The following is a 72,089-nucleotide window of genomic DNA, read 5'->3' as shown; positions in this document are numbered from 1 at the left end:
GAACAAGCGCCTTATAAGTCACTTCTTTCGTGGATGAGTTACATTCCTTTAAAATTCTTCCGATGAATGCCTGTTTTTCCCACAACCTGTTTTGTGTGGTTATTCCACTTAAGATCGCTCAGGATGGTAACGCCTAGATATTTTACGGCAGACGCTATTCGCCATCAATAATGTAGCTGTAAATTAGTGTATTTCTTATCCTATGTATGCGCTGTATGTTACATTTATGTACGTTCAGGGTCAACTATCAGAGCCTGCACCAATCATCACTTTTCTGCAGGTCGTTCTACCTTGCCACTTTGGTATAGACAACTGCATATCTGCGAATAGCCTTAAACAGCATACGACGCTTTCTACTAGATCATTTATATATATTGTAAACGGCAACGGTCCTATCAGACTTCCCTGTGGTACTCCGGATATCGGCTTTACATCTGTCGATTTTATTCCGTTAAGAACGACGTGTAGAGTTCTATCTGCAGGAAACTCGAGTATGAGAGCTCTATTCTGGGTCTAGGTGTATTTTTTACCCTAATTTGACCCGCCCAGTATTGCAGCAGTACACTGTTTCATAAATGACACCGAAATAATTACAAATCTTATCAATGACGTCATGTTAAACATTAATATTGCACAAAGGTGCAACAGTCATGGGATATCAATGTACAGGTTGGTCCATTGATAGTGACCGCCCAAATACCTCACGAAATAAGCATCAAACGAAAAAACTACAAAGAACGAAAATCGCCTAGGTTGAAGGGGGAAACCAGCTGACGCTATGGCTGGCCCGCTAGATGGCGCTGCCATAGGTCAAACGGATATCAACTGCGTTTTTGAAAAGAAGAACACCCACTTTTGGGTACATATTCGTGTAGTACGTAAAGAAATATGAATATTTTAGTTGGACCACTTTTTTCGTTTTGTGATAGATGGCGCTGTAATAGTCACAAACGTATAAGTACGTGGTATCACGTAACATTCCGCCAGTGTGGACGGTATTTTCTTCGTGATACATTTCCCGTGTTAAAATGGACCGTTTACCAATTGCGGAAGAGGTCAATATCGTGTTGATGTACGGCTATTGTGATCAAAATGCCCAACGGGCGTGTGCTACGTATTGTGCTCGGTATCCTGGACGACATCATCCAAGAGTCCGGACCGTTTGCGCGGATAGTTACGTTATTTAAGAAAACAGGAAGTGTTCAGCCACATGTCAAACATCATGGTGATGCCCAAGTAGGTGTTTTAGCTGCTATCGCGGCTAATCCGCACATCAATAGCAGACAAATTGCGCGAGAATCGGGAATCTCAAAAACATCGGTGTCGAGAATCCTACATCAACGTCCATTGCACCCGTACCATATTTCTGTGCACCAGGAATTGCATGGCGACGACTTTGAACGTCTTGTACAGTTCTGCCACTGGGCGCAAGATAAATTACGGGACGATGACAAATTTTTTTGGCGCGTTCTATTGACCGACGAAGCGTCATTCACCGACACCGGTAACGTAAACCGGCATAATATGCACTATTGGACAACGGAAAACCCAGACTAGTGGAACATCAGCGACCTTGGCGGGTTAATGTATGGTGCGGCATTATGGGAGGAAGGATAATTGGCCCCCATTTTATCGATGGCAATCTAAATGGTGCAATGTATGCTGATTTCCTACGTAATGCTCTACCGATGTTACTACAAGATGTTCCACTGCATGACAGAATGGCGATGTACTTCCAACATGGTGGATGTCCGGCACATAGCTCGCGTGCGGTTGAAGCGGTACGGTATTGAATAGCATATTTCATGGCAGGTTGACTGGTCGTAGAAGCACCATACCATGGCCCGCACGTTCACCGGATCTGGCGTCCCCGGATTTCTTTCTGTGGGGAAAGTTGAAGGATATTTGCTGTAGTGATCCGCCGACAACGCCTGACAACATGCGTCAGCGCACTGTCAATGCATGTGGGAACATCACGGAAGGAGAACTACTCGCTGTTGAGAGGAATGTCGTTACACGTATTGCCAAATGCATTGAGGTTGACGGACATCATTTTGAGCATTTATTGCATTAATGTGGTAATTACAGGTAATCACGCTGTAACAGCATGCGTTCTCTGAACTGATAAGTTCACAAAGGTACATGTATCACATTGGGACAACCGAAATAAAATGTTCAAACGTATCTACGTTCTGTATTTTAAACTAAAAGTCCTACCTATTACCAACTGTTCGTCTAAAACTGTGAGCCATATGTTTGTGACTATTACAGCGCCATATATCACAAAGCGAAGAAAATGATCCAACTAAAACATTCATTTTTATTTAAGTACTACACGAATATGTAATAAAAATGGGGGTTCCTATTGAAGAAAACCTAGTTGATATCCGTTTGACCTATGGCAGCGCCATCTAGCGGGCCAACCATAGCGCCATCTGGTTTACCCCTTCAAGCTAGAGGAGTTTCGTTCTTTGTAGTTTTTACGTTGGACGCTTATTTCGTGAGATATTTGGCCCGGTCACGATCAATGGACCACCCTGCATACATGTACAAATGGAGGTAGTATCACGTGCACAATGTATAGTAAGGCAGTGCAATGGCGGAGCTGTCATTAGCACTCCAGTGATTCGTGTGAAACGGTTTCCGACTCGATTGTGGCTGCACGACGGCAATTAACAGACTTTGAATGCGGAATGGTAGCTGGAGCTGGACGCTTCGGAAATCGTTAGGCACTTCGGTATCCCGACATCCACAGTGTCAAGAGTGTGTGTCGAGAATATCAAATTACCTCTCACCAAGCACTACACAATAGCCGACGGCCTTCACTTAACAACCGAGAACAGTGGCGATTGTGTAGAATTGTCAGTGGTAATAGAGAAGTAACATTGCTTGAAATATCGGCAGAAATCGGTATGGGAGGTATGACGAACACATCCGTTACGAAAGTGCGGGGAAACCTGGCGTTAACAGACTATCGCATCAGACGACGGACGCAAGCGCCTTTGCTAACAGCACGACACCGTCTGCAGCGCCTCTGATGTTACCGGGACAATATCGGATGGAGTCTAGATGACTGGAAAACCGTGGCCTGGTTAGAAGAGGCTCGATTACATTGGGTGAGGACTGATGGTAGGGCTCGACTGTGTCGCAGACCCCACGAAGCCATGTACTCAAGCTCTCAGCAAGGCACTACGCAAGCTGCCGGTGGCTCCACTGTAGTGTAGACCGTGTTTATATGAAATGGATTGAGTCCTCCGGTCCACCTGAAGCGATCTTTGTCTGAAAGTGACTATGTTCAGCTACTTGGACACCATTTGCAACAATTCCTGGACCAAAGCAGCAATGGAATTTTTATGGATGACCATGCTCCATGGCACTGGGTCACATTTGTTCACGTGGTATGAAGACCAAATGAATCCGAGCAAATGATTTGGCCATACAGATAGCCCAATATGAATCTCATCGAACACGTGTGGGACAAAATCGAGAGGTCATTTCGTGCGCAACATCCTGCACTTTCGCAATTACGGACGGCTGTAGAGACAGCATGGCACAGTGTTTCTGCAGGGGACTCTCAACGACTTGTTGAGTCAACGCCACGTCGAATTGTTGCGTTTTGCCCAGCAAATGGAGGTCCGACACGATGCTTGGAGGTATCCCAGAACTTCTGTCACCTCAGAGTGTATTCAAGTAAGAGTGGCCAGTGTTGTGACCTGACGAAACTACAGTTGTCCGTCCATAACTGTCGGATCTTTGATTGCTCTCGGAGATGGTTCTTTGGAATTACAGCATATGAAACATCACTTTATTACAAGAATTGTGAAAAGATTTACTTAATTTTATATAATACACTCCTGGAAATTGAAATAAGAACACCGTGAATTCATTGTCCCAGGAACGGGAAACTTTATTGACACATTCCTGGGGTCAGATACATCACATGATCACACTGACAGAACCACAGGCACATAGACACAGGCAACAGAGCATGCACAATGTCGGCACTAGTACAGTGTGTATCCACCTTTCGCAGCAATGCAGGCTGCTATTCTCCCATGGAGACGATCGTAGAGATGCTGGATGTAGTCCTGTGGAACGGCTTGCCATGCCATTTCCACTTGGCGCCTCAGTTGGACCAGCGTTCGTGCTGGACGTGCAGACCGCGTGAGACGACGCTTCATCCAGTCCCAAACATGCTCAATGGGGGACAGATCCGGAGATCTTGCTGGCCAGGGTAGTTGACTTACACCTTCTAGAGCTCGTTGAGTGGCACGGGATACATGCGGACGTGCATTGTCCTGTTGGAACAGCAAGTTCCCTTACCGGTCTAGGAATGGTAGAACGATGGGTTCGATGACGGTTTGGATGTACCGTGCACTATTCAGTGTCCCCTCGACGATCACCAGTGGTGTACGGCCAGTGTAGGAGATCGCTCCCCACACCATGATGCCGGGTGTTGGCCCTGTGTGCCTCGGTCGTATGCAGTCCTGATTGTGGCGCTCACCTGCACGGCGCCAAACACGCATACGACCATCATTGGCACCAAGGCAGAAGCGACTCTCATCGCTGAAGACGACACGTCTCCATTCGTCCCTCCATTCACGCCTGTCGCGACACCACTGGAGGCGGGCTGCACGATGTTGGGGCGTGAGCGGAAGACGGCCTAACGGTGTGCGGGACCGTAGCCCAGCTTCATGGAGACGGTTGCGAATGGTCCTCGCCGATACCCCAGGAGCAACAGTGTCCCTAATTTGCTGGGAAGTGGCGGTGCGGTCCCCTACGGCACTGCGTAGGATCCTACGGTCTTGGCGTGCATCCGTGCGTCGCTGCGGTCCGGTCCCAGGTCGACGGGCACGTGCACCTTCCGCCAACCACTGGCGACAACATCGATGTACTGTGGAGACCTCACGCCCCACGTGTTGAGCAATTCGGCGGTACGTCCACCCGGCCTCCCGCATGCCCACTATACGCCCTCGCTCAAAGCCCGTCAACTGCACATACGGTTCACGTCCACGCTGTCGCGGCATGCTACCAGTGTTAAAGACTGCGATGGAGCTCCGTTTGCCACGGCAAACTGGCTGACACTGACGGCGGCGGTGCACAAATGCTGCGCAGCTAGCGCCATTCGACGGCCAACACCGCGGTTCCTGGTGTGTCCGCTGTGCCGTGCGTGTGATCATTGCTTGTACAGCCCTCTTGCAGTGTCCGGAGCAAGTATGGTGGGTCTGACACACCGGTGTCAATGTGTTCTTTTTTCCATTTCCAGGAGTGTACATTGCCGTGGGAGGGCGTGGATTATTAACATTTACAAACGTACAGTTCCAGCTGAGAATTGAATAGCACTGACTTCCTAGCTGGATGGCGCTGACTGCTTCATTGGAGCTTCTGGGGCATAGCGAGTCCATGTTTGACTCTACATCCATATCCGTGCGATGGCGCTGCGGTGCTGAGAGAGTAGGCTTGTCTTCAGGAGCGCCTTCCACTCGTAGTGGCGGGGTGCAGCGAGAAGACATCGCTACTCCCTGTGGTGTCGATGCATGTTGCCAACTGTGGTGGAGCACCGCAGTCTCTGGACGATATCACAGCCTGTCGTTCTTTTCCTTACTTCGTGGGAAGGAGTGTAGCTCAAGAAAAGCGAACCAATAATGACAATAAACCAGGTGGAATGGAGAGGTTTAGTGGCGTGGAAGAGAACAGAGTTAACGATTAAAAGCAAAATACCTCCTTAAAAGTGGAATAACAGACGCGAAGGTAGTGTAATTTCAATGTTAATGTGAAACAATTGGCGATGTTTTGTGCAAGACTTGCTGAAAGTACTGTACAACGATTAATTAGCCAGAAACCACATTACGCAGTACAAAATTAGACAATTACACGCGCCCCTTGAATGGAACTCGAGAATTTTAATGCAAGACTGTACCCACTACACCAGATCAGCAGCACACCTACAGATTACCGAATAAAGACAGTTGTCCTACATGTGTTAACAGAGTTGCCAAATTGGCTTTCTTTGAAGTCTATTTTCTACCGAAAACGTACACGGTACTAAATTTTGTTAGAGACGTTTTTGTAGTGTTAGTATGTAAGTAATCGCGCTGTGGCGTCCGAGTCTGTGAATTTTTGTTCACACATTATATTAACAGCAATATTACTAGATATTCAGATTTGGACCCCTGAAAGATGTCAGATAAATGCCGAGAATCAATATTACATCCAACACAAGGCACATTTCATAATGAATAAAGTGATTAGAGGTGACTACATCTATTTAATGCGTAGTAATTAGGTTATGTGAAAGATCTTGTGTACATGCCTCCTTTGCCGACAAAATTTACAAAACTCAGAATCCACATTTCTCTTCCCCTCGCGTCGATGACTCCACATACCCTTCAGAGTGTACCCCCTGAAATAGATTATCACTTGCATTTTGTCCGTTTGCCCGAGAGGATTCATACAAAACCATCAATAACACAGGCAAAAATTTTGTTGAACTTTCATTTACATAGTCTGTAATACCTATCAATGCACAGCTATGTAAGAGCTCTATTTATTTTGTTCTATAAAGAAAGTTACGAGATCCAAATGTGAAAATTAGAGGGGATGGGTGCATAGGAGATAGCATTACTATGTAGCGCATAAAAGATTTTCGCACGTAATTTAAAGCGAAGTCTACTACTTTATAAGGACGAAAATCTCTAACGGTACCAGGCCACATTTTGAAAAGTTTGTAATTTCTTTCCGTTACTATCATTTATTCCCTCACCACAGCGTTACATTACCACTCTTCAGTCAAGAAAATTAACATATTATAACGGAACAGTTAGTGAAAAAGATATTAAATATATATATCGCTTCCAAATTATACCAATGGGAAACTGTATTTTGAATATAGTAGGTGAAACAGTGTTGCCTTTTCAAAGTTTGCACACTGAGATAATATTTATAAAAATGCAGCACTTTATTCGATTACGGCAACGGCCTTGCTGCAGGGGATACACCGGTTGCCGTCAGATGACCGAAGTTAAGCGCTGTCGGGCGTGGCCGGCACTTGGATGGGTGACCATCCTGACTGCCATGCGCTGTTGCCATTTTTCGGGGAGCACTCAGCCTCGTGATGTCCACTGAGGAGCTGCTCGACCGAATAGTAGTGGCTCCGGTCAAAGAAAACCATCGTAACGATCGAGAGAGCAGTGTGCTGACCACACGCCCCTCCTATCCGCATCCATAGCTGAGGATGTCACGGCGGTCGGATGGTCCCGATGGGCCACTTGTGGCCTGAAGATGGAGTGCTTTTTTTATTCGGTTACAGTAGGTGAGAAGTAGCTGAGGTGGGTTGTTGCAAGGAGAATGTTTTGGAAAGGATGTGGGATAGTTGGGGATGAGAACTCCGAACCAAGTTTTAAGAAAGAATGAAAATGAGGTTGCAAGTGGGGGGAGGGGGGAGAGGAGGGGAAAAATGAGAGAGGACCTGTAGTACTGTGAGGGAGAGAAGTATTATGTTAAAACTGGATGGGTAGATCTTTTGGTGGATTTCGTGGTCAGGAATGATAAGTCGGTTAAAGTTTCATTGTGGCAGGATGTTTTGAGTGTATAACTGGAAGGTCAGGAGGGATGTGTTGGTACAAGCGTGACGGAGGACATGGGTTAAAAATCAGGAATGAAACGATAGGGTAAGTAGTGTCAAATTGGCAGGTAGTGTAGGAAATGTGAAGGTGTTCAATGTGCGACAGGAGAGAGTAAATTAGGGATCTTAGTAGGGTAGTAAACGGATACAGAAGGCTTGGAGTAGTACATCGCATTCGCGGATTTGAGGGGAACGGTTGGATTTATTAGGACGTAAAGGTCTGCGACATATGATTAAGAGAGTACTGGTGGCTTTAAGGCTTTATAGACGCGGACTAGGGTGTTTAGTTGATTTGTCCATCGTGGGATTTTGTGTTGCATGGTTGAGAGGTACAGCTTCCATTTTAGTTCATGATCGTGAGTTAGTCAAATCATATCACCGAAAAACCAAACATAAAAGTATAGGCATCAAGGAAGCCTATGATTGTGTTAAGAGAGAAAACATATTAAGGGTAATGGAAGAATCAAGAATTATTTTGAAATCAGGCTGGCGAGAACGTGCACTATGAACTAAGAGTGAAATGAAGTGTTGAAGGCATGAAATCTGAATGTTTTGCCATGGAGAAGGGTGTAAAGCAGGGATACTGCCTTTCCCCCACCCTGTTTAACGCGACAGTGGAGAAGACATGAAGAAAGCATGATCGGATGGCAGGGATGTGAGGAAAGGTGATGAGGTGAAACTATCATCCTTTGCCAATGATATTGTTTTGTGGCAGAGGAGGAAGCCGAACTATTAGTGACAGTTTGAATGTTAATTGAGGACGCACAAACAACGAGTTTCTGAATCAATGGAATGTATTGTAGTAAGAAGGGATAGTGGAGAAAGAGTACACACACGAGACTTGATTCTTCGTTCCCTGCAGTGATAGCTGAGCAAGCCTCGCGTGGTGAGTTGCTCAGAGTTCTGTGGGTTCTGATGGGATGCTGCCAATATTGTTCAGAAATTATAGGCTTCTGGATGTTTGCCCATATGGAAGGAAGCTGGTGCTTACGTTCTAACAAGAAATACAACCAAGCGAGTAAGACACCAAAACTGGTAGACTTTTTAATACAAGCACTTGGTCCATATCCACGAACACTTAATTAAACTGATGATATTTTATTTATTGAATACGTTATCAACTGATAAGCAATAAAGTTCCGGTAGCGATTTTATATGTACTTCTAAAACGAATAGGATGCAGACTAGATATTGTTTGTTACGTCGAAAGAAGCTTGCGTTATATTTCCCGCTTTCGTCATCGCTCACATCCTGCCGTCATGTGCGATGTGAGGCTCAATGCGTTTCTTCATCTACGAATTTTGTGGCAGCTTGATCTTTGGTCCAATAGCGCAATAAGTTCTGTGACATGAGAGACCGGTGGTCGATTCGGCCGTAAACCCCAACTGAAAATCGTGGCTGTCCCTTCGTTTCCAGAGTCTAACTGACAAGTAACAGTACCCAAGTGCCAGTCACCGATTCCGATACACTTCGAATACGTTGCAGTCTAGGTCAAAATAGGAGACACGAATTTTTTTACACTGACCGTCATCTAACGCATCCTCAATTTTCTTATCCATTCTTCTGTATATTATTCTTGTCAGCAACCTGGACACCTTAAGCTATTAAGTTGATTGTGCGATAATTGTCGCACTTGTCAGCTCTTGCAGTCTTCGGAATCAGTATAGTGTCCCAGCTAATTGGCTACTTGTTTCGCCCACTCAATCAAACCTCCGGCAGAGAACCACTCAGCCACACGTACCCCTGCAGTACAGCCTGTTACACAGGTAACATGGCGTAAGAACACTGGTCGCCAAAAGAAACCATCTGACGGCGACTGGAGACCTGCGTCACGCCTTGTCAATGACAATCGGCTTTAAACACGACAGGAACTACAACAGTCAGTGAATTCAATCATTTTTCAAACGCACTGCATGGAACGGAATTGGATACCTCGTTAAAAGCCATTTCTGATTGTCGTTCATAAAGCTGCATATCTTCATTGAACCAAATAATACAGAAACGGCCAACGCTGACCTTCCTTTTAATTTTAACTGGGTAGTAGTTAACTGAAGCCCCTGGAGACCGATGGAGCATTTAACGTACGGTGTGCGGGTGAGAAGTAGGAGCCAGAAAAGCTTTTGAGGGCTTCTGCGATGTTTAAGGCGTGTTTTTCGTAACATGGCATGGGTCCAAGCAGCCAGGTTACGTGAACACGAAGCGGGCTGTTTATTTCAACGTTATCGGTAACCAAGTGCTGGACTTTCCTCCCCATATTCATGACGACTATGCACTGGGCACTCCAGTCTTGCATGGCAGCTACAGCTGTGTTCACAGGATTGCTCGCATACAATCCTGGTTTGAAATATACTCAGACAGCCTTCCTCAGTCAATTGTTCCGTTAAATCATACCGTCTTAATTAATTTGTATTATCACTTGGCGCGGTGAGAGAAACGTAACAGCCAACATGTCCACATATTGGTGGCTGTACGTGATCTGATCATCAATTAGCGGCCGCAACAAATTTTCCTGTACCTGTACACACTTAGAGAGTCTCTTACTGACTAAACTGAGGCCATAATCAAAGTTAACCGAGCAAGTCTGACCACCAAAAGGGAGGATAGACGTACTGTGCCCATGGCACATTGTACACTCTTGATATCTTCGCCTGTCATCCGAGAACAAGAAATGGACTCCCTGAACCTTCCAGGAACATTGTTTCGAGACCAGCAGGTGGCGGGTTAGGAAATTGCCGACCTATGTGTAAGATTTCGTTAACACCGCAACAAAAACAGCTGCGTTTAGGGTGTTGCCTCCACCGGGCAGTGTAGACTGCTGACGAATAGCATTGTATTGGCCGCGCTGGATTAACCGAGCGGTCTCAGGCGCTGCAGTCATGGACTGTGCGGCTGGTCCCAGGGGAGGTTCGAGTCCTCCCTTGGGCATGGGTGTGTGTGTTTGTCCTTAGGATAATTTAGGTTAAGTAGTGCGTAAGCTTAGGGACTGATGACCATAGCAGTTAAGTCCCATAAGATTTCACACACATTTGAACATTTTGAGCATTGTATTGGGTTCAGAGATAAACTGCGCTTCTCCACTTTCCGGTATGACAATTGTCGACTAATATGGTTTGGACCAGGAAAGGGGTCTCATTCTTCTGTTGTTTTGGACAGGCACAGTGGTGTCACTCCTAGCGTTATGGTGTGGGGAGTCATCAGATATGGCATCAGATCAACGCTAGAGTGATTGAGGGAAATCGGACATCACAACGGTATATCACGGATATCTTGCGTCGTCATGTATTAGCTCTGATGTGACAGCATCGCGATGCCACATTTCAATAGGACACACGGCAAGTCCTCTGTGGTCTGCGTGATGTCGAAGTACTGCCATGCCTAGCAAGATCAGCAAATCGATCCCTGCCGGAACTTGTGACGGACCAACTCAGATGTCTACTCCTTCTCACTGCCATTAGCCAGGAGCTAAAAGACAATTGTCAGCCAGCATGCCTCAGGAAAAATTACAGTGGCTTTGTGAGGACAGAGAGCTTACAACGTCATTTCGAAACATGGGTTATTTATAAATTTGATTCGATTTTGTAATAACTAAAATAAGGTTACATATCCTCACAACCCTTGAAGTTTCATTTAGCTCCCAGTGTTTCTCATTCAGGTATCGCATTTCTGAAAAGGTAGTGTTGTGCATTGTCTAAGAAGGAGAAACTTCTACGAGTACGTGACAGCGGCGGGATCGTGGCGTGTCGAAGATGTGGTTCACCGTTCTGAGACGTTCCTGCGCTGGCTCGTCAGGCTCCCAGGGCTATCAGGCGAATATGAGGTCAGGAGACCGACATTCAACGCAATCCAGGATCCCATCGGCCACACGCTACTAGCACCTGAAAGGGCAAACATATTTCTTGACATACTTGTTCGCTAGACCGTGCAGGATCAGTCACCTCACATACCTTTAGGCATGGAATAGACTTAGAGTTAGTACTCGTGGTCTAGGGGTAGCGTCTTCGATTCATAATCAAAACGTCTTCGGTCCCGGGTTCGATCTCCGCCACTCCCTAAATTTTGATAAATAATCAGCATTGGCGGCCGAAGACTTCCGGCATAAGAAGTCAGCCTCATTCGGCCAACGGCCTTGTCAAAGAGGGCGGAGGAGCGGATAGAGGTTCAGGGCACTCTCCTGTCCTAGGGGTGGGAAATTGCCCCTAAAGGCGGAAGAATCAGCAATGATCAACGACATGGGGATGCAGAAGGCAATGGAAACCACTGCATTAAAGACACGTAACGTGTATCCACAGGACATGTGGCCTGTAATTGAAGAAGTGTCATGATGATCTCTCCATTGGCAAAAGATTCCGGAATAGTCCCCCATTCGGATCTCCGGGAGGGGACTGCCAAGCGGGAGGTTACCATGAGAAAAAGATTGAATAATCAACGAAAGGATAACGTTCTACGAGTCGGGGCGTGGAATGTCAGAAGCTTGAACGTGGTAGGGAAACTAGAAAATCTGAAAAGGGAAATTCAAAGGCTCAATCTAGATGTAGTAGGGGTCAGTGAAGTGAAGTGGAAGGAAGACAAGGATTTCTGGCCAGATGAGTATCGGGTAATATCAACAGCAGCAGAAAATGGTATAACAGGTGTAGGATTCGTTATGAATAGGAAGGCAGGGCAGAGGGTGTGTTACTGTGAACAGTTCAGTGACCGGGTTGTTCTAATCAGAATCGACAGCAGACCAACACTGACAACGATAGTTCAGGTATACATGCCGACGTCGCAAGCTGAAGATGAACAGATAGAGAAAGTGTATGAGGATATTGAAGGGGTAATGCAGTATGTAAAGGGGGACGAAAATCTAATAGTCATGGGCGACTGGAATGCAGTTGTAGGGGAAGGAGTAGAAGAAAAGGTTACAGGAGAATATGGGCTTGGGACGAGGAATGAAATAGGAGAAAGACTAATTGAGTTCTGTAACAAGTTTCAGCTAGTAATAGCGAATACCCTGTTCAAGAATCACAAGAGGAGGAGGTATACTTGGAAAAGGCCGGGAGATACGGGAAGATTTCAATTAGATTACATCATGGCCAGACAGAGATTCCGAAATCAGATACTGGATTGTAAGGCGTACCCAGGAGCAGATATAGACTCAAATCACAATATAGTAGTGATGAAGAGTAGGCTGAGGTTCAAGATATTAGTCAGGAAGCATCAATACGCAAAGAAGTGGGATACCGAAGTACGAAGGAATGACGAGATACGTTTGAAGTTCTCTAACGCTATAGATACAGCAATAGGGAATAGCGCAGTAGGCAGGAATGTACATCTCTAAAAAGAGCCATCACAGAAGTTGGGAAGGAAAACATAGGTACAAAGAAGGTAGCTGCGAAGAAACCATGGGTAACAGAAGAAATACTTCAGTTGATTGATGAAAGGAGGAAGTACAAACATGTTCCGGGAAAATCAGGAATACAGAAATACAAGTCGCTGAGGAATGAAATAAATAGGAAGTGCAGGGAAGCTAAGACGAAATGGCTGCAGGAAAAATGTGAAAACATCCAAAAAGATATGATTGTCGGAAGGACAGACTCAGCATACAGGAAAGTCAAAACAACCTTTGGTGGCATTAAAAGCATCGGTGGTAACATTAAGAGTGCAACGGGAATTCCACTGTTAAATGCAGAGGAGAGAGCAGATAGGTGGAAAGAATACATTGAAAGTCTCTATGAGGGTGAAGATTTGTCTGATGTGATAGAAGAAGAAACAGGAGTCGATTTAGAAGAGATAGGGGATCCAGTATTAGAATCGGAATTTAAAAGAGCTTTGGAGGACTTACGGTCAAATAAGGCAGAAGGGATAGATAACATTCCATCAGAATTTCGTGAAAGTAACAGTGCCACGCGGGAAGGCCTTGGTGTACTCTGATTCACTACTTCACCACCACCTTCGCAGTGTCGGACTAGTCGTATATGTACAAACGCAGACAATTTTATTTTGGTCCTCTCGTCGCGGCTTCGCCAGTGAAGTACGACTCCAAGAAATTGCAAGTGCTGTGAGCACGTTACAACTTTTGTACTTAAACATCTGCAGAAGAGTCCACATTTTAATTTTTGGTTCCTGTTTCAGAACATAACTTGTTTAAGTAAACTTTATGTTACGCTTCGCATTTTAACTTTGTCAACCTTATGAACTACAACTTAGTCAACTCTGAAGTAATTTTTGTTGTACACCACTCATTTCAAGAGGACCCAAGTTTTTTTAAGTTATTGATTGTCTTCCTATAGAGCCTGTGGCATTACACGTGCAGCATATACTTTGTTTACAAGAAAATGTTTCAGTACAGTTGTAAAACTGCCGGAGCATACCACAGGTTATCACAGGTGAGTGTAGGCTATGGTAGTTTTCCTAGCATCTTTGGTCAGCTAAGATCGTAAGTGCGTTATATATAGTTAGGCGTGTTGAATATTATTGGGCGTTACCTCATTTCGATCGCTTTGTTTGTACGAGGGCTACCCGGAATGTAAGGAACAATAGGGCGCGAAATGGAAATAACAGTGAAAATCAAAACTGTTTTACTTGCGACGTCTAGCTACGCCTTCCAGCTACTTCTCTACACAGTCGCCGCTCAGACTTAGACATCAGTTGTAGCGTTGTACCGACTTTTCAATTCCCTCGTTATGGAAGACAGCCGCCAGTGCTTTTCGACAGTTTTCTACTCTGGACTGCAGCTCGTTGTCTGTGTCAGAATATTGTCTCCATAGCCAGCGGTTCATTTGAGCAGAGATGACCTCAGGGGTAGCCAATTACGGGCTGTATTGTGGGCGATCAAACACTTCCCATGGAAAACGCTGCAGGAGCATCTTCATTGCCCCTGCAGGGTGCGGTGGAGAATTGTCGTGTAGAACGAACCACATGACAGTTATGTTATGTGGAATGCATAGCTTCAGGCGAAATACTTGGCGGGAGACGCTAATTTCTAGCCATCTTTAAGTTCTCACTGTGAGCTCAGAACTGAAAAGAGCGACATGATGCGATCGACGGACGTACTAGACTCAGTGCCCAACGCATCTGTGCAAAGCTTCATCAGATTTTCACTGTATTTTCCATTTAGTGACCGATCGTTCCTTACTTTCCGAATAACCCTCGTATATGGATTAGTGTCTTATTAGATAACCCTAGAAACTGAAACCAATGAACCATGTAGAAACAGAAGATATATGAGAATAAAGGACCACATTACCTACAGAACATTTTTGTTTTATGTAGTTATCCTCCTGTCTGTTTCTTAAAAGTGAACTGTATTTACTGCCAAATTGAAACTGTCAGTATTTAATCTAGGTTTTATTCCAAAATGATTGATTTTTAACGTGAAACAGACGGATGTTGTAGTAAAATAAAAAAACACAGATTTATTATAAAACGCTAGAAAACGTAATTTTCTCTAAAAAAGTTAAAATTAAAAAAGAAAAAAGAAACTTAAGATAACATCGTATCAAGCATCGCTTCAACACTTCGTAGAGCTTTTAGAAAACATGCTTTTGTTATGTATAAATAACTTTGGCATTTATCAATAATAGGAAACTATTGCTTTTGATCATTATGAAGAACCTCCTATTCAGAACAAAATACAAGAACACAGATTTGTTACTTTTGTGCAGGTAAATTGTTCTTGCATCAAAAGCAATTGTTTTGGTTACATAAAATCGCAGGCGATACGAGATCAAGTGATTTTTATTCCTTATAAAATACAGTTTATGTTTGGTAAGGAGAGGGCAGAAACTTAGAGGAAGACAGAGACTGGAATGCATCCAGCAAATAATTGAGGACGCAGGTTGCAAGTGTTACTCTGTGATGAAAAGGTTATGTTTCTTTCCATAGCAAAGCTACCAATAATACCGGTTGTCCTACAATTTACTACGTCATTTACATGTTGTACGAATATGACCGGACTGTAGTTTTGGTAGAGCGCAGCTCTGCTTTTTAGTGATGCATTTGCTATATTTTTGTGTGATGTTTCTGTTGGGAAGAAATATGTCATCCCCGACCTGCACATCGATGGACATACCCGGTGCGTATGTGTGTGTGTCTCTTTCTCTCTCTCGGTTCCGAGAACGAATATGGCTAGATTCCCGTCATGGTCATACAGGCCCAGCACCTGGTGTAGTGATATGGGGTGGCGTTAGGTGGGCAACACTACAAACTCTGGCTCTCATACCCTACACTTTTGACAGCAGCCGTTACTTTCCGTGTCAAGGCCGGTGGCCGTGTCCCATCTCCGAGATGCTGTATTTCAACAAACAACGCAGGTTTTCGTTTTGTATATTTTGTGCTTATGAACCTCGATACAGAGAATGCCCGACAGTTGCCCGGGGCAGCAAATTCTCCAGATCTCTCAACCCATGAAAACATTTCGTCATAGTTTGCAGAGTGACCATCGCTCAACAACTACGAATGAGTTAAAGCAGCGTGGAATGACGACACGTACTTGTTTTGATGAAGACATACAAGACGTCTAACGATGAGTACATAATCTCGAAAACGATAAAAGTTCTTCAACAGAAGTATACGAGGGAAATTATTGCCCTCGTTACTCCTTCAAACCATTTCTACTGCGTCGATAGTTTGATCGAGCGCTATTTAAAGCCATGCTGAAACGATATGTGTAAGATGCTAGAAAGTATGACTTTGGGATGTATTTTTGTGATAAATCCATCTCTTAATGGTGAGATCTCTAATTTTCGGGGGAGCCATTGCCTCCTTTATACTACCCTTATCTGTATTAACAATGTCTAAGGAATGACGCATCTGATTACGATTAACTCCATTATGTTGACTTCTTTAAATTTATTAAACAATATTTGTTTCTGAGATGCTGTTCTGAGTTACAAACACTGTTTTCAGGGGTGAAGTAAGGAGGGTAAAGTTTTAAGCGTAGTACGAACAGTAAAGTCCCTTACCCCATATGTTACTCTTGGAAGTGGAACGCCCTTTCATTTCTCAGATCAGATCAAAACGCAGATGTGAAATTCATTCAAAAACACGACATCGACACTTGAAAAATTGTTATGCTTTTGCTTAGCATCGCTTACTTGATAATTACCCTTCTTCATGTCGATGACGAATTGCTTCAACACTTCTTACGGCGTGATACTTTGTGGTTTGATATCACAGAGGTCAAGGTCTAGTTTATATTTCTTCTTTTCTCTTTGACTCCATATACATCGCATCGCCATGTCAAAGCATGTGACGTTTCAGATATTATGGTTTAAAGTTTTTGTAATAAGCAATGGGTCTTTCAGAATGGATTGCAACGCATTTTTAGTGTCGTTACAACTTACCTGACTGTGGACTGAACTACATATTTATGTATTGTGTGTGATGGAGACCACAGGCTATCAAATTGTCTTGGGCACCAGTCACCAATCGTGAGACGATGAAGTTGTAGCAGTTAGGTTGTAGATATTTAAATGTGTTTTCATGTTCTTAGGTTTTATTTCTAGGAGAAATGTACTGTTTGAAGCCGGTATTTTAGTTTTGTTTCTTGTGGTTACGTGTTTATCACACATGAGTGTAATAGTGAACGTAATATTTGAGACCTGTTGTATTAGGTTATTTAAAGGTTAGCTATCAAGGGTCTTGAGAGGAGGGCCTTCTCAGCTTTTGAAGATAGGTTGTCACAAAACTGTGTGGTTCATGCACAGTTGAAGTGGGTCTGTGGATAATCTGTACCAGGTTACTTTCACTTCTACCGTTAGGTTGTTACATATGCTCTAACATTCTGCGTGGTGTCTGTTTGTTCTAAGTCGTGTCTCCCTACCACTTTCGCGCAACGACGCTCTGAGTGTGTTTTTTAGGGAACTGATTAGTTTGAACCCGGGACCTGTTGCTGGGAAGGAGACGCCAGACCACACATGACATGTAGAGTTCAGTGAGACTAGCGATGATATAATCGAATACTTAATGATTTCAGCGTCAGCTCCACTGCACTCCCTGTAAAAAGAATCATAATACTAACCTAATTTAGTGGAAGGGGTTCAAGGCTTTCCTATTTTTAGTTAGCTGGTAAAATAAGGTCGAAAAAGCAGTTAAGTTTACCACTGGAAATTTTATTCTACTCACAAAACATTGTTTATAAATTGCACTATTGATAAAAGGAAATGTTTTAATACAGGATGGTAAAAACCAACTGCGTTCAACAAAAATGTGAACGAATATTCCCTGAATGGGTTTCCAAGTTCTACAATGGATCGAAGGATGACCTATGCCATATCACATCTATAATCTAGGTTTAAATTAAGTTTCACAAAAGAGAAAACTATCAAAATGGTCTACAGTGACCCTCAATTACCTTTAATTACTTATCTAACTTGTCGTAAATTACAGTGGCTGATGTGGCTTCTCAATAACTATATAACAGAAAAATCATCACGTTTCGGATTTTTACTGCAAGTGGCAAATGTGAATACCATGAGCTTTAATTGACGATCGACACTAGTATTACGCAAAAATAGGGTGTAACAGATGAGACTTCTGCAGTTCTGAGTGAAGGTTTATGCGCTCTCATGGGGCGTTTCGTGGGTTCATTGCCTTGTCGTTGGTCAGGCAGCGTCAGGGGAGGGGGGGGGGGGGGGCGGTACAGCTCCACACATCTCGCCGTCTTGGAAGCAACTCGCCTAACTTCTCTTTACTACAATTTACCGAAGTTGGTTTTAAAAAGGCTACCTGGCTGCCGGATTTGCTATCATGTCAGGGTGTTGGAATTGCCTGACCCCTTACAATACCTTTGGCATATGTCTTTAAATATTAACGAACATTTTTAGTTGGATTATGTTTGATATTTGGCCCCCTTTGTTAAATTTGTACAGTGGTACATTGTAATGTTTTAATGATTTGTTGTGAAAGGAGAGAAAATTGCCTTTTAAACGTCAATGGCTTTGCATATGACAGCCATATGTTTTGTGACTGTGATTCAGCTTTATTTTGTGTTCATGTTTTGTAAGCTTATATATTTCTGGACTATAGAAGAAAAAATAGGTATTGATATATGTGCTCTATTGGTACGTTATAGAATATTACGTTAAGGTTACTTTAAATAATACATTAGAGTCTCATAATATTATGTGTTCGTTGTTTCATAGTTGTTTGGTTTCCTAATACTGTCGTTGTGTTTTTGTTCTATGGCAAATAGGGCCTGAAGATGGTGGTAATGTGCCGCCGAAACTAGTCGTGTGATAAAATAAATACCTTCTAAAGATACAGCTGTGATTGTACTTCCTCTCATTTTTTTTCTATTTGCGGTGCTCGCTTCAAACATTGGCCTCGATCACTGGAAAGGCATATCACTCGCTCACAAACTCGGTGTACCTGACCGTGAGTAAAACTGTTGTGAGAAATCCAGGAGGTTTAGAATTGGTGGGTGATAAAAAGTTGGGACGAATATTTTCAAAAGTTTTCTGCCATTCGTATCCTCAGGTCAAACTGCATCTTTCTTTATTAATTTGTAGTAGATTAGGTGACGAAAGGCTGCGTCCGACAAAGAAGCGACAGTAAAACCCAGCAAATCTTAAATATGGCTTCAACTGTTTTCGGCTTGCAACAAGAGAGTTCTCAATTGTCTTCATCTCCTGTGGGTTGGGTCCAATGCCTTTTCGAGCAATTACATGCCCGAAATACCTTATTTGCTCATTTCGAAACCATTACTTCGTTAACTTTGCGGTAACTTCAGCTCTCTTAAATGCACTGAGGACGCAATATAAGATGTCGAGATGTTAATTCCACGGCGCTGAACCAATTAAACTAACACTGACATTGGCAGTTAACACATTTAAGTAGTTCCGGCCCTAAAAAGGTGGCAGAGGATACATTCGGAGCAAATGGCTTTCTCTTTAATTGGTAGCTCCAACCAGTATGTATAAACGCAGTGTTTTTCTGCTTTCTGGCTGCAGTAAAAGTTGCCAATAACTGCTTGTGATGCCTGAACTGCTCAGATACTTGGTGCTTTTAGATAACAGTAGCGTCTGTCCTAAATTCTCGGGATGATACCTTTGTGGAAGCCTGGTAAGCTTGATTGTTCGGAGATCCAAAACAGTTCTGACAGTTCTGTTTTGCTTCATTTCTGCGTGAATGGGACTTTTGTGCTCCCTCTCTAATCGCTCCGTGATTCCCATTTCCAGCAATCATAGTACCTCTGTCGATGGCAGGATTCTCGGCTGATGGCATAGTGTAAAATTTTATACGAAGTGCCTCATGAGGTTTTATTTTTATTTTGCAAAGACATCCTATTACTAGTCTGGTGTGGGTGACACTGCAATCTCTCTCTCAACTCTTCCTTTTGAAGCTCAGCGAGTTGTGTTACTTAGCTTTGCCTGAATATCTGTAGCAGCGTCATTCACGACATCCCGCATCTTCACGTAGTCATCTTCTCCTCGAAACTGTTGTATTGCAGCTCCACTTTCTTCTTTCGTACTAATAAAAAGAGGAAGGGAGCCCAAAATTAGACCTCGGGCTAGGTATCATGTCAAATATCTAACAGGCTTTTTGAGCGGATGACCTCCTCTAATGCGTTCTTCACTATAAGTATATAGTGAAGTCACAGGTGTTGAATTTACATATGAAGGATAGCCTCTTCGTCATCTACATAATACAGCAATACTGTTCTCAGTGACTATTTAGGTTTGCAGATAACGACTTCTTTAAAATGTTTCTTAGTGTACTATAATTGCAATTTCCTTTGTTGTAGTTCCTCTTAGTAGGGTTCTCAGAAAACATCTAAAAAATTTGCGAGGAAATGCTGTAGCCTACTTAGTGGGTTTTTAGGTTTTCATGTGTCACCACACACATACACCCTGAGCTGTGAATCGCATATTATACTTAACGTTTCACGTTAACTTAGAGCTGAACGTCACCTTGTTTCATGTACCTTAAACTGGATTAAGCAAGGACTACTGAGTTTGCTATGAACCTTTGTGTACCTACGTCGTATATTCTTTCTTGCATTCACGGACATTATATCACGCAATTACTCGTCATTCTTGAGACTGCATTCATATTATATGTAACTTTTATTATGGTATCAGCGAAGTTTTTCACCACTAGCATAGCATTACCTTGGTTTCGAGATTTTAATGTATTTTCCCTTTAGAACGGTGGTTCATTCTCCAAAATGATAAGTGAAAATCTGGCTACGTATCATGTTGTACATCTAACAGGCATTTCTGCGCAGATCCTGTAATGCGTTCAGCACTGTAAGTATGTATTTGAGTTGAATTTATGTAATTTAGGATAGCCTCTTCGTCATCTACATAACGCGCTACACGTGGGGGTCTAAATTGAGCAATCTCGTCGTCAACTGGGTTTCTTTTGTGCAAGCACATAGTCAGCAAATGATACTATGCGATTACTATGTGTGGTATCTGACGTTGCACATACACAGGATTTTGAAATACGACTTTGGTTGCAGCTTTAACGACGTGTTATTTCTTTCAACCTAGTGCTTTGTCTCTACATGATTTCGTATGCTCTTTCTGTATCTAGAAAATTTTTTGGCTTTTATGTGCTACAAAAATTGTGAAACTGTCCACCAGTTACGATATTTCATTAAAATTACGGATTTACATTTGCAACTGGCGATCACATGAATACACAAATGATCTCTAGCAGCGTTAAATGTCAACGTGTTGTCCAATAAATTTCGCCGCGTGTCAGTTCAGCGGCGATCTTGTATCAGTGGTGTACTCTGTGACTTGTGAAAATGGACGGATGCATTTGAGGAAACATTTTATAAATAATTGTTTTAACTCTCACATGCCAATACATCTTACGTCAGTTATCCAGTTAATTAAGATACTGAGTACATTTATGGCTCTTTGGCTCCTACAGTAACTTTTACCTGGGTATGTTTAATAATAGCTCTATTATATTTATGACACAGTATGTTATTTTCCATAATTTGATATTTCACACTTGTGCACACTATTCACAGATCCAATGTTGGTAACTCTGTTCCCCGAAACCGGACAAAATAAATAAATGTTTTACAAATGCAGTCTTTGCTGGGAAGCTGTCTTCCTTCAAGTGATAATTATGTTTATTACCTGCTTTATCTGCATTATAAACATGCTGCCACTCTCGTTCTTCAGTGACGTTTAAAAATGTCGCTCTTGCCACTGGATTAACAGTTCTAAATTGTGTGTAATTATATTTAACATGTGTGAATGCACATATTATTTTTAGTATTACTGTGGTTCATGGTGTGGGTTTCTGTAGTCATGTCCTAGTTCATGAACCACGGGCAACGTATGAGTGGCCAAGTAAGTGGTCCCGACAGTCGGGATACCAGTTACTTTGGAATAAGTCTAGGCATCTCGGACATATTCTGAGTCGTGGTCACCTTTGTGCTCATACGGCAAAGACTACCAAATCCACCGGTTAGTCCCTCAACCGTTAGGCGTAAAACCCAATGGGACTCGGGGCAAGTAAGGCTAGCAACCTGCTTCCCCGGTACTTTAAATATAATGCTGTCAACAATCAGAGCAAAATGCCTCGGACCTTTGGAGGTGACGGAGTCCCACCTCTAACTGACAAACCAGGGACTCCTAAGATGGGACTTGGCAAACAAATGGTAATGAGAGGGGGAGCTATTAATATCAATGGGGGCTACTCTGGGAAGAAGGTAGAGCTGGCAGAGGCTGCAAGTAAGATGGGGCTGGACGTTTTAGCTGTTAGTGACATTCGGGTAAGGGGTGAGAAAGAAGAGGAAGTGGGAGAATACAAGGTCTACCTGTCAGGAGTCAAAGCAGGAATAGAACAATGGGGTGTAGGGCTTTACATCAGGAAAGAAATGGAACCCAGCGTAGTTGCAATAAGGCATGTAAACGAACGACTGATGTAGATAGATTTGACAGTGTCTAGCAAGAAAATTAGGATTGTGTCAGTATATTCGCATTGTGAAGGGACAAATCAAGATAAAATGGATAGTTTTTATGACACAATCAGTGATGTAGTTGTTAGAGTAAAGGACAAGGACAGTGTTCTGCTCATGGGTGATTTTAATGCCAGGATTGGAAATCGAACAGAAGGGTATGAAAAGGTTATGGGTAAATTTGGAGAGGATATGAAGGCCAACAGGAACGGGAAACAACTCTTGGATTTCTATGCCAGTATGGGCTTAGTAATCACAAACTCCTTTTTTAACCATAAGAACATTCACCGGTATACTTGGGAAGGCAGGGGAACCAGATCTGTCATTGACTATATAATAACAGATCAGGAATTCCGGAAGGTTGTGAAGGGACACACGTGTATTCAGGGGATTCTTTGATGACACTGATCATTATTTAATCTGAAGTGAAATTGGGATTGTGAGGCCGAAAGTGCAGGAGGTCAGGTCCACATGTAGGAGGATAAGAGTGGAGAAACTTCAGGATAAGGAAATCAGGCACAAGTACATAACAGCGATCTCAGAAAGGTACCAGTTAGTTGAATGTAGCCAATTACAGTCATTGGAAAAGGAAAGGACAAGGTACAGGGACACAGTACTAGTAGTGGCTAAAGAATGTCTGGGAACAGTAGTATGTAAAAGTAGGATGAAGCAAACAGCTTGGTGGAATGACACAGTCAAGGCAGCCTGTAAAAGGAAAAAGAAGGCGTATCAAAACTGGCTACATACTAGAACTCAGGTAGACAGAGAAAGTTATGTTGAAGAAAGAAACAAAGCCAAACAGATAATTGCAGCATCCAAGAAGAAATCTTGGGAAGAATTTGGAAACAGGTTGGAGACTATGGGTCAAGCTGCTAGAAAACCATTCTGGAGTGTATTTAGCAGTCTTCTAAAGGGAGGTAAGAAGGAAATGACAAGTATTTTGGACAGGTCAGGAAAACTGATGGTGAATCCTGTGGATGCCTTGGGCAGATGGAGGGAATATTTTGAAGAGTTGCTCAATGTAGGTGAAAATACGATCAGTAACGTTTCAGATTTCGAGGTAGAATGAGATAGGAATGATGATGGAAATAGGATCACATTTGAGAAGTGGAGAAAATGGTCAATAGATTGCAGTGCAATAAAGCAGCTGGGGTGGATGAAATTAGGTCGGAACTCTTCAAATACAGTGGAATGTCAGGTCTTAAATGGCTACACAGGATAATTGAAATGGCCTGGGAGTCGGGACAGGTTCCATCAGACTGGACAAAAGCAGTAATCACACCAATCTTTAAACATGGAAACAGAAAAGATTGTAACAACTACAGAGGTATCTCTTTAATCAGCGTTTTGGGTAAAATCTTCTCAGGTATTGTTGAAAGGAAAATGCGAGTATTAGTTGAGGATCAATTGGATGAAAATCAGTGTGGGTTTAGGCCTCTTAGAGGTTGTCAGGACCAGATATTTAGCTTACGGCAAATAATGGAGAAGTGTTATGAGTGGAACAGGGAATTGTATCTATGCTTTATAGATCTAGAAAAGGCATATGACCGGGTTCCCAGGAGGAAGTTATTGTCTGTTCTACGAGATTATGGAATAGGAGGCAAACTTTTGCAAGCAATTAAAGGTCTTTACATGGATAGTCAGGCAGCAGTTAGAGTTGACGGTAAATTGAGTTCATGGTTCAGAGTAGTTTCAGGGGTAAGACAAGGCTGCAACCTGTCTCCACTGTTGTTCATATTATTTATGGATCATATGTTGAAAACAATAGACTGGCTGGGTGAGATTAAGATATGTGAACACAAAATAAGCAGTCTTGCATATGCGGATGACTTAGTTGTGATGGCAGATTCGATTGAAAGCTTGCAAAGTAATATTTCAGAGCTAGATCAGAAATGTAATGACTATGGTATGAAGATTAGCGTCTCCAAAACGAAACTAATATCGGTGGGAAGGAAATATAAACGGATTGAGTGCCAAATAGAAGGAACAAAGTTAGAACAGGTGGACGGTTTCAAGTACTTAGGATGCATATTTTCACAGGATGGCAACATAGTGAAAGAATTGGAAGCGAGGTGTAGCAAAGCTAATGCAGTGAGCGCTCAGCTACGATCTACTTTCTTCTGCAAGAAGGAAGTCAGCACCAAGACTAAGTTATCTGTGTACCGTTCAATCTTTCGACCAACTTTGTTTTGTGGGAGCGAAAGCTGGGTGGATTCAGGTTACCTTATCAACAAGGTTGAGGTTACGGATATGAAAGCAGCTAGGATGATTGCAGGTACTAGTAGATGGGAACAGTGGCAGGAGGGTGTCCACAATGAGGAAATCAAAGAAAAACTGGGAATGAACTCTATAGATGTAGCAGTCAGGGAGAACAGGCTTAGATGGTGGGGTCATGTTACACGCATGGGAGAAGCAAGGTTACCCAAGAGACTCATGGGTTCAGCAGTAGAGGGTAGGAGGAGTGGGGGCAGACCAAGGAGAAGGTACCTGGATTCGGTTAAGAATGATTTTTAAGTAATAGGTTTAACGTCAGAAGAGGCACCAATGTTAGCACTTAATAGGGGATCATGGAGGAATTTTATAAAGGGGCTATGCTCCAGACTGAACGCTGAAAGGCATAATCAGTCTTTAATGATGATGATGATGATTAAAAGGACTTTGTGCATCATGGCCTGAGAGGCCATTTACTCTTTTGATAACGGAATGGTACTTTATTAATGAAGAATGAAATGTTGCCTATAGGTGCACGCTGGTTTGGGAAGAGTGCAGTCTGCATCAGGTGATGCGAATTTAGATCTTTCAACATTTTTTTCTTGCACGATCACTTATAAAATTAATGTTAAAGTCATCACATACGACTAATTTTCGATACTTTCTATAAAGTAAATATGAATTCTCTTTACCTTGAACAGACATGTCCTATAAACAGAATTAGAGTATCTATAGATAATTATAATTAAAAGTTTAGTTTCTCTAATCTGAACTGCTTCTACTCAACATTCAGTGGCCTGTTCAGTGAAGTTCTTTGATACGCCAGTAGACTGACTGGATATGTAGTTAATAAGATCAATTTGCAATTTCTCGATAGGGGATACGTACACGTTTTGTGTATCTTACATCTTGCTGTAACTGTCAACACAGATACATGATGCAGATTCATACACTCCTGTATCGTGAGTCGTATTGCAGCTGGGTTTTTTATATGAAAGATGACCTGTTTTGGGTTGGTTGAGTTTGTGGCAGATCTAGTTGCGGAGATCGATTTCCCTGCCTGTGGATCTGATTTCTGCAATCCTATAATGATAATTTCTTTTAGATACTCAAGGAAATCCTTCTTCGCACAGAATCTGGAAGGAAGCATGGATTTAACGTCCCATCGACATCAAGGTCGTTAGAGACGGAGCACAGGCACCTACTGTGTCAAGAATGGGGAAGGAAATCGGCAGTGCCCTTTCAAACGAACAATCCCGGAATTTGCCTGGAGCGATTTAGGGATAATTCTGGATACTTCGATAATTCTGGATGGCCGGAAGCGGTTTTGAACCGTCGTCCTTGTGAATGTATCGCAGAATCTCTTGGCGTTGACAGAACGGATAGTGGGGATATATTTTCCAAGCGTGACTGTAAGGACTAATATTCTTGTTTTCTAGCTTCCTGTATTGGGTTAGGTTTAGGCGTCTTTATTCGTCGGCTGTCGATAGGGGTGCTGATGTTTTTACAGGCTTGCATGATCTCAGGGTAACGTCACAGGAACTTTTTACAGGCTGTTTTTATTGTTTCCGCTTTAAGTACCCCTTTCTCAAATGTAATGTTGAGAATGACTGTGCTGAACGCGCGCAGAAAAATTTCCTTTTGATTGCATTTCTGCTGTTCTGGATCATGGGGCTTCATAATTTTGTCAATGCACTTATCTTTTCAGTTTTGGTCTTAATGTTGGCAGCAGCAAATTGATCACCGCTGCAGTTTCCACACTTTGGGGTCTCTGTTTTCAAAACCATTTTGCAATTAGAAAAATTAGGTGTGGTCCACTGCATTTTCCACATCTGGATCCATTTCGGCAGTTTTCCGAGGTGTGTTGGAAACTGTTGCACCTTCTACATTGCGTTCTTTAGGGAGTTGTGTTTTACGTGGTCCTGGCTTGTGAAGCACACGGTGCATTCCTAAATGGTGAGCAAGTACCTCGTTAATTGTTTGTTCGTGGTTCGAGAAAACTTAAATTTATTAACAGTTCTTGGTGCGCGAAATGATACGCACTGCCTGGTTGATGTGGTATCCATGATATCACGGCAAACGTCACAACGCTGATGGAGTCAGCGTGGTGTTTCTCTTCTGCCCGTAATTTGCCGTACGGCTTTGGGTGCTCTTGTGGTTGCTTTCTGTCGGTACGTAATACCAATGGTGGTGTTTCGAAGTCTGACTGGTGTTGGTGATTTTTGATATTGTTTCTTCAGAATGTTAGTTCCACAACTTGGTTTACTAGAATGAATTGTTTTAGTGCAGTCTACAGTGATTTGACAGTTTCTTTGACGTCTAGGATTTCTGTAATGATTATTCTTGGTTAGTTCTTTATTGTAAGCTTAGTTATAGAGCCATCAGATGTGTTCCAATATCGTCTGGATCTAACCACTTCAAAGCCTTCATCACGTGAGTCGGAGACTCCAGTAGTGGACAGTTGTTCGCTTCGATGTTCTTCACAGTTTTCAGTTTGAGTTTTCGACTACTTCATTTTGGTTTGGGTTGCTGGAGATTTGGTGATAATGGAGTTTGTTGCGTCGCTTTGGTGTTTCGAACATTTTTGTTGCATGTTCAGCACAGAACGGTCTAAATTTCCTATAACCTCGGACACTTGGCCCTGAGGTATGAGTCTTAGCGTCCACAGATATGGGCTGGTTCACTCTTGCAACCCCTCCCGAAGGACAACTGTCCAGCCCCGTGATTCGCAAAGGAAACTTTGCCACAGACCAAAGCATATTTCAAACCTTCGTAGCACCCCTACATCAGACTTTTTCCCTAGATGCCAAAAGCGAACACACGCATTACATACAACACAAGTTAGATTATTATGCAAGTAATCACTTACAACGGTTGACATTTTCCTTCAAAATTAGAGGGTCCTTGTAGGCCTATTCTGATCCAAAATAGTTATTGTAGATACACTCTGAATGCCCACGTGACTCCGTTTGGTTCGCTCCTGCCGTCAATGTTTCTCTGTGTTCTAAGAAGTATGCAGCCGGCCGGAGTGGCCGAGCGGTTCTAGGCGCTACAGTCTGGAACCGCGCGACCGCTACGGTCGTAGGTTCGAATCCTGCCTCTGGCATGGATGTGTGTGATGTCCTTAGGTTAGTTAGGTTTAAGTAGTTCTAAGTTCTAGGGGACTGATGACCTCAGCAGTTAAGTCCCATAGTGCTCGAGGCCATTTGAACCATTTTAAGAAGTATGCCAATAAGCTCCAACTACCTCGTGACTCATGAAGATTGAAAATAGTGCTGCAGTTTCTGGTTCCACCGTACCCAACATGGCAAGTCCTTCTCCTCCTTAAATATAACTAATATCGCTGTTAAAATTATGGATGGCTGAAAAATGAGTCAAGATAGCTGTCATCATACAGTTTCTGAAAATCAAATCTATGTAGTACTGCTAATGGGATGTTATTCAGTTGGTTTCATTCGCATTAGACGTCAATTGAGTTTTGGGCGACCGTTTATTGATTAAAAATCACACAAAATTCTATGTGCTATGTCACTATAGTTCAACTTAAAGAAAATACATGTGCCTAATAATCGTATGGCGCACGTTTTTCATTTCACAATACTGTTCATAAAAATGTCGTTTGAAGAACTTCTTACCTGTTTGGGAGCTGCACTCGGGATACAGGTTAATTTCTAACGTCTTCTATAGTACCTTTACGTATCTCTCGCTCATCTAATCACGTCCTCTCTCACAAACGCCATTACTCCAATATCGCGTAACACTATTCTTTAACACGTTCCTTTCCGTTCAAACCATATTTGACATAACTAATTATTATCAATATTGTTTACCATAACTTTTTGTTCCATTCTTTCGAATCGAAACATTCATCAGCCCAAAAGACCCCAACACATATTCGTCCACACACTAGGGCTTTTCAACTGTCTCCATCTCCCTTATCCTCTAATCTTAAATTGGCGTCAATCTCTGTTGACATAGTACTTAAGTAACAAATCATTTATATGTACAACTTTTACACACATTTATAAAATTTGTTTAATTCAGATAACATAAATAAAGTTAATTAGTAAAGTATATAAATGATTAGTAAAGTATATAAATGAATACGCACTGAAAAATGTTTTCTTGATCTGAAGTTTAATTTGATACAATGCGATAATTTTCAGATACATGATGCATTTCCAGTTGTGAAATGAAGCATTGCCAGCAGTGAAAGTAACGTAACTGCCGGGAAAAAGTAATTCCTTGGATCAGTCGAAAAATCGAATCTCGGACTGTTCCATTTGGAGCGAGGCTCAAGACGAGGCACAAGTGTGGATTTAATGTCATACGTAACTATTATGCATTTTGAAAGGACTACATTGTGAGAACGCTCACCTCTCATTATATGTGTAATGTACGTTCTAAGTTCAGTCACTTGTCGATACGAGATGTTGACCACAGGGCTAGTATCGATTCCTCCGCGAACGTTCAGTTGTCTCTAGCTTAAGTAAGTCGTAGTATCTCTGCAGGCTTAATTTCGGCAGATTTTCGAATCAGCCAATCAGCAACGCACGGCCGTTACTGAGGTAGAATATACCACCCCTTGAACCGGATGCATGACACTGTGTTCTCTGCTTTCTGTTCTGCGTTGTTTACGGGTCTGAAATGAAAAAAATATTTTAAACAGTCAGGTCTGGAAGTTTGTTCGTTTCGCTTGCTCTAGTTGCGGTCTTCAGGCTAAATTATGGTACGCTGAGGGCGGTTGGTGATTCTTACGACCGTTTCCGGTTCGAATGAGATTTTAGTTTTTCTTTACGCTGTTTAAACAAAACTACAGCGAGTTTTTTGTAGTGAGTTATCTGCTCGCCTCAATACGCATAATACCTCAGTTCTGTATATGCAAGGATTCCGTGGTCAGTCTGAAATTGTGGGGGGCTTTGATGTAATAAAAGTGAGACGGCTTAAAAACACAGCCCACTTGCTTGTTTCATGGGTAGATTAAAAGGATTTAGACTCTCATTTTCCGTGTTGTTACGTTGTGCAGAAGTCCAGCCGTTATCACAGTTCGATGGTTAGCTTCATTTCTTGGAGGCCGTTTGTAACTCATTTTCAGAAAATAAATGTACGATGGTTGCACGACTAAAATTAGCCTTGGCTGGAATTTTTTCGTTATAGTAACCACCAACTAGAAATTCACGTAACGTGCCTACCATGAGCAAAGATGGCGTCCATTTTCTGTGTGTTTAAAACGAGGCTCACCCTCGGTATCCTGAAAATTGTGTGCAAGTCGGCACAACAGAGCGAACCATTGCGCTCAGGGGATCGATTAGGAAAAGCAATTTGTTTTCAGATAATTATTTTTCAGCTGATAAAGTTAGTTTCTCACGCAGTTGGAAGTCGTCGCTGGGGGCATTTTCTATGAGAGGTATTTGTTCTTCCTTCATGTGACAAGTTCATACTCATCCACTTTTCTCATTTATTCAATTGAGTTACTTCGAGCCATCTTTCAGAACTTCGTATGAAAATAGTTTTCAAGGATTTTTTCGTGGCATCATTTACCTAGGCGATTACATATTCTAATGGGAAAGTTCTGCTGTACAGTTGCATTTTGAAAATGGCGTTACCCAGTTCCGTTAGACATTCATGTAACCTGGTGTCCCATCGAGCTAACTTGCAATAATCTTCATACGATTGTTATTTACGTTAGGATTGAATTTCAGTGCAAAATCATTTGTTGAACCTGCATATGCACGCACAAAAACAGAGCTTAGTTAGAAATAGGAACCAGTTGCAAGTTTTAAACATAAGATAAATGTAGTCATGCGTTAAAAGCTTTTTATGAATCGGGCGGAAGGTGAAGGATTCCTATAACTGCATTGTAAGAGTACATTCTTCTGCCTTCACTATTTAGGAACTTGGTGAAAATAATTTACCGTGAACAGGAAGTTCTTGCATTATTTTTGTATTTCAATATGCTAGTTACCATAAAACGTTCTTATTTAAATTTTGGATTTCATGTTAATGTCCTATCATATGACCAATTAGGAGAATTGTAGCAAGAATTTCCCTCTTATTTTCATGCGTATTCAATTTTAGTAAGTAATTACTTAATCTTAAAGTAATGGCAAATCAGTTTACGAAAGAACAAAAGGTTTGGAAATTAGGAAGGAAAATTGTAAGGAACTTTTAAATGTGGAAGATTTCAAGTACAGAAATGGAGGACCCATACCAGTATCATACGTAGATTCCTTACTTGCACCGTGATCAAGGAAAGACACAGTAAACACAATCAAATAATGAAGAACAGCAAAGCTCTAGGGAGAAATGGAATAATAGTTGAATTAAAAAAAAAGAAGTACACGTATTTTCGGAACAAATACACAAGTGACCAACGACTGGAACTAAGAAAGAGACGATCATAATGCAAGTCGATAAAAATAGCGATAAACAAGAACGCAGAATTATAGAGACATTCCCTTAATTAGCACAGCCTAAAGAGTGTGCTAAAAGATTCTCCAGAAAAAACTGGAACCATATTTAAGGGAGGTAATAGATGAAAATAAGCGAGACTTATGAGTAATCGATCCACCACAGATTAGAGCTTCTACTAAAAGAAGCCATACCAAAATATGCGGAATACAACAAAGCAATGGAAGTACCGTGTGTTGATTCGAGGAAAGCCTACGACGGCATATAAAGAGAACAGATATGAAAAAAGTAGTAGTTTAGAATACAAACGAAGACTACAAATCACACAAGATTGTTCAGTTGATTGATGGATGGTGTCAAACGCTTCCTCTCGCCTTTATTTACTTCCAAAAAGCGGCCTTCATTGACCCTGTCTCAAAAAACAGCATGTGTCTCTCAATCAAGAAGGGTTACTTTACTTGATAGACCATGGCAAATGGTCTAATTATATGTGTCAATATTTGCCCTATCTGTGGACGTTCGTGCGCCGACGCACACACATCACTGCAGTGTACTTTGTTCAGTACGGCGGTGTGGCAATGGCTCCAGAAATCATACAACGCAACACTGAAAGAATACCATAAAATACTGGAAACGAAGCTTTCTGTCGGATTTCAAGCAGGGTCATCAATAAAATCTACTTATTCCCTCAGTTATACGAAGTCGAGAACCGCTGTAGGTGAAATAGACTTACGTAGTATTCATTTAATGCACCTCTGACATCTGCCTTCCTGACTTTTAAAATTTATGCCTACATATGTACCGTGTAAGCCACCAGACGGAGCGTGGAGGAGAGTACTTTGTTTCCTCACAAACACAGCGAGGGAAGATCGAGTGTCTATGCGCCTCCGTGCGGTCTCTAATTTCTCTCATTTTGTACTAGTATCCTTATGCAGAATGTATGTGGGTGGCAGTATAATTGCCCTGTAGTCAGCTGCATGCTGACAATCACCTACCATCAATACTTTCGCACACGATGCAGCGTTTTCAGCGAACACTCGTAGACCCTATCTGTCTACTCTTTTATGTATACAGAGGAAAAGAGCATTTCTGACACACTTCCCCGGGACACTCCTGGCAATAACTTCCCGTCTGATGAACTCTCGCAATCAAGAACAACTTTTTGGGTTCTGTTACTTAAGACGTCTTCGAGTCACTTTGGAAACCACTGCCGCATGTTCGGACCTTTGTTAACGATCTGGAGTGGGGCACTAATGAAACGCTTTCCGGAAATCTAGGAATATAGAATCTGTCTGTTGCCCTTTGTCTATTGTTCGCAAGATATCGTGAGAGAAAAGGGAAAACCGAGCTTCGCACGGGCGATGCTTTCCAAATCCGTGGTGACTCGTCGGCAGTAGCGTCTCTGACTCCATAGAATTTATTATATTCGAACTTAGAATATGTTCATGAATCTTACAGGGAACCTATGTTAAGTATATTGCTTTGTAATTTTACGAGTCCATTCTTTTATGCTTTTGATATATAGGAGTCACCTGCCTTTTTTTGTTTTTTCGGTCACTTGGGCCTTCGCGCTTAACGAGACACTCGCTATAAATGAAGGCTAAGTAAAGGATCTATGTCTAAGAGTACTCTGTAAAATCGAATTAGCAATCCTTCCGGACCTGGTGACTTGAATTCCTGCTCAACGTTGCCCGTCAACATTCCCGCGCTCTTTTTTTGAACCGTGAGTGCATCAATCTAAGCTTCCTCAGCATTTTCCGAATTTCGTTACTAAACCACGGTTATCTTTTCCACAGTTGGATAATATTCCTTGCGGGGATTTCACTGTCTATAGCTTTCAATTTGGTTTTACTTGGACTGGTGGGATACGTATACCTATGTACTCAGAACTCCACGCAACTCGAAATTTCTAGTAGCAATGAATTTGGCTCAAACAAACAACTTGATCACCTACCAGTTAAGCCAGTATCTTAAGTGGGATAGGTATTATAATTAGAATTGGGCTGCACAGGGAATAGCGCAGTTTTTGTACTATGTACATACAGCAACGATGGCACCGGGGTGAAGTGTTGTCCGTATTTTCCATTTCTAACGAAACAGCACTCCCTACACCCAGGAGTAGGGTACTGGCTTGGTAGGACACCATCCATCCATCCAGGGTTAGAGCTCTGTCGAGCAGCTGAGAGAAATCTGGTTGCAGGATCCTCGTTGCAATCTTCGTGAGTATTCTTCCCAAAGGACTCGAAAGAGATATAGGAATAAAAATGAATTACTTGCCTTTGCAAATGATGTAGCGTTAATCAGCGAAAATCTAGATGACCTGAAAATATTGGAAACAATGCCATTTACAAACAATCAAGAGAAATTGGATAGGAGGTAAACGACGAGAGAACAAAAATTCGTAAGGAGTGAAAGAAATTACAAGGCAGTAAGGTGAGGAACCATGCAGATCGATGACAACATCCTCGAAGAAGTAGATGAGTCTAAAAATCTGTGGGTGGTAGTTAACAAGAGAAATTACGACAACAAGAAACAGAAGTGAGGATCGAAACAACATCCAGAGGGTCAAATATACTCAACAAATTATTATCAGCCAAAACTTTTTAAGGGAAAGCAAAATGAGGATATATAAAACAATAATTAGACCACTGTTACTATATAACACAGAAATATGTTGAATAGGTAATTATAACAGAGAGAATGACAAAGGTTTTTGAAAATAAAATGTCCCGACGAATTTTTTAGGCAGGAGCATGACAAAGAGGACATAACAGGTAATTCATGGAGATATAAAATGAACCACATAGTGTTGCGGATGCCTAGGTGAGGAGACTGAGACAGGTTGGCCATCTCTATAGTAGACGTGTGGGGGGGGGGGGCAGAGGGGTGGGAGGGAAGGAATCAAAATTGATAGAAGCAACAGAGAAGAAACCAGGACGAAAATCTTCAGGCAGAACGCAGACAAGATGTAGATACCCTGTGGCCAAAGGATCTTCAGCCACGTAGAGCAAGAGAAGAAGATGCGGAGGATGGACGCTGTGAAGAAGGTTACTTGACGCGGTCAAAAATCGACTGTGGATTCCGGGGCCATGAGAGTAAGTAATTACTTAACATCGGTGCATTAAAATACGTAGACGCTACCACGTACAAATAAACAGAAAATTGAGAATGAAGAGTAAATTAGAAAACTGAGGCACTGGTTTTACGGTTTGGTTGCAGTTCATTTTGTCTCATCAGCTAGCTTCTATCTTTACAACCGAGGACAGGCTTTATTATAGTCTGTAATTAAAGCAGTCCTTTGAAAATATATTCACAAAGATTACAAAGGGATTTCACAGCCAGAAATTGTACACCAGCTACTTTACAGAGCTCTAGCCCTGGAAGGATGATGTCTGGGTTCCACCACGACAGTACCGTGTTCCTTGTTATAGGGAGCGCCGTTTCGTGTCAAATGAAAAAAAAAAACAAAAACAAAAAAACGAGCAGCTCTGGCTCCTGTATCACTGTAGTTACATGAACGTAACACAAAAACTGGGCTACGCCTTGTGCAACTATATCTTAATTATAGTACCTATCCAACTTAAGACGACGGCCTTAAATGGAAGGTAAAGAAGTTATTTATTTGGGCCAAATTTACTGCTACTAGAAATTTCGACCCACGTGGACTTCTGGGTAAATAGGTATACGCATCCCACCAGTCCAAGTAAAACGAAATTCAAAGCTATAGACAGTGAAATTCCCACGAGGAATTTCATCTGACTGGGGAAGACAATATTTGCTCGTATTTTCAGAATCAATACTTGTTGTGCGTCATATATCCAGAGTATTAGTGGATACAGGATCTGACCACGGAATACTTTGCTTGCTTCGGCAGGTTAGGAAGCGTGAGATGACGACAGCCGGCGTACATTTGGTAGTAGAATTTGTTTAGCCAGATAGAGCTGAGACGTGTGAAGGCACTCTCAATCAGATCCGTTGTAGGTAAGTCAGGGACTCCTGCCATATGTCGCATGACCTCAGAACATAGAATCTGGGTTATATGCATGATTTGGAAGCACAAGAGTATCTTTCCAGACAAATTACATAACTGAGGAAAAGTACGCGAATACTCCGGCAGTCAAAACGCTTTAAATGAGATTTCGAAAAGTTTTAATCTGTGCATTTTAAAATGCTTGGATTTCGAAATGGCACTGCCTAACATGGCGCTGTAGCTCAGTGTTTTCTCTGTTGGCTTGTCCTCTTTCGAATCAAATTCGGACGGTAAGTTACTTCTTTTTCTGGAAAAGGTGACCCTCCAGGAGACTTTACAAGAGAACAAATTGCGACACTTCAGAAACAGGATAGCTCTGGAAACAGAACAGATGACATCCGCAGCCTTCAATTCCGGACACGACTGCTTGGCAAGATTGTCTAAATAGCAGCGAGCATCATGCACACTGTGTGTCGTAGTAAATCGGACGTCCTGAAAAATGCTGAACGAGCTGACAGCGATCCAGGAAAAGAGGCAGAGGTGTGCACGCCAGGTCACTGGCCACAGAGATGTTGGGAGACCTCGGCGGCACGTCGTTTCGCAGCTGCACTCGGCTCTGCTTAGGCGGCTCCATGGTTTCTGGCGGCAGGTCTTCCAGTGGACAGGTGGGATGGTCCAGGACGTTCATCAGCTCCAGGAAGCCAGAGTCCGCGGAGAGCGTAGCGTTGCATCTGCTCTGCAGCTACCACTCCTCACCTAGCAAACAACAACAGCAAAGTAGGTGGTGCTCACACGCTAAAGGCAGCTCAGCAGAACAACAACAGCAAGTGGATGGTGTTCATACGCTAAAGGCAGCTCAACTCACTATCTCCTCTGGAGGATAATACTGGGTGATGTTTAAATAAATCGATGATCGATGATTAGATTAGATTAGGTCACAACCAACAACTATCTAACCCGGTATGAAGTAAAACGGAATGCCAACAGAAATATAACAAGTCTGAAAGATGTCAGATATTCATTGAATGATACTACGTGAGTCTCTGTATGTCCCTCTTCTCAGAGATTGTTGCGGGACTCGGCTGTTCAGTACAGAATAACAAATAGAACACGTTTCAGCCGTCTAACTTTTTAACAGTTATTTCATTTGGCTAGCAGTTTCGGCTGTTTACTACGCCATCCTCAGGCCCTTTGACGAACGTGTAGGATGATTCCGACCTCAGTTCCGCTCAAAATAGGTCAAAATCTGTAGATCTACACATACCGGTCGTTGAATGCAGGCCCCTTACTTTGTCCGGGGCTTGGAATCTTCCTCCACATCGGTCAGGGGACCTGAAGATGACGTACTAAATCGCTGAAACTGGTAGCCAAATAAAATTTACGTTTTGGAAATCAGACGGCTGAAACGTGTTTGATTTGACATTCACTACGTGAGTTTATTCCATACATAGAGTGAGGAGCACTGCTCCCTCCTATCGTAAAATTGAGGAAATAAATACGTTTTATTGGTATCTTTGCTTTGAAGCCGACAAGAATCTTTGTTGTTAGTATTGTATTGTTTTGTTTCAGCGTTCCATTGTCTCGAAATGTGGAGCTAAGGCGACACAGTTACACTGTAAAAGAGCTATTAGTGGTGTGTGCGTGGCGGTCGAATGTCCACGGATAGGGCAAATAGTGACTAAGATAACGAGAGGATTTGCCATGGTCCACCTCGGAATACAACCCAGCTGGATTGAGAGGGATATGTTGTCTTTTCAGGCTTATCAAAGACATGCCACTTGTTGGACGTGTGGTGCCTCCACCAGCGACAGCTGCAGAGAGGAAACTCTCCGGCCAGCCACAGTGGCGTGGTGCGAAATGTCTGAGGAACCAAGATTCAGGCTCCTCTACGAATGCCGTGAACGTAGACGTGTATTCCTTCGGTGTCGATCGTAGAGTAAAGCGCATGTTATGTCATCGTGTCATTGCTACGCGCTACCTTTAACCCATATCAGGGTAAAATCTACTTTGGTGACCAACGACGACAACGTATGGCTCATCTAAACACTTCTAAGTTCTCATTTCGGATACTGCGCGCCGACAGTGAGGCCATCTCGCAACTTATTTACTTATTCATTAACATTACAGAGTGACCCATCACCTTGGTAACTGTAGTCCGCCTGCTTAGCTGGGTAGTAACGTGCTTGCCTCCCGTGCAGCGGGCCCGGTTTCGATACCCGGCCGGGTTTGGCGATTTTCTCCGCTCGTGGACAGGGTGTCCTAATGATCATTACCGGCACGTAAATCGCCCAGTGTGGCGTCGACTGAAATAAGACTTGCACTCGGCGGCCGAACTTCCCAGGTTTGGCATCCCGGCCAACAATGCCATAACGCTCATTTTATTTGGGTAACTATAATTGGTCGTTTGCTACAGCAAACTAGACAAATTTCAGAATTTTAGTACTTTTCTTGTTTTTCATACAAATAAATCGTTAATTAAGAAAAAAACACAAAAACGCAAGATACAAAAATTAGAACTGGGGGAAGTTATTATACCCTTAAGAAGAAAATAATACACGAAACAAAAAATTTAGATAGGAAACGAGGTCCCTTTGCCAAGCTTTTTAGAGTGGGAGAGCTTCAGTAAATACTTCGAGCCTATCTCACCTGAATTAGCATATTCTGTTCTACTATAGCTACTTGTATGTGAATGTAGGTTTTGGTATTACCTCTACGCGGTTTGTGTTTCAGGCATGACAGTACTATTTGTTACTACTATTACTTGCTCCACTTCACCGCGCCGTAAGCAGGAGAGGAGCCTTTTGTGTTTGTCCGTTTACGTCTTATTACACTGCATTTGTACGTTTATGCACAATTTTATAATGTTCACATGTATTTCAGTTTGAATCTTATACATTTCATAAATTACACATATACATGTTTGAAAATAATCACCCAAGGAACTAAATAATTACTTGTTTTACTTGCACAAACAGGAAAATTCGTTGTTTTATTTCTGTTACTAACTTATTTCCAAATTTCATGTTTGTATTACTTGTACTATTGCTGCAGTTGTGTATCTGTTAGTATGTCGTACATGTAACTGGTGATATTGGAGTGTTCATATCGTCATCTGTATCTACATGTTCATCTGTTTCCATAACAGTGTTTGGATCTCTGTTATCCCATGCGTCATGTTGTGGTGTAGGGTGAGTTTCGGGTCGTGATCTTACACATGGTCGTCGCTGCTTATAGGCCTTGTTTAGCGCTCTTGATATTTCATCAGTGATACGGTTAAGCATGATCCAGTTATCTGGGTCTCTTAAAGCTTGCCCTACGTCTTCGATTTCTGACGTCGGCCTTAGATGTGTGAGTGGGCCACATTTTAGTGTCATGTGTTCGGGAGATACATGTTGCCCGCATTCACACATATCACTTTGGCTAAGGCTAAAGTGGTGCAAGTGGGTGGGGTACGGGCCATGACGCATCAGGAAGTGTACCATACGGCGACTTGTGTCAGCGTGTCTGAGTCCCAACCGTTCCCGGATGTTTGGGAAGAAGGAGAAAACCCGAAAGGCCCTTGTCAAATGTTTCGTATTCTTTTTGCCATGTCTCAACCTTCCAAAGATTTACTTGGCGTTTTTCTGTAATATGCTCTCCTGTTATCTCATGCACTTTGTCCACTCTTCCCCTTTTGAGCCAGAATGCTGTCCCTCTGTGTCTAATGATTATGTCAATAGAGTATGTTGCAAGTACAACGCAACTACTGTCGTGAACAGCTATTTCTATGTGAAGACTTTCGCACGAATGAGTTTAAAGCTTCGCAGTGAAATCTTGAGCGACCGCCACTATTCAGGAAGGAAAATGTTCACTCTTCTTATCAGCGCAGCCTCATCGATGCTAACAGTGCTACCTGTGTTACTGAACAATATGTTCCTACAGATGGACTCTTGGGTGATTTCGTTCCAGTATGCATAAGTTATCATTCCAGTACTGTGCACCAGCTTCTTGGACGCGCGCTTTCTCGAATCGCCGATGCCGGCCGCTGTGGCCGAGCGGTTCTAGGCGCTTCAGTCCGGAACCGCGGTACTGCTGCGGTCGCAGGATCGAATCCTGCCTCGGGCAAGAATGTGTGTAATGTCCTTAGGTTAGGTTTAAGTAGTTATAAGTCTAGGGAATTCATGATCTCAGATGTTAAGTCCCATAGTGCTTAGCGCCATTTCAATCGCCGATGCTGACTTGCCTACATCCCCGCATCCCACCTCAGTCCACCCGATCGCGCTGCATCACGTGCTCCATTGGGTTGGACAACTGCCGGACATTGCTAATGACCTTACACCCACGCCGCATGCGATAATTGCGAACTTAGCCGTTGTGCCTCTCCGAACAACGCCCTGGCCGTCAGTACAAACCATGCACCAATGACTCCGCCACTTGTTATGGTTCAGAATTTAAGTTACCTGCATTCCGCCCAGACCAACCTGCGATGTGGCTTGCGGTCGCTGAGTACATTCAGGCCTCCCACGGTATCTCGGACGACAATGTAAAAATGGCCGCTTTGCTCAGCCACCTCGGTGAAGACGCTAACATAATCAGTGATGTTACTCTGGCTGTCCCGGGTAACACGAAATGCAACGTCACGAAGTCTGCACTACTCCAACGCCATTCGCGGACACCGGAGCAACAGTTAAGTCATCTACGACGAGCGCCTGGGGAAAAGGACATCTATTAAAACAAGGTATCGAGGAGGAATGCCTGAGGAACAGGATGTAGTATCAACGTTCGATTCCACACTTGTTAGGGGTTGCAGTTATCGACCGCGGTCCGTATTAGTATCTTTGGACCCGCGAGTCGCGACCAGCGCCGCCAGCGTCGCTCCGCAGCTTGTATCAAGTTTTTAGCGAGCTCTCGTCCACTCTTGCTCGGGACGTCAAGTAGTGAAGTAGCATAGCCTTCAGCTGATAGGAAGCAATCTCTAATAAGGCGTTTAGTAACGTGTGGCATAAGTGAGGCCTCAATAGCTATCTCTTTATAATTATATGTATGCAGCCAAGAAGAATCATGTACAACCAGTTAAGTACAATATACACTCCTGGAAATGGAAAAAAGAACACATTGACATCGGTGTGTCAGACCCACCATACTTGCTCCGGACACTGCGAGAGGGCTGTACAAGCAATGATCACACGCACGGCACAGCGGACACACCAGGAACCGCGGTGTTGGCCGTCGAATGGCGCTAGCTGCGCAGCATTTGTGCACCGCCGCCGTCAGTGTCAGCCAGTTTGCCGTGGCATACGGAGCTCCATCGCAGTCTTTAACACTGGTAGCATGCCGCGACAGCGTGGACGTGAACCGTATGTGCAGTTGACGGACTTTGAGCGAGGGCGTATAGTGGGCATGCGGGAGGCTGGGTGGACGTACCGCCGAATTGCTCAACACGTGGGGCGTGTGGTCTCCACAGTACATCGATGTTGTCGCCAGTGGTCGGCGGAAGGTGCACGTGCCCGTCGACCTGGGACCGGACCGCAGCGACGCACGGATGCACGCCAAGACCGTAGGATCCTACGCAGTGCCGTAGGGGACCGCACCGCCACTTCCCAGCAAATTAGGGACACTGTTGCTCCTGGGGTATCGGCGAGGACCATTCGAAACCGTCTCCATGAAGCTGGGCTACGGTCCCGCACACCGTTAGGCCGTCTTCCGCTCACGCCCCAACATCGTGCAGCCCGCCTCCAGTGGTGTCGCGACAGGCGTGAATGGAGGGACGAATGGAGACGTGTCGTCTTCAGCGATGAGAGTCGCTTCTGCCTTGGTGCCAATGATGGTCGTATGCGTGTTTGGCGCCGTGCAGGTGAGCGCCACAATCAGGACTGCATACGACCGAGGCACACAGGGCCAACAACCGGCATCATGGTGTGGGGAGCGATCTCCTACACTGGCCGTACACCACTGGTGATCGTCGAGGGGACACTGAATAGTGCACGGTACATCCGAACCGTCATCGAACCCATCGTTCTACCATTCCTAGACCGGCAAGGGAACTTGCTGTTCCAACAGGACAATGCACGTCCGCATGTATCCCGTGCCACCCAACGTGCTCTAGAAGGTGTAAGTCAACTACCCTGGCCAGCAAGATCTCCGGATCTGTCCCCCATTGAGCATGTTTGGGACTGGATGAAGCGTCGTCTCACGCGGTCTGCACGTCCAGCACGAACGCTGGCCCAACTGAGGCGCCAGGTGGGAATGGCATGGCAAGCCGTTCCACAGGATACATCCAGCATCCCTACGATCGTCTCCATGGGAGAATAGCAGCCTGCATTGCTGCGAAAAGTGGATATACACTGTACTAGTGCCGACATTGTGCATGCTCTGTTGCCTGTGTCTATGTGCCTGTGGTTCTGTCAGTGTGATCATGTGATGTATCTGACCCCAGGAATGTGTCAATAAAGTTTCCCCTTCCTGGGACAATGAATTCACGGTGTTCTTATTTCAATTTCCAGGAGTGTATATCATTTTTTTAACAACAACTTCTAATTGTTTTAGTCTTTGAAGATCCAGACCACGCAGCCAGCACCTCATCGACGTCACTGACAAACCTGCTGTGATCTATATGTTTCTGTTTAGCATTGGCCACCGGTCAACATTGGCGACGATTCGTTCGTCGTCATCATAACACAGGACACCTTCATTACTTTGTCGCCGATTATGTGCAATATCAGCTAGTAATTGCGAATCCTCTGTTCAAGAATCACAAGACGAGGAGGTATACTTGGAAAAGGCGGGTCATACGGGAAGATTTCAGCTAGATTACATCATGGCCCACGGAACGGGAGAGATGTAATCGCGCCTTTCGCTCGTGTTCAAGGAGAAACGGTCCAACCTGTTGTTGGTCAGGCGCACAGACGTGAAAATGATCGCAGGAGCGATACACCGCGGCTATTTTCTACACCCCCCCCCCCCCCCCCCGACCAACAATAAAGTGCTCAGATTAGAAAGGATGGAAGACATGGATGTAATTTTTCACCCCTTGCATTCAATCTGTATGTAGAAGAAGCAATGACGGAATTAAAGGAAAGTTTCAGAAGTGGTATTAAGATCTATGTTGAAGGGTACGAATAATAAGATTCGTTTATGAAGTCCCTATTCTCAGAGAAAGTGAAGAAGAGCTGCAAGACCTGTTGAATGAAATGAAAAGGCTGATGAGCACACAATTTCGACTGAGAGTCTACCGAAGAAAGACGAAAGTAATGAAGAGCAGCAGAAATTTGATTAGTGATAAACTTAACATCAAAACTGGGGACGGCGAAATAGATGCATTGAAGGAATTCCATTAGCTTGGAAGTAGAAAACAGATTACTGACGAATTAAGGAAGACACAGAAATCAGAATAGCACAGGAAAAGAGAGCATTTCTCTCCAAAAGAAGTTATCTGTTAAGTAACGAATGAAATTTCTGAATTAAATGTTTCATGTAAGGCTGTATTTAAAAATCAATCTTTAGGAATTCAAAACCTGTCCAGTGCTATAAGTCAAGAAAGGGGTGAAGCGAATGAGCAGGTGGACGAAATGGAAAAGAATCAACAATTTAATTTTCTTTGTAGAAGCTTATTTTAGTAACGCAAACAGAACTTAAGGAAAGAGTGAAAGTAGTGGACACTAACGTAGCTTCTTCACATACTGTTGTGTTACAAACCAAACAACGAGTAAGCAAACAATTAAATGACAGTGATTTTGTTTAGCACACAACCTGTTTCAAGCTTGTGCCCATCTTCAGGTGATTTACATTCATGGACGTCTCCATCCTCAGTGCTGGAGAGCACTGTTTCGATCAGAAACAAATAAGCTGACGATGAATATGAGACACAAACGAACCATCTGGATGTTGCTGGATGGTGCTGTAAGTCGAAATTTCAAACAGCAAGATCAAGACACAGTTACAGTGACAGAAGAAGATATAATTAAAAAGGTGACAGACTTGGAACAGATAGAAGAGCTTAGAGAATTAAGGGATGTACTTTTGAACCATCAGGTAACATTTTCAGAGAATCCTGAGCTTATAAAAGATATTGAGTGTGGAATATTGGTCAAAAACTATGAATCTTTTTTCATCAGGCCTTATCCAATCGTTTTGTCACTGAAGACTGGGATCAAAAGTGAAACTGAGAGAACACTAAATTGGGGAAATTATTGAACTGTTTACTGGTTGTTATTACAGTCTTATAGATGCAGTAAAAATCAAACGGAAGTATACATTTGGTTTTGGTTGTTTGGAACATAAATATATCTTTGGTAATAAAAAAGAGGGTTCCGTTGCCAGTAAACGGAAGTTTACGTTTGGTTTTGGATGTGTGGAATGTTAATAAACGTTTGGTAATAAAAAAGAGGGTTCCGTTGCAAGTAAATGATATTTTGGCTGGGTGAAATAACTTTCAACCATGAACTTGACTACTAGGTACTGGCAGATTACATCAGCTTCTGAATTGAGCAAGTATATGGCTTTCCTCTTCGACAGTAAATGTTACCCTTTAAGGTTGTACTATTTGGGTTAAATTTATCGGTAAGCATCTTTGCTCGTGTGCTGGACCTAGCCCAGGGAGAGGAGTTAAAGAGTAAAGTAGTTTTGTATGCCATTCTTATTGCTACTAAACAGTGGGAGGAACCCAATAGGACCTCCTTACATGACTGGAGCAGTAGAGAGTGACAATCAAGTCGTGCAAATCTCATTTTGGGAGAAATAAACTGAAATCTTTGGGGCATACCGCAAGCAAGGAGTGAATTTCGCACAAAGCAACAAAAAAAAGAATGGAAACGATAAAGAACTCTACTTGACCTCGTTCAAAAGGACAAATTCGTTCGTTTTTTGGCGTGGTAGGATTTTATCGATGTTTTGTTGATAACTAAATATAATACAGTGTTCGTTGAGAAGCTGAATTGGGGTGAGAGCTAACTTGAAAAGGGATGAACAGTGTGATAGGGACTCTATAAGGATGAAAGTATGCTTAGTTAATGTAAAATTGCTGGAACGACCAAGTTTGAATAAGGGTTTGTGCCTTGGGGCAGATGGTATGAGTTTGCCTGTGATGTGTTCTAGGAACACACTGAAGTAGAGGCAGTGAGAGAAGCAAATGTGGCAATTCCTAGTAGGATATTAAATGGCAATGAGGGGAATTATTCGACTAAAAAAAAAGCCCTATACTTTGTGTGGGCATTTCACAAATATAGATACCATATTTGTTATTGGACAGGCACATGAAACTCTTCATGGATTACAAATCTTTGGTAGTGTTCAATACATGCAGATCGTTTCATCTGGGATACATTACTTGAGCACTGGATTTACGATAGTATTCATTTCAGATTAAATACAAAAAGGGAGTTGAGAATATGGTACCTGATGCTTTTTAAAGGCTACTTTTTGGGCTAGAAAATGAAGGGGTACATTTAGAAGAATAACGTAATATGAGAGACTATTTCCTTAAGACTGCAGAGTATGTGGATGATATTCAGATGAGGGCTAAACGAGTGATAGTAGGACAAGAGGCTGAAGATAAGTTAGCATTAATTAAGAGACAGTAGCTAGTAGGTAATTCTACTAACAAGTGGAAGGAGTATTCGTTAGTGCATCAAGACGTATTGCTTAGAAGAACCAGAATGGAATGTAGTGATTAGTAATTGTGTATACCTCAATACTGTATAGAACACCTTATGTGGTACATACATACAGCGTTTAAACATTACGGAGCAATTGAATGTGTGTCACACATGAGGAAGTATTACTATTTTGAGCCGTATTTACCTACAATCAGAAGATATTGAGGAAATATTATGTGAATCAAAGATTGAAGGTGCCTCCTGGCCATAATTTAAATCTAATTTGCTGTATAGTACCAGACAGAATGTAGGTTTTGGTTATGGTAGATATATATGGTCCATTACCACCTGCCAGTTCTGGATAATCTTCTGTATTGGGTGCTATGGAAGTCTTATATAATTATGAGAAGTTCTACTTACTGAAAAGAGCTACTGCCAAACTTCAAGTGATGTGTTTTGAGTCTGAGTATTTGACTAATGTACGTCACCCAAATAGGATTCCTTCAGACAGTGGAACAAATTTTACAAACAGGACCAGCAAGGAATTTTCTTTAAAATAAAACAATACAGTCAGTAGTCATATCAGATTATCAACCACAGGAAAACCCTGTGACACACGTTATGAGGGAAATACAGAATGTTTTTGCCGAACTTATGCTGGGAGTAATCATCAAAGCTTGTGTCTGCACATGAAGGACTTTGAAATCATCGAGAATAATTTCCCTCACAGCATTATGGGAGGAATTACACTAAAGCTAACAATAGGAAAAGCAGAGGAGCAACCCATCATTGACAATATTTGTTTACCATAGTAAATTTTAGCTAACAAAGGACAGCGGGGGGGCTTGTTCTAAGTAGGGTCAAAACGAGGGCAAAAAGATGAGAAGTAGTGCTATCCTACAAGGTGAGTGAGGAAGTGTTGTTAAAGACATACCCTCTGTCATCGGTACAAGAAGGCTTAATGAAAAGGTTTTGCAACCTGTTTGAAGGCCTGCTTGTGAATCAAACTATTCTTCTCTCTAAGGCTGTAATTTCAGGTAATATTCAGAATGGAAGTATTAAAAGGTTATTTAATTTGGAAGATACTAAGAAGTTTTATTCACAAGGCAATCGTCATAATTAATTAATATGTGATGTCGTTTAAGAAAAAAATTGTGACTTGGTTACTGCATAACGAACTGGTTAAGAGATTTTAAATGAAATAATAAGAATCATGACAATAATTCTATGTGGTTATTTTAAGCTAAGAGGAAATTTGTACAAAATGCGTGTGCATTGCTGTCCTGGCAGGTGGATGTTTTTTAAAGAATAAAATAGGAGTTGATTTTACAGTGTGATATAATAACGCAGGAAACCCTTTCATAAATTATACAAGTGATTAAAAGGGTACTAGAGATATATATTGAACATTACTGATGTAACCCTTAGATGCCAATAATACTTGTATTAACATAAATGTTGTTATTTAAGTTCAAATGTTGTGAGAGAATTGCAATAGAAGCTTGAGGTCGTTCAGTCATCTCTGGCCACACACAACAGAGGGAATGTTTAAAAGTTTACATGAATATGTAGAAGATTCTTAGAGTAACTTTGGTGGAGGTGCTTAACAAATCAAAATCTTATTCTACGTGAATGAGTCATTATTAGAAGCTTTAATAAATTGGTACATAATGTGTGTGAAGTGGAGATGAAGGTGATTATATTTGTATTACAAGTAACTGTCTGACTATATAGGCCACATATTCGCCTTTTATTTTCCCTGTAAAGTGATAATGTTAGCCCACTGCCATAAATATGTTTGCTGAGCGGTAGAATCAGACCGACCAACTTTTATATAAATAAAACTGTGTCAAGTTCATCAAACTGTTAATGAGTCTGGCCTAACGCAATGATTAATTAGAATTAGTCTCATAAGAATACAGTGGTCTGACTGATGCATTACGATATAATCCCCGTATTGTTTTTAATGTTCTATGCTGACCAGCCTATTATCCTGTTGGCATCATCATTCATGCTCTTTACAACTAGGTACTCCATTTCTCTGTGAGCTGAAATAACTGTGTGGTGGTGGACCGCTAACATAAAACATTTTAACACACACATTAGTAAAGTTCTAAACGGGTGTCTAATCCCGAATGTTTCTCCAATGGAGAGATTCTTGTGGCTCTTTTTCAGTTACACACAACCCGTCCTGCGAATACACATTAAACGTATTTAATGCAGGGGTTTCCATTGCGTTCTGCATCCTCAGGTGGTTGATCATTACCGAGTCTCAACTTTTTAGCAGCAGATTCCCATACCAAGATCAGGAGGTTGTTTTGAAACTCTGCTTCTTCGCACTCTTTGACAACGCCGTTGACAGAGCGATGTTCACTCGTTATACGAGAAGTTTCCGGCTACCATCGTTGACGGTTTTTATCCGGAATTTAGCATTGACAGTCGTAGAACCGACACCCGGGTTCGTGGCCCCGTCTGTCACAAATTTTCATGTGTCGCCGATAAATTGTACAGCTGGCATCTCACCGTATTCGCAATTGGGAATGCATTTCTAATAATTTTTAGTTCCGGTCTTCTTCTGCGTCTTCATGTTGAGGATGCTGTGGGCCCTCCTGTCATCTAACAAGGGGAGGCCGCCAATTGTGAAATTCAGATTCGATTCATACTGCGCATAATAAAAGCTCATGGCCAGAGGTGTAATGTGGCAAAGCACCAAGATGCACTTCTCAACCGTTGTCGAGAAAATCGACAGTTAAAAGAAACCGTTGCGGTGAAATACTCTCTACGATTAAAATTTTCTACAGCGTGATAGCGCAGCGGTAAGCGCTGGAGTTCGTAATCCGAAGGTCGCCGGATCGAATCTCGCGCCGTGCAATATCTTTTTATTATTAGTTTTTTGCAATTCAAATATATATATATATATATATATATATATATATATATATATAAACTATTAATGAATTGCTTATGCATGTTGGTGAAGGCGGATCGCTCTCCAATTGTACCGCCTCCATTTTTCCGTTTGTTTAACAGGGTGTACCAAAGCTGTCCCGTCCGCACTGATTTTCGACGATGTTATAAGTTGCGCTAGGGACCGCATCTACCTTCTTTCGAAGTTAGCAGGCAACTACGCTGTTATGGGGCGGTTCGTTTCGGCCCATTCAACATCTGTCCTTCAAGTGTAACGAGCGAGTAACGGAGTTTATATTTCATACCTGCCACTGCAAGTTTGTGTTCGTGGGGTTTCTATTCTAATTCGAACGTTTGACTTACGCTATACGTATTCGTTTCTACGTCTTCCGTTAACTATACGTGGTTAACATTATGAAGACAATTAATAACATTTGTGAAATACAACTTTGTTTGCGGAAAACATAATGATGTTCGAAGTCGCCAGTTTTTCCACGACAAACGACTTTCAATAACTTATTATATGCATAATTGTTGCAACTGATTGCCGGGAATTGTATATATATATATATATATATATATATATATATATATATATATATATATATATATATATGTATGTATTACAAAAAACAAATACTAAAAAAAAAAAGTTGCATGGAGCGAGATTCGATCCGGTGACCTTCAGATTACGAACCCGAGCGCTTACCGCTGCACCACCATGCTGTAGAAAACTACTAATCGTAGAGAGTATTTCACCGCAACGGTTTCTTTTAACTGTCGATTTTCTCGACAACGGCTGAGAAGTGCATCTTGGTGCTTTGCCACATTACACCTCTGGCCATGAGCTTTTATTATGCGCAGTATGAATCGGATCTGAATTTCACAATTGGCGGCCTCCCCTTGTAAGACAACGGTAGTGTTCACAGGGCTACGTGGATACGTTTCTGTATTGGCGAACACTTAGGCGTCCTATCGCATCTCGACTGGACCGCTACGCCATCCGATCTTCAACTTAGAGAAAATATTTGGGGCTATAGAGTGTGACACGTAGCAATCAACATGCACTAAAATCGATACCTATATTTCATCTAATGCGTGATCCCAGTCGAATACGGCGTACCTGAATAAACTTTTGGACTCTTCTTTGCCGAAGTTACGCCGTTACAAATCTACAAACAGTATCATGTACAGCGGTGTTAGCGTGGTCTCTCCTGGGGCGAGGTTGGCGAGGATGACTAATTAGTTTAATTTTTTATCTGCTGTGCTTATATCTTATTAAGTTAAATTTGTCCTCAGTGTTCGCGTTGATAATTAAGAGTTGTAGATGCCGTGGGTGAAGTCTGGTTATCAGCAGATACTGATTTTTTCGTATAGTTTTACAGCTTTACTGTATGAAATGAGAGCTGCATCAAACCAGTCTCAGGACTGAAGACCACAACAACAACAACAAGTTCAAATGGTTCAAATGGCTCTGAGCACTATGGGACTCAACTGTGGAGGTCATTAGTCCCCTATAACTTAGAACTAGTTAAACCTAACTAACCTTAGGACATCACAAACATCCATGCCCGAGGCAGGATTCGAACCTGCGACCGTAGCGGTCTTGCGGTTCCAGACTGCAGCGCCTTTAACCGCACGGCCACTTCGGCCGGCTTTAGATCTAAGTATTTTGTTTTCAGTGTACTTTGATTAGGACGAAGTTATCACCAACACAGTCCCTTCATCAAAACGTTCAATGTATTAACCGAATTTTTTTCATAACATACCTTATTGAAACTTTAAGATATGTTTAACAATTAGCTGAGTACGCAGCGCTGCCCGGGGATGTATTCATTCCAATCTTGCGTTAGTCTGTCTCCTCTTTACCCCTCACTCCGTCCATCTCTTCCTCCCTCTTCTTTGTCCATCTCCTCCTCTTCATTTTCTGTCCGTTCCCTCTCCCTTTCTCTCTTTCCATCTTCTCCTCCCCCTACCTGTGTCCATTTCCTACCACCCCCTTCGCTTTCTGCGTTATCACCCGTCTACCAATAAGAGTTGCTAGTTCATAACCCCACAATATTTCTATCCATACAGTAAGTAGTATGTGTACCAAGTTTGGTTTAAATCGGTCCATTGATTCAGTAGGAGATACATACATAGATACATACATATATATATATGTACATCCATTTTTATAATTTGTATGGGTATAAATACATGGATTAAATTGTATTCAAATCACATACGCACCAGTTTTGTTTGCTATATTCGTAGATAAGTAGACATTTCGTGATTATGACTGCTGAGATGCACCGAGAAGCGTGCAACAACTGCGAGAAGATGGGATGCCTCAGCTGAAACGTTGACAACGCTTCCCCGTTACATTTCAAGTCGTTTAGCCTGTCAAAATAAAATGGAGTCACTTGATGTAACAAATCAGTTTCTTAAAGCTGATTATATTTTCTAGAAACGAAAGGTGAAAGTTAAACTCAGCTTTCCTCTTTTCCAATTCTTATGTTTTCCTTTGAAAGAAATGCCCAGGTCATTAGAAATAAATGAAAATATTAAACTGAGTTCTCCTGGCGTAAACTACGAGTGGTATGCGTGTCTGCTGACACCTTTTCGTTACAATGAGCGGTCTCTGTTGGAATATAAGAATGTTTCTGCACACACACATATAAAATTGTGACAGGACAAGGAAATGCTCTAGTACAGGAAGATTAGTATTATTGCACGGTGGACACACCTCTCTTCTGCTATTCAGATGTGGTTGAATCTTGAGCGTTCGCAACGAGGGAGACCAAACCCTGCAACCCTCCTCGTCGGGATATGAATCAAATGGGTTTTCTAGGTGGAAGTTCATGCCCAGGTTCTCTCCATTTCTTAGTGACGTCGAAAACGTGTGTGACCTGAACATCAACATAAAGTGGCCACTGTGATTTTAGGCGTACAGTTCGCAGATTCTGGAAAGCGCTACCTGGAACTGAGTTCTCATGGATCTCTGTCTTCTTAACAATTTGCACCTTGGCAGCTTTGGTCATGAAATAAGTAGAGCAACGCTGGATATAACAGGCATCCACTGGGTGGGATTTGACAGTGCCATTAACGGTCGTAATGGCCTCATTCTGTCTTATTTATATGTACGCTCTTTTCCTATGCAGGGCACAATTTTCAGCATCTCTGTATACAAGTGAAATCGTAGAATTACGTGCCATACTATCTTCATTTGTCCACCAGATGTTTCTGGCATTAGCGTTTAGTAGATCTCCTACCGAGCCAAGCTTCTTTGACAGATTCGCGCAGGACTGCATAAATAACAGTGCCAGGTAGATGGAGAGGAGCAGTTGTGAGAAACTCTGATCTCATCTAGCAGCTCGTGTAATTTCCTGTGTGCCTCTATATCATGGAGATGGGTCATTGTGGCCACTGTTTTACTTGGATTAGTCTGGAGTCTGCATTTGCAAATATAGTCATTCAGTACGTTGTAAACTTGAAGGGATACGCCGACCCAGACAGTGTGCAACCAGCCCCACGCGATCAATTTTGCTCCTACAAGTCCATTACGAAGAGCAGCACAAACTGCACAGGACCTTGGTGTGCGAAGACATTGGGCAAGAGAACACTTGGAATGGATCCTGGATCTACGGCGTCCGTTTCTACTCACTGGCGTGTGCAGGATTCTTATGACGCCTTATGGTCGTCCTAAGAAGAGTGGGACCACGTGGTTCCTAAGCTCTATTGGCAGAACTGCGGCGGATTCTTTGTTGGCTGCTGACGAGCTTCCTAATGCATTTCAGACAATGAGCAACTGGGTTCATATCCGCAGTCATCACTAGCTACAATTTTGACTTAATACTCTCACCTAAGTGAAATTCAGAGTCTCTCGAGCCCAAAGCATGGCCGCACCCTGTACTCTTCATGGCATCCGGAAGCACCCTTTTCGTATCCGGAATGACTCCCCGCAGAATGCACACGGAGTGCACAGTGGCTTCCTTCCCCTCCTTGGCACCCATGTTCCTAAGGGACCGCACTACGCGCGTAACGTTGGAGCTCCCAACTACCAGCAAACCCACCCTCTGTGAAATATGGAAGTGCTCTGATCAGTTGTAAATGATGCGGCGGCTTCTCTTCTCTGTACCTCTTGGAGTTAACAGTTCCTTCCAGAAGTCAATGACGACGTGTGGCTTCCTGTGCCTAGCCAGTATGAGACTTCTACAGGCCAATGGATAGTTATCACGAAACAGGTTTCATTCCAAGTTTCATTATTTTCTAGCGTTTCGGCTAGTACCTCTATCATGCTAGGCGAGCGTACGGCGAGAGGCGTTACTCAAATTTAAGTGGAATTTGCCTGCGGAAAGTAGATTTCCCCAATCACTTACGACCCAGAGAACTGCCAACACACTTGACACATCACGAATTTAAATCACAGCTTTTTCTTAGCTTTCAGTGATGTTTCTTTTCGAAGCACGGAATACTAATTTCCTGAAGACATAGCACAACCTGGCATTTTATGGAAATCTTGGAGGTCATTTACAGTGGTAGGTCCTTTTTCTCCTTCAATAAATTCGGTTTCGCCCATTATGCTTAACATTGGGATACTGATGTACCAATACAACAGAAGAATAAAATTTAGTTGCTGTAGAAACATTGCTCCAGTGGGCCAATCAACTTTGGACTATAGCTGATTGTGAGAGCGTTGGGTGACCGACGTATCGCTGTTTTGCTTGTTTTGAAATTACTAAGAGGCCACGTGGATCGGCAGCCTAATGGGTCGGTCAGCCTCCAGTGTACTGGATGTATTTCAGGCCAGAGGTTATTCTTGTCCGCTAAACCACAGATGGTTATCTCATGCAAAGAGATCCGCGCGGTTAAAATTACCATCCACATCCGGGAAACCAATACCCGCAACCGCGTCAACATCCGCATATGAAACAGGAAGGAAGATTAGATACTAACTTCCTGTTAACAGCGCGGTTGTTACAGGATGAGCATATTCTGTGTTACGAAAGGACAGGGAAGGACTTCGGCCGCTACCTTTTCGAAGGAAATAGCCCTGTATTTGCCTGGAACGATCTGGGGAAATCGCAGAGAATTTCAATCTGAATGACCCGACGAGAATTTGAACAATCGTCCTCTTGAATGTGAGTCCAGTGCGCTAACCACTGCGTCAGCTCGCATGGTGCAATCTGCAGACGTTAAAGTTCTTTAAAGTAGTTAAACGCGCCACTGCTCTGACGAAATGCTTATGCCTGGTCTGAAATATCGACTGGTGCAAGTCCTTATCCGGATTTGATGCGAATTACAGCTGGACGCGTTTCAATGACAGTCGTATTAAATTTACACTCTTTCCTTTTGCACACAAGAGTGGCACAAACATATTAGTTCCTTATTTATGTAGAAAGCCTTTTGATGAAAAGAAATTTCCTCTCATTTTTTACATTTCGCGCACGAACCACGCAATTTGGATAATTACATTTTAGTATAACGTGGGCTGCCATATTCTCGATACGGTCAGTAAATAATAACATAGTTATAATAACTGAATGAGATTTTACAAATTATTCGCGTACCATTTCTGCTGTGATGGGAAGACAAGTGAAATCGGCGCACAATTTGTCATTTTTTGCACACTGTTAAAAGTTAGTCATGTAATTATGACGATGCTAAATCGCGTCAACTTGCTACTCTTCTTACAATAACAACTACAGCATCGTGTAGTTTTATACAGTACAGAGAAAAGTTGATAGGTACACCGATTATATACCGAGCATTGCTAGTGGCATAAGTAATTAGCAAACAGATGTGAGATTATGAAACGAACATTCCAAAGAACGGCTTGTTATGCAAGAGCCCACTTATCACGCTGTGGTTCCTTTTTGGGATTGCGTAAATGAGCAGAATAACTACAAAATACACAGGAATTACTGAGATGTAAGACCGCTGCTTATGAAATGAAAATATAGAGAACATATAAAAGTATATAAAAACTGGAAGAGGAACATGTGGGAGTCATTAACCCTAGCAATTTTTAACAATGTACGTGTTCTTCTCCGGAGCACTGCACAGTTAAAACAGTATATTGGTAGTGTATCAAATAGAAAAACAGTAATTGTGAAGTTCAGTTAAATGGCTTATAGCAATTGATGGTCCACTGGAAAGGTAGACGTCTAGCGGCGAACTGTCGAATGGGCACACACACCGCGGAGCGTTGTCAGTTACTGTAAACACTGGAAAGTGCCAGTCGATGGAGCCTTGAGATCCATCAGCGGGGCCATACCTGATTGGCGGAATCATACTCTTAGCGTCATAAGGAGCCATTCGTAACTTGCTTAGGAAACTGGACTACAAAAGAGAAAGGTACGGTCGCAGCAACGCATAGTCAATAGGTGCAGCGGTCGTAGCCAGACGGTAAGTACAAACTCATACTTCTGCTTTGCCTGTGATAAGCCCCAGTCTGTTTCTGGTCTGGCACGACTTAAAATCATTGTTATCTGAAGTTAATTCCCATAAATTAATAAAGTAATTATCTCTTGTAGTCAGTAACATCAGTGATTGCGACGAGTAAGCCGTCTACTTTCGTACTAATTCCACCTGTTCCCTAGTAGCTGTTTTGTATGTAATTTTCTTTGTAGTTGAGTGCACGCTGAGCCATGCTGGATGCAGTGAGTCAAGCTACTGACTAGGCATTTCGACCTACCTCCAAGGGGCTGACGGCCGCGTTTTCACAGGAAAGCCGGCCGGTGCGGCCTTGCGGTTCTAACGCTACAGTCCGGAACCGCGCGACCGCTACGGTCGCAGGTTCGAATCCTGCCTCGGGCATGGATGTGTGTGATGTCCTTAGGTTAGTTAGGTTTAATTAGTTCTAAGTTCTAGGCGACTGATGCCCTCAGCAGTTAAGTCGCATAGTGCTCAGAGCCATTTGAACCATTTTTTTCACAGGAAAATGTGGGGTGACGTGACCATCCTGAGGAGGTATCAGCCAGCGAACTTGTAATTGCCAGTGCTGCTGACTTGAGTCGCATCCCTACAGTTTCTCACACAATGCACTCTGCACAGTACGGGGTCCAGTGATACATTCACAGAAATAGTTATCATAGCTGGAAGAGCACTTGCACTCATGGAGAATCTCACAATCAGATTTTACAAGCAGACCCATCTGCCCAAAGGACACTTCAAAGGAACATTCGCTTACACCGAAAAGTCGCCTTCCAGCAACGTTATGCGAGGGTAGTCCGTGATAGATGGAGATTTTGGCATTCTGTGAGAAGCATCTCGGTTGCATTGTGAACAGGAATTCTTTTCTCTCTGTGAAGTGATGTCGCCACTTTACATGGGGTGAAGAACCTCTGGCCTACAAAGTTGTAAGAGCGCCCCTCACTGGATAATCTAAAACAGAACGTTCCGAGAAGTTCAGACGTTTCGGTAAGCGAATTGGGTGAAGCCACAAACTTAGCTGTCGAATGGAGGATTGATTCAAATTAATGTAAGAACTTTGTCCATGGGTGTATAATGATTTGTTAATTTTGAATAACTTCTGGAAGGAGGGAAGATAGTTGTCTTGATAGCAAATGTGACTCTGACCAGCATTTTGCAGATCCTTTTTCATTGGTGCATTGGAACTGCATGGACTTGTAGAGAAGAAAAAGGATTCTGTGTCAGAGGAGAACGCACTTCGGTTCGGGAGTCAGAAAACTGACTTCATTTCGGGATATGGAAGAGAAGACTTGGCCTAGAGACTTTGTCTGGGGCAGAGCTGATGTGTTGCCATCTGCATTAGATCATGGTACCGGCTATGCTCCATGTTTCTGAATGCTGAACGTGGTGAAATATCGCACCTTAGGCGGGCGCAGTGCGAGAATTACTGTTTGTTTCTAGGCGGGCTGTAAGGATTAGGAGTATTTCCAGTATAGAGACCTATGAAGTATCATTGTTCCCGCGCTCAGTTTACGAGGGGAATAGGAAAGGAAGTGACTAGCAGATGTATAAGTTAACCTCGGCATATTATATATGCAGATGTAGATTTCATAGCTAGTTGAGCACCCTGTTTGCTATCTCTTCTGAGGTACAGCATAGATGTATGATGTTTGCCAGGACCATCCATGTCCTATTAGTCATCTGTTGCACAACACGTTTTTCATTAAATACAAAAAAAATAAGATGGTTCAAATGGCTCTGAGCACTATGGGACTTAACTACTGAGGTCATCAGTCCCCTAGAACTTAGAACTACTTAAACCTAACTAACCTAAGGACATCACACACATCCATGCCCGAGGCAGGATTCGAACCTGCGACCGTAGCGGTCACGCGGTTCCAAACTGACGCGCTTAGAACCGCACGGCCACACCGGCCGGCCATTAAATACACATGAGCCATAGCGAGTGATCTGACTACTGGCCATTCCAACTGATGCGGATTACTCTGACATCTGTTGGGGTTTATCGCAGGTTCAGTTGTACTCTCTCACACATGTACCTTGCAAACATTCCAAGAACATCCACAGAATTCAAGTTATCAGCTAAAATTACAAGACACGAACGATGCCGATTCATGCAATGTTGACTATTGATCACAGGTAACTGAATTTGACGTAAAGCATATAATATGATTGATACCGCCTTTTGATTTTTAACTTCAGACCAATTACTATGGATATATCGACACCCGTTTGGACCTCTACCCATGGAAAATTTTAGCAACTATTTCTACCACTGGATGAAACACTGCAATCAATATCCCAGCACACTCATGAATGGGTAGCTTCAGCTGCGTGTGACATATCTGAAGAAACATATAGACTCTCTTCCTCGCCAAGTAGAAGCCATATCGTATGAAGGCTACAGGCGTCATAAGGTATTAGCAAACTGTCTCCTAGGGGTAACCAATGTTCAGTGCAGCGTGTGTACCAACGATATTAATCTCGAAATATAGGACAAACAGATGTTGGCAAACAAAACAAAATAATTTAGAAAGAGGAGAAGAGGATTAGATGTACGATTCGTGTCTGATGCCATCAGTGGCGTACACACCCCTTTCGGCGGCGACGAGGCACACGAGGTCCGTGGTGGCTTCCCTGACAGTGGGCCACATGAGTCCACGAATCGCAGCCAGGGCGCAGCCAGGGCGCAGCCACAGTTCTCCGCGGGTTTACCGCAGCAGGCAGCGGCAGTTCACAGCCGCTCCTCAGTATCCAGTGTTCACAGGCTGGTATCGCAGTGGATGGTGGCTTGAGGTTCTTGCACGGTTCACTCCAGAGAGAACATCCTGAAAAATGTTTTTCAGTCATAAATAATCAAATGCAGTGAAGATCGAGTGACTACATATTTAAAGTGGTTGCAGGTACCCAAAAACTGACTATAGACCACTGGTTCATGGTGGTGGTGGTGGTTAGTGTTTAACGTCCCGTCGACAACGAGGTCATTAGAGACGGAGTGCAAGTTCGGGTTAGGGAAGGATTGGGAAGGAAATCGGCCGTGCCCTTTCAAAGGAACCATCCCGGCATTTGCCTGAAACGATTTAGGGACATCACGGAAAACCTAAATCAGGACGGCCGGAGACGGGATTGAACCGTCGTCCTCCCGCTACTGGTTCATGAGTCCCATGCCATTAAACTATTCACAAATACTTCGACTGATTAAAAATAAAGTTCACTGTGGTGATCAAGACATCTAAACTCTCATAAACATGAGTAGATTCCAGTGGGCTAAGTGGGGCCCGGTTAAGGGTCAAGCGGCACAAGGTGCCGCTTGCGGCGTCAAGTTGAGACTGGCGCCAGAGTTGCCACAACTGTACGATTTCTGAACAGGCACTCCTCACAACAAGTAGCGACCGCTTGGAACGCCATGCAGAGGGGGGCGACCAGGTGCAAGATTTACGTAGGGTGTATATCACAGTTTGTGCAGTAGCAAAAACTGACGCGGGTGAATATACCGGGTGATTAAAAAGTCAGTATAAATTTGAAAACTGAATAAATCACGGAATAATGTAGATAGAGAGGTACAAATTTACACACATGCTTGGAATGGCATGGGGTTTTATTAGAACCAAAAAAATACAAACGTTCAAAAAATGTCCGACAGATGGCGCTTCGTCTGATCAGAATAGCAATAATTAGCATAACAAAGTAAGACAAAGCAAAGATGATGTTCTTTACAGGAAATGCTCAATATGCCCACCATCATTCCTCAACAATAGCTGTAGTCGAGGAATAATGTTGTGAACAGCACTGTAAAGCATGTCCGGAGTTATGGTGAGGCATTGGCGTCGGATGTTGTCTTTCAGCATCCATAGAGATGTCGGTCGATCACGATACACTTGCGACTTCAGGTAACCCCAGAGCCAATAATCGCACGGACTGGGGACCTGGGAGGCCAAGCATGACGCAAGTGGCGGCTGAACACACGATCATCACCAAACGACGCGTGCTAGACATCTTTCACACGTCTAGCAATATGGGGTGCTTTTTTTGGTTCTAATAAAACCCCATGTCATTCCAAGCATGTATGTCAATTTTTACCTCTCTATCTACATTATTCCGTCGCTTATTAAATTTTCAAATTCATACTGACTTTTTGATCACCTGGTATATAATGGAAAAGGGGAGGGGGAGGTGGGGTGACAAATGGCAAGTCGCTTGTGTGAACAACGTTCTAGAACCGGCGGCGAGACTAACCAATAATAACTCCAGAACGCAGCTCAAATAAATTTGAGTTCAGACCTGCTCATTACCTAACACTCGCTTAAAGTTAGAAGTACGAAGTTCCAATCAGTCTGAAATCATTTCAAGCACAAAAAGATGCTCAAGTGTTTACGTGACCACTTGGCACCTGAAACCTACATCACTTACAACAAGTTCTAACCAACGCTACCACTATCAACTCTCCGATGTACGAGTTACCTCACTGCCCGTCTAGAGCAGAATGACCACTTGAAGCAAAATGGCCTGCAGCCGCCATCCGTTCGCCGTTAAAAGGCCTTGTAGTGCCATCCAAAATCCACAACGAACACAATTTCCATGAAATAGACGACCAATTAAACATAAGTCACAACTACATCATATACCAGGTGTAGCAGTCTGACACCGGAATTTGGTTGCAATAACTACACGTTTGTTGTTTGAAACTGATAAACAATAATTTATTCAAAATAATCTCCATTGCTGTTTGCTGTTTATAGATTTCCCCCACCCCTCCGGCAGGCTATGAATGGAAAAAAGAAAACACTTCTTTTGAAGCGAACCAGTCAGCTAGCCATTTTCCTACACTTTCTTACGAATTGAAGCGTTGTTCAGCGAGAGCGTGTCCCAGTGATGCAAACAGATGATAATCGGAGCCAAGTCTGTAGAATAAGCCGCATGCCCCAGTATTTGCCAACTGAACGCCTTCATCGTTTACCTGATCCGTTTCACTGTGTGTGATGGGGCGTTATCATAGAGTGATATGACTCTGTGTTTCTTTTTTCCATATCCGGACGTTTTTCAAGTAATGCTCGATTTAAATCGATCATTTGATGTGGTAGCGATCGGTGTTAAATGTTTCATCAGGTTTTAGCAGCTGATCCCACCAAACACAGAGCATTGTCTTCTTTCCAAAGCGATTTGGTTTTGCAGAGGATGACGTTGGTTTGCCTGAATTCACCTAAGATTTACGACGCTTAGGATTCTCATAATATACCCATTTTTCATCTCCTGTCACTATCCGATGGAGAAACTACTTCCTTTTGTATCTGGCGAGCAGCATTTCACAAGTGGTCTTTCGATTTGCTTGCTGTCTTTCATTCAGCTGATGCGGAACCCATTTTCCCACTTTCTGCACCTTTCCCATATCATTTAACCAAAGAGAAACGGTTTTCTGCCTGACATTCAGTAGTTCCGGGAATTCCTGTTGAGTTTGAGTATCATCTTAATCCAATAAGGCCTGCAATCCCTTGTCTTCGATATTATTCTGTGGGTTTCCCGCGTTCTTCGTTTCTCACGTCAGAATCACCACTTTTGAAGTTGTTGAACCATTCTAAACACTATGTTTTCCCAACAGCATGTTCACCGAAACTTTGTACGAGCGTTCGATGCGATTCTGCAGCAGTTTTCTTCAAATGATAACAGAAAACCAATGCTGCCCGCAAATCGTAGTTTATAGGCACGAAACTCGACATGTTTACAGTTTTCGAAACCCATACCGATGCATGGAACTTAGGTTGCGGTGTGTTGAGAGTCGTTTTCCGGCGTTATCGGAAGCAGATGGCGCTGTGGACGCGGTTTGACGGGCCCTACACCGACGGCTAGCACAATCCATAAGGGAATTCCGGTTTCGTACTCCTTCACCTGGTATGTTAGATGAATCGTCGTTCTCTCTCGGTCCCCCTAAGTCCATACACAGTATCCTATGACTAATAGTTTTGCAGTTAACTAAAACGTGACTTTTCTGCATACACAGTCAGGACTAACGACAAAGAAATTGTTGTTCAAACATGACAACAATAAAGATGGCCTGATCAATACAAGCGTCTCTTGGCGCTCTACTCAATTGTGGTACCAAATATTACACTCAATGTACTACTTTCAGGTGACGGGTGTCCTTCTTACAGTCCTAATTAACACTTCACTGAATAAACAAGAAATCAGCTAGTTATCTACACGTATGACGTATAGTTATACAAGGTGTATCAAAATTAATGGAGTAAACGCATTCAGTTGAAAGTACACGATACTAGAAGCAAAAAAGTCGCAGTAAAAATGGGGTCGAAAGCGCATACCTTAAGAGCTACTGCGAAACAATAGGACGGATACGTACAAACCAAAAATCAAGAACAACTTGCAAAATCAAACACAGGATCTGAGTTGACGATCTTCCAGATGACACATAGATCCCGTAATTTATTAAAATAGTGCACTCAAGTGCTACTTGCTTATAACTAACATCACCCCAACAGTACAAAGTAATATACTATCTCGCCATTAGCGACCATTCCTACGGAGGCTCAGCCCCTGCAGAAGTATTCCGCCTGGTACGTAAGACACATGGGACAGGGCGAGTCTCTCTCTGACTTCAAGAAGAGTGCGATGATTCAACGCCTAAGAGGCCAGGTGTTGATGCACATAAATATGAGGAATGTAGGATCACGCTAGTGAGTGCTGATTTAACTTACAACATAGGCTGAAAAGAAGCCTAAGTATATTTATGGCATTAGTAGATACAGAGAATGCTTTTGCTAATGTTAACCGGATTACACAGTAAAATTCGGCAGATGGTAGAGATTGATATACGACGTTATCTACGAGCATAAAGCCTTCTATAAGGGATCCACTTACAACACTTAACCTTCTACCCGTACATCAAGGCGTATGCACCGCCTTCCGATTCACTGCCCTGGGGCAACGATCAAAATTTTGAACTTTCTTTTACATTCTTGGCGTATCGCTATTCAGTAAACAGTTACAACCGTTTGCGTAAACTCAATATTAATCTTTAATTGGCCTGTATTGTAATGTTTGTAATTAGGAACAAAAATACAACTATACAAAATACATAAAGGGACCGATTATGGTAAGGTACGTCACAACATCGTAACCAACGTTTTGGGTTCAACGAAGAGATGTAGACGGTTAATTTACAGCCCCTCCGAATCGCAATTCACGGTATCGTCCGATTCGCCAAGTTCTTAGACTTAGAAGTTTCACAATTAAGTGTTCTTTCCCGTTAACAAAAAATAGTCCAACACTGCGATACTCAGAACATTATATCCTGCTTCATTATAGTACGTGCAAGCCAACCCAACCGCCTTATAGTAGTTCAAAACTGCACGGCGATAGCGTCGTGAGAATCCACACTACACGAAAAAGGTCTTACCGTAAGGTTTACAGTTGGTCCAGCATGTCTCTTCTTCGCCGCAGCTGATTCCTCTCTGGCCGTTGCCGAGGTGGTAGCAGACACAAGCGGACGCGGAAGTGTCATTTGCTGCCAGCTACGCACCCTGGACGCATTATGGGCTGTTGAGACTCAGACTGGGGCTGTCGGTGTGCGTATCGCAGGGAGTACAGGCTCAATATAACGATATGCCTGGCGGATGTCCATCCGCAGGATGTTTCAACCACAGGAAGTGTGACGTCTGTCGTTCAGACCGCAATCTGGGAGCTTGCGTAGTCGCAGACACAACGAGAGCTTCTACCGCTTATACGACAGCTAACTTCCCGCTGTGTAGAATGGTAATAAAGAAAACGCTTCAGCGCTCTAACAAAACCTTAAAAATCCTATCCTTTTAGATTCTGCTCTCCACACTTCATTTCTTTCCTCTAGATCAGGGGTCTTCATACTTTTCCTGTGACGGAACACTTTGAGATCCTGGTACTTTGTTGGACGTCTTGTTTATTTTGAAGGTTAATAAAATTAACAACATATTTAAAAATGAGAACTACTTAATTCATTCAGTAAGTACTTCAATTTTAAATCATAGCTCATCGTCTTGACAAGTCTTTGTGATTCAACGAACGAAGCGTGATCCAGTGAACCAAGCGTCTCCATGTTGGACAGTCACCAAGCCTCGTGAAGAGGTAGAACCAAAGATCTTCTTGATTTAATCCATGCACCTGCTCGTTGCTCTTTCCCGTGACCTCTTGCCATAGATCTTCTCTCCCATGATTATTTTCTCTATCAAAGCTAATAACACGAAAATTGTAATAAAATTTCAAAAACGTAAAAGAAAAGTCGAGAACAAATACCTTGTTATTAATAGTTTTTTCGCGGAGCACTTATTCACATTCCACGGAGCACCAGCTATCCTGGGATCACAGTGACGGAACACTTTGAGATCCTGGTACTTTGTTGGACGTCTTGTTTATTTTGAAGGTTAATAAAATTAACAACATATTTAAAAATGAGAACTACTTAATTCATTCAGTAAGTACTTCAATTTTAAATCATAGCTCATCGTTTTGACAAGTCTTTGTGATTCAACGAACGAAGCGTGATCCAGTGAACCAAGCGTCTCCATGTTGGACAGTCACCAAGCCTCGTGAAGAGGTAGAACCAAAGATCTTCTTGATTTAATCCATGCACCTGCTCGTTGCTCTTTCCCGTGACCTCTTGCCATAGATCTTCTCTCCCATGATTATTTTCTCTATCAAAGCTAATAACACGAAAATTGTAATAAAATTTCAAAAACGTAAAAGAAAAGTCGAGAACAAATACCTTGTTATTAATAGTTTTTTCGCGGAGCACTTATTCACATTCCACGGAGCACCAGCTATCCTGGGATCACAGTGACGGAACACTTTGAGATCCTGGTACTTTGTTGGACGTCTTGTTTATTTTGAAGGTTAATAAAATTAACAACATATTTAAAAATGAGAACTACTTAATTCATTCAGTAAGTACTTCAATTTTAAATCATAGCTCATCGTTTTGACAAGTCTTTGTGATTCAACGAACGAAGCGTGATCCAGTGAACCAAGCGTCTCCATGTTGGACAGTCACCAAGCCTCGTGAAGAGGTAGAACCAAAGATCTTCTTGATTTAATCCATGCACCTGCTCGTTGCTCTTTCCCGTGACCTCTTGCCATAGATCTTCTCTCCCATGATTATTTTCTCTATCAAAGCTAATAACACGAAAATTGTAATAAAATTTCAAAAACGTAAAAGGAAAGTCGAGAACAAATACCTTGTTATTAATAGTTTTTTCGCGGAGCACTTATTCACATTCCACGGAGCACCAGCTATCCTGGGATCACAGTTTGGGGAACCCTGCTCAAGACAAGCTTGTTACAGATATATTACTAATTCTTGGTGATATTTGAAGTAATGCAGGCGAAGTCGCTTCTCTCTTGTGTCCACTTACTAGAACTGCTATCTGAACAAGAAGAACTAATAATATTTTCTGTTTTTTGTCCATCCGTCATTGATAGATGAAAATGAGTAGTGGTACATCTTCTTAAGTGAGTGCCTAATCTATATCAAAAAAGTATGAAAGAAAAAATAATCATTTAAATAAAAATCAATTTTTAATATACCACGTTCCCAAACCCGACTGAAACATTATAAAATAATTTCTCCTAGCCCCATACAGATTCCTAACCTCATATAGATGATCCTAAAAATTTGTGAGCGTCAATTTTTAGTATGTATGAAAATACTTACAAGATTTACAAAGAAAAACATGGCGCGCATGCAACAGATAACAGCAAGGAGGTGAACTATTCATATATCAATTATGTATTTCAGACGCCCTAAGTTTTTTCGTTTTATATGCTACAAGAATTCAAAATCACAAGTTTTCAGAACTAACTGTATGGGGCTAGGAGAAATTATTTTATAATTTTTAGTCTGGTTTACGAACGGGGTATATTAAGAACTGATTTTTAATAACATTTTCTGCTTTTCATTTGTGTATACGCAATTTTTCAATCGATTTCAACAGAGATATGCTGTAATTTCAGATTTATTTTACATTCCCTTCTCCTGAGTCAACCAATTTATTGCATCCTCCTAGATATGTCGTGCGATAAGACCGTGGAGGTAAACATCGGACAGATTCTAGCTCACACAGAGGCATACCAGCAATTCTTCTTCCTTACGCGACTAGGAGAGGGAGAAATGGCCGTGCTTAAAAAAGTACCCCTCGCCATATACCATACAAGAAGTCTATGACTAGTTAATATGAGCAAGTACAGCTGTTACCCGTTATTATGCGTGGTTCAAATAGGTAACAGTGATGTTATAAGAACTTGGACGCGGAGTTGGCTACTGTTCTACTACTGACAGTAGATTTTAAAAACATTGTTTAAATTCCATGCATCTAGTTTTGCTGTCCAGTTCGCGTCTTTTTTCCGCCCAGATATAGTAATCGAAACACTTCGAGTAAGTGCGTTACGCAGTTTTATAAGACGGTTCAACTGTCGTACCTTATATTTTTACTAACGTCTGTTAATACGTATATCTAGGTAACTGGAGATAGTAGCAATAGAAATTGGTAGGGCTAGTAAAGATTCTGACAGCAGCTAACTGTGATACATCTAAGTCTGGATTAATACTGTAACAAAATAAAAATGTTCAAATGAGTGTGAATTCCCAAGGGACCAAACTGGCCCTAGACTTACACACTACTTAAACTAGCTTAAACTGACTTATGCTAAGAATAACACACACACCCATGCCCGAGGGAGTATTCGAACCTCCGGCGGGAGGGGCCGAGCAATACGTGACATAGCGCCTCAAACCGCGCGGTCACTCCATGAGGCAACAAAATAATGTTTGTGTCAAAAATAAGTAAGTCCGTCTTAATCTACTCTGAAGCGCCAAAGAAGTTGGTGTTGGAATACGTATTAAATACAGAGATATGTAAACAGACAGAAAACGGTGCTGCGGTCAGCAACGCCTATATAAAACAGCAAGTGTCGGGCGCAGTTGTTAGAACGGTTGCTGCTGCTACAGTGGCATGTTATCAAGATGTGAGTTTGAACGTGGTGTTTAAGTCGGTGTACGAGCTATGGGACACAGCATCTCCGAGGTAGCGACTAAGTGGAGATTTTTCTGTACGACCATTTCACGAGCGTACCGTGAATATAAGGAATCCGGTAAAACAACATATCTGTGATAACACTGGGGCGGGAACAAGATCCTGCAAGAACGGGTCACGACGACTGAAGAGAATCGTTCAACGTGACAGAAGTGCAACCCTTCCACAAATTACTGCAGATTTGAATGCAGGGCCATCAACAAGTGTCAGCGTGCGAACCATTTACCGAGACTTCATCGATATGGGCCTTCGGAGCCTCCCATGGTCCTTCAACACCGACATTGGATTACTGATAACTGGAAACATGTTGCCTGATCGGACGAGTCTCGTTTCAGATTGTATCGAGCGGATGGACGTATACGGGTATGCAGACAATCCCGTGAGTCTATGGAACCCGCATGTCAGCAGAGGACTGTTCAAGCTGGTGGAGGCTCTGTAATGATGTGGTGCGTGTGTAGTTGGAGTGATATGGGATGCCTGATACGTGTGGATACGACTCCGGCAGGTGGACAGGTGACATGTACGTAGCATCCTGTCTGATCACTTGCATCTATTCGAGTCTATTCTGCAGTCGCACGGACTTGGCCAATTCCAGGAGGACAATGAAACATCTTAGACGTCCAGAATTGCTGCAGAGTGGCTCCAGGAACACTTCTCTGAGTTTCAACACCTCTGCTGTCCACCAAACACACCAGACATGAGCATTATTGAGCTTATCTGGGATGCCTCGCAACGTGCGGTTCAGAAGAGATCTCTACCTCTTCGTACTCTTACGGATTTATTGACAGCCTTGCAGAGTTCTGTGTGTCAATTCCCTCCAGCACCACTTCAGACATTAGTCGAGTCCATGCCATGTCGTGTTGCGGCCGTTCTGCCTGTTCGCGGGTGTCCTACAGGATATTAAGCAGATGTACCAGTTTCTTTGGCTTTTCAGTGTTCGTTTGTAAGTTGCTGCTCTCTCCCTAAAATTTTCAACCCCTACACGCCCGTTCATTAGGGAGTGTAGCGGATGCGATTCCCGTACTGGCACGAGAGGAAGTCTCCGGCTGTATGACGTCACAGGGGTCACGGAGGAACCGTGGAGTGCAGTGTTCTCGTGTTCCACGCTGCGATTTACCAGCGAGCAGTCTCTCTTCGGGCTGAACGTTGCAGGTGCTTGTGCCTGGCTGTGCCTCGAGCCTTCCAGGAGGGCAGGAGGACATTTTATTGCCTTCCCTAACAAGTCTCCGTCGCGCTGCTAGTGCAGTCGTGAAGACGCCGGCAGTGCCACAGCCATGAGAGCGGGTAATTGCACCGGTCTGGTCGTAGCACGCCGCACGCTTCGCTAACTGCCCTGATGACTGCACCGTTGCAGGGATAGGAACACCGCCGCAGGTGCAGCTTGTTTATATAACTCAAAAAAAGTGCTTGGAGCTATCTCAAATGCAAATGTCGCTGTTAATATGACCTACTGGCCATTGCTGCAATGTACACGCACAATCACACACAAAGCAAGGAACAGTATGCACAAAATTGCCCACGACTGCGAAGTTAACGATATGCTACCACTGTATATGGCTAGGACCTACCACGATGCCATCACGTGATCCGCAACAAGTGTCTGGGCGCACAGACTTTGAGCGTGCGGAACTGACAAATCCTGCGACGTGGGCAAAGGGCTGTGCCCCTCGCTCTTCACATTCCAGGGTTTTCAGCACCACACAAACTAATGCTTTGCTGGCGACCCTCGGAATCTACCCAGTAGATATTGAAGAATAGTTCAACGATATCCAAAACAGAGGATAACTCCCTACGGCCCAACTCCTGAACTAGAAAGTGTGTGTATAAGGGAACGACTGGGACAATAGTGAAACAGGCCGAAGACACTATGTACTTCCCCGTACCATTAGCGAACGTCGAGGCAGGACTTCGTTCATTATTTAACGGGACACGGCGCTTATCCTGTTCATCTGTGCAGATTTAACAGAAAGACAATAGTACCTTAGCGCTTTGCACAGTACAAAAATCTGGGACATCAGCTATAAAATCTTTTGTTGTGGTGAATAAAAGGTCTACTGTTAATACTTTTCCTCCACTCGTATGTTTTCACTGTTTTGTGGATTCCGTACCTTAATCGGTGAAAACGGAACTCTTGGAGGATCACTTCGTTGGCTATCTGCCTGTTTGTCTGTCTGTCCGCCTTTCCAAAACCCTTTTTCTCACGAACGGGTAGAAGTATTAAGGTCTACTGTCCCTTGATGATATAAAAAAAGTGAAGCACCTAAGTCAATGCGATCAAAATATACGAACTTTTGTGTCACATATTTTGATACTCACAAACTCAATCATTAAAACCTACATGCACTTCCTATCGACTTACAATCACGAAATTTGGCGAGAAGTAAGCATTCACACTACAAGCAAAAGAAAAAATCCGAAAATTGTTAATCTGTAATTATATCACACGAAATTTCTTTTTGTCATTTCTTATCAGAGTGTCTGCCCGCCCATCGACTGAGACCCTTTTCTCTCAGGAACGTAAAGACGTATCAGGTTTAAAGTTGTGTCTCGTGCTGTGGTTTCCTGCCCACTCGTCTAATATAGTGTGCCTACGAAGCTGTTTTCTCGGACAGCTAGACAACATACAAGCAAACCTTATTAATGGAGTTTATTACAGTAAATTGGTGACAATACTTAACTTTTACAAAAAGGTGCCGCAACCACTTGACGATATACAATAATTTTTTCATAATTTGGGGTCACAGTCATAATATATTTCTTTAAAATCAGTACCGCCATTAGACCGTTTTTTATTTGCACTGTTACGTTTACACGATCATGATTACGGCCTTACAATGCCATTATCAAGTGTTTTAATGTTATACAGTATGTCGTCTTAGGCACTGTATAACATTAAAACACGAGATAATGGCATTGTAAAGCCGAAACCATGATCGTGTAAATGTAACACTGCAAATAAAAAACAGTCTAATGGCGGTACTGACTTTAAAGAAATAAAGAGGTAGACGATATGCAAATAATCAGTGTCCTTCGATATATATACAATTTCCATGCAAGCAGATCTCACAATTTCATAAGTAACTGTTTAATGCTCGTCTTCTAGTGCGGTTCTGCTAGTGCGGCCGAGGCTAGCCGAAGAGACCCTTATATTCTCTTCGTATAGGTGCCGCTCCTGTCGTGGTGTCGTCCTAGTCAGCTTTCTATTGCCTGGCGTTGTCTCACAGCCTTCTCTGCGGTAACGTTCCAGGCGGATGTGCCGGCGCTTGATGTTACACGTACTAAGGTCTATGGTCCTTTGGCGCTATGATAAGCGTTAGCTTCTAAGTCAATGCGCTCGAAAGATACGGCCATTTGCGTCACATATTTTGCCGCGTCCGGCCATCCTGATTTAGGTTTTCCGTGATTTCCCTAAATCGCTCCAGGCAAATGCCGGAATGGTTCCTTTCAAAGGGCACGGCCGATTTCCTTCCCCGTCCTTCCCTAATCCGATGAGACCGATGACCCCGCTGTCTGGTCTCCTTCCTCGAAACAACCAACCAACCAACCTAATATTTATTAACGTTTAATCAGGGCACACAGTTACGGCCCATGTGTGAGAGTCAACCGTTTCCTTCCGTCTCCCTGAGCGCAATTCCTTTACATAGAGGGGGAAAAATGGTTCAAATGGTTCTGAGCACTATGGGACTTAACTTCTGAGGTCATCAGTCCCCTAGAACTTATAACTACTTAAACCTAACCAACCTAAGGACATCACAAACAGCCATGCCCACGGCAGGATTCGAAACTGCGACCGTAGCAGCGCGCGGTTCGGGACTGAAGCGCCTAGAACCGCTCGGCCACCGCGGCTGGCTGTAGAGGAGGACTTACAACTCCAGTGAGGATACTCAGTGCATGTCAGTGGCAAATCAGATTGACTCGAGCGAACCCCAGGGGCACCTTGCTCCATGACCGCGTTTTGTTTTGACCGGCGTAAACGAAACAGTGATCTTGTGTGTCTTGTACTGCACACTTAATGCAACATTTGTCTAGCTCCATTCCGATTCGAAGTGCATCGGGTGGAAAACAAAGAAACATCAAAACCACAGAACATTTCCATGCCTAATATGGTGTAGAGAGATCTGTGGCATTCAAAGCAGCTTCCAGTCGTCACCGAATCGATAAATACGGGTCATGTACCGTTTTCAAGGGTATCTTATACAGTTCTTTCTGCAAAGTAGTGGCAAGTTCAGATAACGATGATGTAGGTGGAGAGAGGTCACGTTCCTTCCTCTCCGAAATAGACCACAAAGGCTGAGTAATACCGAGATATGGTGACTGTGAAGGCCAGGGGTCACAAAACCAGTCCTAAACGATGCAAGCTGTGCGAACAGGGCCCCTGTCATCTTGGAATACAGCGTCACCACTGGGGAACAAGCATTCTACCGTGGGATGGACCTGATCAGCCAGACTGCTCGCATAGTTCTTGGCAACGATACGATCTTGCAAAGGACCCATGGATCCCAAGGAATAACACGGTATTGCTGCCTAAATGAGCAGCGAACCACCACCATATTTCACTCATAGCACGTAAACTTGCCCAGAAGCTGGAAACAGTGTGAAACAAAACTCATCCGAGCTAATGACATTCTTACATTGCTCCATAGTCCGGGTTTTATGGCTTCGGCATCATCACTGATGTGTAACTCTGAATACCAGCTCGCCCAGAAAACCCTTGTTTATGGAGCTCTCTTGGTGTTGTTTTTGTGATGACACTTTCCGCTAGCGCGACATTCAGTTATGTGGTGACTTTTGCAGCTGTCGTCCTCTTAATTTCTGTCACATTCCTGTTCAATGACTGTCACGGTCATTAAGACACATCTTCGACCTGGTTGTGACTTAGCGGATGGTGTTTTTCCGCTTTCCTCTACGCGGTATACATCTGCGATAGAGCGCTTCTTGGAACACCATACACTTCGTCCGTCTTGGTTACGTAAGCACCCACTACAGGAGCACCAACAACTTGGCCACGTTCGAGTTCACTTAGCTGTGACATAATGCACCCCCAACTACACAGAACCCTATTCTGATCACGACTGACGTTTCCAACGTACAGAGGAAATTGGAGAGGTGCCGTTCGTGGTCAGATGCAGCAGCGCAACCTGCAGGCTTGGCTACCATCCTCTGTTATGTTCAAGTCTGAATTTCTCGCGTTGGATCTATATTTTTGCGTCTAACTCCTGGATTTTGAAGTGGTACTGCTCAAACTGCCGTCCAGTTGATATGGGCAAGTCACTTAACGACCAGTGACCACGTTTTGTTTTGATCAGCGTTCACAAAATGGTGTTCTGGAGTGTTTTGTAGAGCGCACATAATATAGTGTGGATGTGGTGCCATTTCGACTCGAAATAGTTTTTATTGCACCACCACTGTGTACCTAGCAACGTAGTATCATTACGACGTCCGACTGCTGTGCGGAAAAGTGAGATGTGAATTAAGCCGTTAAGCCACACCTGTTTCCTGTTCGTTGTAAGACGGACGATTTGTTTTGGGTGTATGGGTAGTATGAGGGTTGCCCAGAAAGTAATGCACCGCATTTTTTCTTCAGCAGTTCTTTATTGAACATAATGAGAATTACACACACCAAAGAATGGTGTTTTATCTACACATCCTATTCTTTCATGTAATCTCCATCCCGTTCAATGGTCTTCCTCCAGGGCGAAACAACGGCGAGTATGCCCAGTCGGCACCAGATCCTGTCCTGGTGGTGGAGCCAGTCCTTCACTGTGTGAATCACCTCCTCATCGTCCTCAAAATATCTTCCACGAATGGCATTCTTCAATGGCCCAAACAACTGTAAGTCCGAGGGGGCAAGAACTGGGCTGTCCAACCCTGTTTTACGATGTGTTCAGCAGTCCTCAGACTTGATGGAGGCCGAGAGTTATCGTATTGCAGCAAAACATCCTCTGAGTTCCTGTGGCGCCGAAGTCGCCAGAAGCGCGTCTTGAGTTGACATATGCTTCTGAATTAATGGTACGCCTCTTGGCATCAAATTAATGAGAATGACAGCTTCACAGTCCCAGAACACTGTGATCATGACCTTACCGGCGGAAGCAGTAGCTCTGAATTTTCCCTCTGTGGGGAGTGGGAATGGTGCCATTCCATCGACTGTCGTATTGTTTCGGGCTCAAAATAGTGAACCCCGGTTTCATTATCTGTCACAGTCCGTGACAAGAAGGCCTTCCCCTCAGCTTCAAAACTTTACAACAAATCAAGCCAAATGTTTTTTATGTTTTTTTTTTTTGTGCGATTTTTGATTCACCGTTAGACATTGCAGGACCCATCTTGCTAAGAGTTCGGATAATTGCATCCATTTGCTGATTGACAGATTTCCGAGTCGTAATAAGTCTGCCCTCCCGAATGACAATATAAGCTCGCTGCAACATGTAGGTGTAATAGTCGTGGATGGTCTCCACGACCGCTACAAATCGTGGAGCTAGGCCGAACCGCCTTCTGATGACCTCACCCTCCGTGCTCAGCGACTAACTGTACTTCTGTCGACAGCAGATGCTCCATAATAGACTTCGTGAACACTCCCTACAGTTTCTTCCTCTGCAGTGAGAAATTCAATGACGGCACGGTGCTTGTAACTAACGTCACCTACGGACGCCATTTTCAAACTATCCTGAAGCTACGCTATCTGTCGGAAGTGACGGAAACTTGGCGCGCTCACTCAGGGGACATCAAATAATACATACGTAACGTTTCGCATTCTTAACATTGTTTCCGGCTGAGAAAAAAAATTATGGTGCTTTACTTTCTGGGCAACCCTCGTAATTCGAATAATCTTCTGTATAAGATTGCCCTTGATAAGCTTAAGCTATCCTCGGCAACATAACGATTGCTTGAGATATTTCAGCTAAGCTGGTGGACAGCTAGAACAAATAATCGAGGGCATTTGGTGTAAGTGCTACTCTGAGATCAGACGTTTGGTAGAGGAGAGGAAGACGTAGTGGGGCTTATCAAA

General features: G+C 43.0%; 1 long non-coding RNA gene across 2 annotated transcripts; it reads right to left on the bottom strand.

Moving 5' to 3' along the window:
• Positions 1-18,040: 18,040 nt before the first annotated feature.
• Positions 18,041-61,581, bottom strand: LOC124789777. Of its 2 annotated transcripts, none has more exons than XR_007016165.1 (4): positions 61,426-61,581; positions 56,611-56,845; positions 49,833-49,982; positions 18,041-20,074 (listed from the first exon to the last, which is right to left on the bottom strand). It is a non-coding gene; the product is annotated as an uncharacterized LOC124789777 (long non-coding RNA). The 2 variants fall into 2 exon arrangements; XR_007016164.1 differs by lacking the exon at positions 18,041-20,074 and adding an exon at positions 33,410-35,877.
• Between the last annotated feature and the right edge of the window lie 10,508 nt (positions 61,582-72,089).

Source organism: Schistocerca piceifrons, chromosome 3 (genome assembly GCF_021461385.2).
Source record: "Schistocerca piceifrons isolate TAMUIC-IGC-003096 chromosome 3, iqSchPice1.1, whole genome shotgun sequence".
Taxonomy (NCBI): Eukaryota; Metazoa; Arthropoda; class Insecta; order Orthoptera; family Acrididae; genus Schistocerca; species Schistocerca piceifrons.
Note: the sequence above shows the minus strand (reverse complement) of the source record. Positions and strands in the feature narration are given on the sequence as shown.